At 34.1% G+C, this 71,722-nt stretch overlaps 6 protein-coding genes and 1 long non-coding RNA gene across 7 annotated transcripts in view; 2 read left to right on the top strand and 5 right to left on the bottom strand.

The window, feature by feature from the left end:
- The window catches only part of LOC18612597 (Rhodanese/Cell cycle control phosphatase superfamily protein), a 2,899-nt gene extending 1,992 nt beyond the window's left edge, over positions 1-907 (bottom strand). Inside the window, exon 1 of the mRNA XM_007049476.3 lies at positions 43-907. Coding sequence (XP_007049538.3) covers positions 43-758 — 716 coding nt within the window. The 5' untranslated portion in view covers positions 759-907. The remainder of the gene's footprint in view (positions 1-42) is intronic.
- Positions 908-2,143: 1,236 nt separating this feature from the next.
- ATSPO22 (Tetratricopeptide repeat (TPR)-like superfamily protein) lies at positions 2,144-6,191 on the bottom strand. The gene is made up of 5 exons (XM_007049474.3): positions 4,729-6,191; positions 4,007-4,196; positions 3,886-3,918; positions 3,110-3,730; positions 2,144-2,951 (listed from the first exon to the last, which is right to left on the bottom strand). Exons 1-5 carry the CDS (start codon positions 6,165-6,167, stop codon positions 2,286-2,288), a joined length of 2,949 nt encoding a protein of 982 aa, XP_007049536.3. The 5' UTR covers positions 6,168-6,191; the 3' UTR covers positions 2,144-2,285.
- Positions 6,192-8,752: 2,561 nt separating this feature from the next.
- Positions 8,753-13,687, bottom strand: LOC108660491 (uncharacterized). Its single transcript, XR_001926266.2, has 2 exons — positions 13,089-13,687; positions 8,753-9,572 (listed from the first exon to the last, which is right to left on the bottom strand). It is a non-coding gene; the product is annotated as an uncharacterized LOC108660491 (long non-coding RNA).
- Positions 13,688-29,395: 15,708 nt separating this feature from the next.
- On the top strand, positions 29,396-31,014 carry LOC18612594 (UDP-glycosyltransferase 74G1-like). Its single transcript, XM_018117421.2, has 2 exons — positions 29,396-30,114; positions 30,223-31,014. The coding sequence occupies exons 1-2, from the start codon at positions 29,458-29,460 to the stop codon at positions 30,943-30,945; spliced, it is 1,380 nt and encodes a 459-aa protein (XP_017972910.2). The 5' UTR covers positions 29,396-29,457; the 3' UTR covers positions 30,946-31,014.
- Positions 31,015-34,383: 3,369 nt separating this feature from the next.
- LOC18612593 (FRIGIDA-like protein) lies at positions 34,384-39,975 on the bottom strand. The gene is made up of 5 exons (XM_018129070.2): positions 39,793-39,975; positions 39,450-39,533; positions 36,223-37,283; positions 35,416-35,588; positions 34,384-35,011 (listed from the first exon to the last, which is right to left on the bottom strand). The coding sequence occupies exons 3-5, from the start codon at positions 37,271-37,273 to the stop codon at positions 34,595-34,597; spliced, it is 1,641 nt and encodes a 546-aa protein (XP_017984559.1). The 5' UTR covers positions 37,274-37,283; positions 39,450-39,533; positions 39,793-39,975; the 3' UTR covers positions 34,384-34,594.
- A 6,891-nt stretch (positions 39,976-46,866) lies between these two features.
- Positions 46,867-50,088, top strand: BIR1 (BAK1-interacting receptor-like kinase 1). The gene is made up of 3 exons (XM_007049469.3): positions 46,867-47,241; positions 47,541-48,507; positions 48,646-50,088. Exons 2-3 carry the CDS (start codon positions 47,665-47,667, stop codon positions 49,660-49,662), a joined length of 1,860 nt encoding a protein of 619 aa, XP_007049531.2. The 5' UTR covers positions 46,867-47,241; positions 47,541-47,664; the 3' UTR covers positions 49,663-50,088.
- Positions 50,089-68,236: 18,148 nt separating this feature from the next.
- On the bottom strand, positions 68,237-70,059 carry LOC18612590 (UDP-glycosyltransferase 74G1-like). Its single transcript, XM_018120944.2, has 2 exons — positions 69,301-70,059; positions 68,237-69,210 (listed from the first exon to the last, which is right to left on the bottom strand). Exons 1-2 carry the CDS (start codon positions 69,952-69,954, stop codon positions 68,485-68,487), a joined length of 1,380 nt encoding a protein of 459 aa, XP_017976433.2. The 5' UTR covers positions 69,955-70,059; the 3' UTR covers positions 68,237-68,484.
- Positions 70,060-71,722: the final 1,663 nt, after the last annotated feature.

Below are 71,722 nucleotides of genomic sequence, written 5' to 3'. Positions count from 1 at the left end.
AAATTTTCGTTAAAAAATGAAAGGCAAATTCCGAAGGTTTACTTGTCAAGAAGACAAAGAACAGTATTTGCAGGGCTCGGAAACTTCTGCAGAACCTTTTTGACAAATCCATTTTCATCTTCAGCTGTAAACTGAACCTGAACGGAATCCTTGTTCAAAAATTTTAAATTTGGTGATGCCAAAGAAGCCAGAGTCTTGTCATCTCTAATATCCAAAAGTTGTGCATTTGAGTCATCACGGAGTTTCCCAAACGCATCAATGGCAGATATAAACTTGCATTTGCTCAAGTACTCTTTAGTTAAAGGTACAGCAACCAGCCAAATGAAGGTGCAGCCAGCAACAAAAAATGGGTTTTTGTTAAAAAATTCATCAATTGAGACCAAGATTGCTTCTAGGCTTACTTTGCCTGGCTCAGTTGAGGATATAACTGTTTCAGAGGCGAGACAAGGAAAAGAAGTGAGGAGGTTAAATAAGGTAAAAGAAAGATGTGTTTTGGTTAGAGATTGTAAAACAGAAGAGTTTTTAAGAATCCAAAGAGGGCTTTGGAGATGGTTTCGGGACTGAGTAAAGGGTGAGGGGGAGGTTAGTTTAGTGGTGGGGAAATTAGTTTGCTGATTAATAGGAGTTTGGGGAATGCAGGTGGAGATGGGAAAGGAGCTTGAGAAAAAAGGATTGGATTTGGAGGAGGTTGGTTTGTGTGTTTTTGGATGGTTTCGGACGGGTGGAGATGATGAGTGGATCACAGAAACAGACTCCATTATGAGGGTCAAGAAAGACGGATAGAGGAAGACGATGATAAAGAGTAAAAGTGATTGGGCTGGCTGGGAAACTTCGGTTAAGTGAGCTCTTGCTAACCAAGATCAGTTCAGAGGCTGAAACAGACTTGACCCCTAATTTCTTCCCTAGGCTCAATTGATTGAAGATATACTTGTCCAATACAATTAAATAAAATTAAGATATTTTATAATCGAATTTGCATAAAAAATTATTACTTGTCATTTGGGGTAGGTTCAAGAAGGACGCTCAATATTTGAATTTGATTATTTATTTTTAATATTAAAAGTTAGTTTTATATATATTATATTATTTTTTATTTATAAATTTTTTATAATTAATAAAATATTCGTTAAATTTATTAATTATTCTAAATATGATCTTAAACTTTACTTTTATTATTTTATAAATTAATTTCAATTTGTTAATTTAATTTTTATTAATAATATATATAAAATAATTTTAAATTTATTTTAATCAAATATTTAATAGAGAATAAGTTCAACTAACAATTTAAAAATTTATTCGCATATTTATAAGATTAAGTAGTTCAAGTTAAAGGTATTTTAAAAATGACACTACTTCATCCATTAACATTCTTTCAAAAATATCATTATTTTGATTTTAACTTTAAAATATATTTTAAAGAATTTAAAATATTAATATAAAATTATTTTTTAAATATTTTAATATCATACCTAACTTAAATGTGTGGTTTTTAAGATGTTAACGGGGTCCAAGTCATGAACATCTCGGGAGTCGAGACAAGAGGCGTGGAGTGGTACAAAAAGTAGATATTTCCATTTATGTTGAGGTACTAAAGTATTGGTTTCATATTAGTACTACATCTCACCAGAAGATTGGATTACAGTTACAGGTCACTTCAGCATTAACACTGTTGGCTCATCCTGGGGTAATCCCGCTCCCACTGGAGCAGGCTTTTCTGGAAGGCTTGGTGACACAACCAGCCTCAGTGCTGAATTATGGGCGATCTATGGAGGACTTGAAGCTGCAGCTAACGGTACCATTAATCATTCTTGTGGTTCCCCCATTGATGATTGCAGACGGCTTGTGAAGAGTATAGGAGTTGAAGCAGTCAGGCATGTGCCCCGCCAAGGGAATGCTAGTGCTGATATCCTTGCCAAAGCTGGTGTCACTCAGGAGCAGGATTTTGTTTTGTATAATACGCCTCCTGATTGTATTTCCCTTGCTCTTTTAGCGGATGTTGTAGGGGTTGTGCACCCCAGAACTCATACAAGCTATTGGGGCTACATCTAATCCTGATGTAGTTTCCTAGTTTGTTCTGTTTTTTTATAATTTCCTGTTTAAGCTACAACAGGAAAAAAAGATTGCATTACAGTCATTGGAATGGCAAGCAGAGTAAATCTTCTTTTTCTTTTTCCCTGTTGCATAACCTTTGGCATGATACATACAGTATATGAGGTTTAACGAGTGTATGGACACTATCACTTTCAAGAAACATTTATTAAAATCTATGGGATTTACACATGCTACTGCCCTAGTTGACGCCTGCTTTCACCAGCAATCTGCATATCAAATTTCTTTTCAAATCCGGCAACATAATCCTCCATGCATGCCTGATAAGTCTCCATCCCGACAACCTTCCTAGCAAGTTCCAACCCAGCATTCATCCACTTCTTTGCCACATCAATCTGTCCCATCCTTACAGGTAAGGCTGCCCGATTCCATGCAGTCATTGCTAGCCATTTGCCCTCTTCTGTTGGATATTCCCCTTCTTTCAACCCAACCATTATTCGGTATGCTTGCTTGTACATACTAAGCACCGCATCGTCATCTGTATCACCCTTGTGCATGCTAGCTATTGCAATCAGCCTTCGGACAACAAGTGCCACATTTTGGTAGTCCGGACAGGCAGAAGAAAGAAAGCCTGAGAGACACTCACTGAGAGCAAAGGTTGCCACTTCTACATTGAACCTTGGACCCTGTGAGGCATTCAGGCCAATTTGGAGAAGGTATTGAGGACTGCAAGCCTTCGTGCCAGCAAAGCTCTTAACAAGGCGTTGTTGGGACTCTAAATTGTTAAGTCTTCCATGCATATCATAGGCATTGAGCACATACATGAAAAAGAGGTCAGACTCAATGGTATTAACTTTATCATCATTTAGCTGGGACCCCACTGAGAGAGAATTCAGTATCTGCATTATGCATCAAATCAAAGTATTATATGGGGAAAACAGCTTCAACAGGAGAAATATTAAAGTATGAACAGCAGCCTTCAAGCATTTGCAACACAAAATGAACATTTAATAGTTTCTTGTAGAGAATAATAAAGTTGACAATTTATGACACATGCCTTCCCTGCTCTCTCTAGCAGCTCAACAGCACATTTTACTTCAGCATCCGGCAATGGAATCATTCTTTGGTTCTCTGAAGCTATCATAGCAGATACAGTCAGTATCAATGATCTGCAAGTCATGATATGGTTTTCTTCCAGTTGTCCATCAACAACAAAACTATAAAATCCAGAAGCCAGTCTCAAAAATTCAGCACATAAATCATAGTGCTTTTCCTTTCCACATTTTGTTCCAAAATTCCATGCAGTTACACCAAACCAATTCTGTTCTCGTCTTCCAACCTCTCCTTTTCCAAAAAAGCAGTCAGCTCCAAGCTTAGAAGCTCTATCATATGCTTGTTTCAAGAATTTTAGGACTTCAGGCTCTTTACCAAGGTCTTGAGAGAGAACTGTGACCAAGGTGCGTAGCACTACAACTTCTGCTGTTGGCATTGGTTTCCCTGAGGTGTAGAAGTTTAGTAACTTGGAAAGTGCGGCAACAGCAACAGGAAGAGCACGGGAAGCAACAGCTTCATGGGCTGAGAGAGACAGAAAGTCTGGAGTGAAACACATGCAGGTTATCATTGTTTCTATCTGGTTGATAGCACCACAGTTGTCATTCTTTTGCAGACAGATTTTGAACTGCATAAATCAGGATAGGTATAAAATTGATTATGACTATCCATTAATTAAGTAGTGCATAGCTGTAATTAAGCTAGTGAATCCACCAGTGACAGATTGACAGTGTTTGTCTTAAGTCCAATAAATGGGGAGCGTGTAAGAGAGAAAGAGAGTACCTTAAGGAAAGCACATACGATGTTTGGATCAAGCTGCAGAAATAGAAACGATTGGGACAAATCAACATAGTGCTTGGACCCTTATCATCTTAGATACTAAAATTCATAGATCTCAAGATACCTTTTCAGCCTCAATGACATATTCTTGAGCTCGATCTAGTTGAGCAAGACCAAGGTAGCAGAGAGACAAAACTCTATAGCCCTTAGCTCGAAGAACTCTATTCTCTATATCATGTGGTACATAAAGCATAGATTTCTCAAACATCTCAGCGCTCGTTTCATAATCTTTTAATCGGAAATTACCTGAACCACTGTAAAGGCACAATGAAATTCAGAGGGAGCAGATCTAACAAATACTAATTAACTTGTAGATTATAGTAATTCTGTCACATCAAGCGAGTTCAATTGTTTATTGTGACAAGAAAGAACATAGACATTTTCTTGCAGGGCAAGAGACACCTTGGTCAAGCACAAATGTATTTAGGACTATATATGTGTGGTACCATTTTATATATCTTATTTGTCCCTATATAGCTTTAATTATCTCTTATATAACTACGTAACTTTATTACTAATATGTTTGTCAGTAAGGTGATTGAATCATTGAAGTAAAAATGGTACTGTGCTATTGAAAGAAACAATGAAGCAAACAAACTACTCCGGCCATACTCATCTAGCTCAGAACAATCAAAAGCAATGTAACTGCATAATTCTAACAGTATATCCAAAACAATTAAATACCCTTTTAATTGAATATTCTACACATATGCATTCTTTTTTCTCAATCAAAACATGCAATCACCCAGAAAACAAAAATCGCGGGAAATCTAACTAACAACTTACCAATTCCAAAGAACAGCATGCATGGCCGTCCTCTCTTTCGCGACAGCCTCACCCGCAAACAACGCAACCACTCTCTCATCTGAGGCCAGCTCCGACACCATCTTCGCTCTAATCCTCGACCCCTCAATTCCACTATCGTCCCCCACCACCCTATGAACCACCCTAACAGCCGCGCGTGCACTAACATGACATCGTCCCAACAACCCCAAAAATATCCCCTTGGCAGTCTCTAACCCCGCATTTCCCGCAGCCTGAAAATACGCTTCCACCGCAGAAAGCCAAACGCCCTCGGGAATCCCTTTATTAACAACCATACCCTTCAACTCCTTCTCCGCCTCACTATACCTCCCTAAACCAAGCCACGCCTTCATTGCCAAAACCGGCAATGAAGCGTGGTGATCTCCACTCTCACCACCGTTCTCCCTTAAAACTTTAACGCACTTGATCACGCTTTCGAACTCTCCGTTTTGCAAATGGACGGCTGAGATGAAACGCAGGATTTTGGATTTTAATTCCTTGATCTCCACCGTTTCTTCTCGTGTTCGGGAAATAGATAATCCTTTCTCGCATAATTCCAAAGCTTCGTTCATAAGCTTCAAGGCTTCGTTGAAGCTACCATTATTTTCAGTTCTCGATAAAGCGGTCTTAGCGAAAGCTAAGAACTGGTTCGCCAGAGCTTTGAAGTGAACTGGTGAACCGAAAAGGAGAGTTTTGGACCGGTTCAGTAGTGTTATCGCAAGATTTTTATCTGAAATCTCCCACGCGGTGAGAGATCTCGCGATGTTTAGATCTAACAGAAGCTTCCTCTCTCCTGCGTCCGATATTTTCCTTATATCGAGCTTCGAGATAAGATCCGTGGCTCTCTCGAAGCATGTTGACGCTAGATCGAAGTTTTTAAGATCGTGCCAGACCAGACCGGTCTTGTAATAGAAGGAAGCGGATTTGATCACCGGAGAAGGGACGCCGACGACATCTACGGCTAGGGAGAGCATATCGGCTGCCACGTGGCGGAGCTCAGCGACATTTTGAGGAGAGAAATTGGAGGATGGAGAGCGGAAGGCGGCGGCGGCGTTAGAGAGGTCGACGCAGGCGTTCCAGAGACGGTAGCTGAGTTTCCAGAGGTGGAGTTTGAGAGAGTTGTTGGTGGTGGGGAAAGGAAGGAGTTGAGTCAGGTGAGTTAAGAGTTGGCGGAGATCGGAAGGGAGCGAGTCGGGTAGGGGAGTATCGGGTGGGTGGGTTTCGGTCTGTTTGATTTTGCATTCGATTTGAGAGAGGAGGTGATTGTCTTGGTGGTGGGAAGGGGATTGCAGGTCATGTGCAGGTGGCCGGAGTTCCGGAGTTGAGATTTCTGCGATTCTCATTTTCCTTCTTCTGGCGCGAAAATTTGAAAGCGGAGTGAATTTTTCAGTGAAAGTATCACTATGAATCGAGTCGTGCATCCAATGAATGAAAAGGACAAAAAAATCAGGCTTTAAAATTTCTTTTTAAATTAAGTTAATTAAAATTCATCTTGTTTGTTAATTGAGGCTGTAAATACTTGATTTTGATTAATATATATTCTCTAAAGAATTATGTTACAACATAATATTGTACAGAAAACAACTTAAACAAATGAAGTGCTACTTCACGTAGAATAATTAGAATAAGTAAAGCACTACTCCATATGGAACTACTAATATAAGTTAAAGAGCTACTTCGGATAAAATAACCACTTCACTCGGGTGATAGTAAAAGTAACTCAAAATAAGTAGCAAGATTCATAAGTTACTTTCATCTTGAGATGTTTCGAAAAGTTCGACTTGATGGCTCAAATATGGAGGTAGTTAAGAGGTCTTCCTCTTAACATTTTCTTGAAGTACAAATGTTTCACACTCTTATCTTGTTCTCGTATACCTATTCACATACACCTTCTTCTCTTGTACCTTACAGCTTATGCCCCTGTACTTATTCATGTACAGCTTTTCTCTATCAGCTCCTACTCGAGAACAGGTCTCATTAAATATAATTATTTTAATAGCCACATAATAAATTTTTAACTGCTATTCAATATTAACTCTCAGTAACGGTTACCTAACATTAAATCCCTCCTTAATGGTGTAATTCATTACGTATATTAAAATTTTATCTTGTAACTGTTACTTCTGAAACTATATATAGACCTTTCACAATTTAAAAAATGAGACTTTTCCTTCACTTTGAGAATTATCGGACTCTCATTCAAATCTTTTTTCTCTATCTTATTCTCATTGAGAACACCTATTCTTTTCTTATCTTCTTCCACTTGCCACAACATTTGGTACTTCAGGAACTGTTCCAATCTTCCTCTCCGTCACCTCTGGTACATCCCTTACTTGTTTGCAACGCTTCCTCTTCTTCTTATCACAAGAACCCATTTACAAAGGCATAAACTGTTATTTATATTCAATTAAACTTTTATTGTGATGAAGAAAACAACACCAATAACTCTTGTTGCAGATTAAAACAAAACGACATGTGTCCTATTGATGATTTTGATTATATTTTACTTAGATAGCATAGTACAAATATGTCAAAATTATAAAGATTATTATTATTATTATTATTTCTCTTTCTTTTCCTTTATTTCTCTTCAACCTTCCCCTTCCCCTCCCACCAAACTTCCAGTTGAATTTGTTATTTATATGTAATTTGAAGAACAGAATTATTTTTTATATGTCATTTGAAGAACATAATTTGACGCTTATTTTTCTATGCTTCGGTGTGTATAGATTATAATCATATATTGTCCTTAAGTTATTATGTCCTCCTATATGATTATTGAGATTAATGGTAATATATCCCTAAATTCAACAAAACCATCCTAAAATTACAAACAACGAATATTGAATTCCCTCTTTAGTAATGAAATTAAAAAAAAAAAATTGATTGAGAGTTAAAAGATAGAAATAGAATAATTATTTTTGAATCAATCAAATTTGACTAATTATTTATAGATAAATTAATTATGACTATTCATCAAAAGGTCATCATTACTCATAAAAGATTTTCACCTTTTGAGTTTTGAATTTAGGTGACGTTTGGTAATTTACAATGTAATTTGATTTCAGATAATGTGATTGCAAGCAATGTGATTACAGGTAAAATAACATTACAGTATTTGGTATACAAATAAAATAATAATTAAAATATCAAAAAAATAACATTACAGCGTTTGATTTATAAATACTTTGTTGGGAATGTAATGTTAATTGTCAAAATTATCCCTATTTATTAAAATACAAGTTTAATATACTTGTATTTTTTATTGTTAATTTTTATATAATATTATCTCTTAAATATATTTTTAATGTCATATATTTTATTTTTATTTTTATTATAATATTATATTTTTTATTTTTATTTTTTAATATAATTTTTATATTATATATTTTACTTTAATTTCTTTTACCTATATTATATAAATTTTAATTTTTATATTTTATTTTATTTTAATTTCTAATTCTTATATTATATTCTTTATTTTAATTATAATATTATAAAATATTTTTAACAAAGTAATAAAGTTGAAAGGTTAAAATATCTTTAATAACATTGCAGAATGCAATATAATGTGATTGCATTAGTTTTGAACTGCAATCACATTACATCCCTTGACTGTAATGTGATTACATTACAATTTTATATTACAGTGATCTGTTGTAAAACAAATACTACAATATAATTTAATTAGACATATTGCAACGAATGTGCTCTCACTTCCCTATACCAAACGCTACCTAATATTAGACTCCTTTTATCAAAAGTTATTTCTTTTCATCAAAGGTTAACCTTTGAGTTTTGTTCTAAATACTTTATTGATTAGTCTTTTTCCAAATAATTTCTAAAAGCAATTTGGTTTATACTATCATGATAGATAATCCTCTCATCTTTTGTCTTACAATTAAATAGGATTAACGTCTCCAACAATTCCCTACAAAATATGTAATGTTAAAGAAAATCAAACACTAATAATATCATGTTAAAAGAATCCGAACATAAAAAAAGAAACAAAAGAAATAAAGATATAGATTCAATAAGAATTCTAGAATTATCGTCTTCCTTTTTTTTAATGGTTGAAAGCTGTAGCTAAGTTACATAATACAACAGGTATTTATGGGTACATATATAAAATAGAGTTTATTCTAATTACAATAATTACCCTTAAACTTTATAAATATTTACCAGTTTTATTCTCTTTCTCCTGCTTCATTCTTCACACTCCCCTCCAAGAGAAGCATGAATGTTCATAATGCTCATCTTACCCATCAAGCGGTAAAACTGTGTAGGCTGTAATGCCTTTGTGAACATGTCTGCCAGCTGATTCTTTGTGGAGACATGTTGTGGAATGATGATTCCTTCTAAGACTTTATCTCTAATAAAGTGACAATCTATATCTATATGTTTAGTCCTTTCATAAAAGGCAAGATTTTTACATATATGTTGAACAGATTGATTATCACAATAAAAATCAACTAGTCGTTTATGTGTAACACCAAAATCAGCAAGTAAAGATAAAATCTATACAATTTCACAAGATGCCACAGCCATGGCCTTATATTCAGCTTCTGTGGAGCTCTTTGCCACGAAAGATTGTTTCTTGGATTTTCAACTGACAAGCAAATCACCCATGAACACACCAAAACTTGTAATAGACCTTCTGGTTTCTTGACAACCAGCCCAATCACTGTTAGTATACACCTTCAAATGTAAATCAAAATGAGATGCCAATAGTATGCCTTGCCTTGGTGCCTTCCTCAAATACTTGAGAACCCTTTATGCACTTGTAAATGAACATCACTAGGTTTTTCCATAAGCTATGATAAGCACTGGACAACATAAGCAATATTAGGTTTAGTGAAAGTTAAATATAAAAGTCTCCCCACTAGTTGCCTATATGTAGTAGAATTCACAAAATTTTCATTAACATTATCCTTTGCAAGCTTATGATTATAGTCTATGGGTGTTGAAGCAGGTTTACATCCCAATAATCCATACTTATTGATTAAATCTAGAGCATATTTTCTTTGACAAAGAAAAATACCTTTTCTTGATCTTGCCATTTCTAAACCAAGGAAGCATTTAAGTCCTCCTAAGTCCTTGAGCTTCAATTTTGTTTTTAAATATTGTTTCACCTCCTCTACTGTTATCATTGTAGTGTTGCCAATTACTACGTCATCCACATAGACCATCAAAGCTATGAACTCTCCTTTGTCAGTCCTTTTTGTGAACAGAGAATTATCTGACTTAGATTGTTGAAACCCAAAATCTATGAGAGCAGTAGTGAATTTAGAATTCTACTATTTGGAGGCTTATTTAAGCTCATATAATGATTTTCTAAGCTTACAAACTAGCCGTGAGGATCTTGGACACTCCCTCTGAACTAGAGAGCCCTCGGGTAGATTCATATACATTGTCTCCTTTAAGTCGCCTTAAATAAATGCATTGTCTATGTCTAATTGGGATAGATGCCAACCAGAAATTATGGCTAGAGAGAGAAATATCCTCACTGTTAAATGTTTAATCACAAGGCTGAAAGTCTCATGATAATCAAATCCTTCCTGCTAACTGTAACCCTTCACAACCAGGCTGGCCTTAAATCGTTCAATGCTCCCATCAGCTCGCAATTTTACCTTATACACCCAATTGCATCCTATGGTATGTGCGTCATTAGGAAGAGGAACCATAGACCAAGTCCCATTATTCTCCAAAGCCTCAATCTCAGATTTCATAGCTGCTTGCCACTGAGGATACTTTACTGCCTATTTATAGGTTTTAGGCTCGGGAATTTGGCTTAAAGAAGTAGTAAAAATTCCATGAGGATAAGATGGTCGGCTAAAAGAAAGAACTTTTTGAATTAGATGATCAGTGACCAAATTGGATTGAGAAGGTAAGTCATGTTGGTAAGCTTCCAAATATTTTGGAATGTTCTTTATTTTGGTGCTTTTTCTAGTGAGGGAGGGTTTTGGTGACTACTCAGAAAATGGAGTAACTGTGGCATGCAGTTCATCAACATAACTATCAACAATAAATTCATTAGAGGTCAAAAGGATTATCCAAGGAGTTATGGGGAGGAACAGAATCAATTAGACTCGATGGTAAGGTATCAATAGGTACAATAGTGTTGTTCTCAACATCCAAAGAAGGTAAAAGGTTAGAATCACAATTTATATCTAAGCAAGAATGTGATGGAACAAAAAGTGGATTTTCAAAAAATAAATTATCATAGTCATGAGGTTGAGGAATGATATATGAATCTTGATATGGAAATATATGCTCAAAGAAAATAACATCTCTGGAAACAAATAGTTTATGTGCCTGGAGATCATACAATTCAAAACTTTTCATTCCTACAGGATATCCTATGAATATGCATTTTCTAGCTCTTGGATCAAATTTTTCTTCTATTATGACTCAATGTTGATGCAAAACATAATGTTCCAAAAACTCTAAGATGTGAATAATCAGGAGTTTTTCCAAACATTATTTCATAAGGAGTCAAATTATTTAAAATAGTTGTAGGCACCCTATTTATAATGTTAGTTGCAACCATAATTGATTCACCCTAAAAATGAATTGGTGAAGCTTAATAAATGTTGGTGCTTCCTTTCTACCACCCCAATTTGTTGAAGAGTCCCCACACAAGAAGTTTGATGAATAATTCCTTTTGATGAATAAAATTCAAGTCAATTAAATTCAAGGCCATTATCTGACCTAATTTTCTTTTTTCTTCTTATCAAATTGAGTCAAAATTAGATTACAGAACATAGGAATAATGGAAAAGACATCAGATTTAGCTTTCATCAAGTAAACCCATGTGAATTTACTAAAATCATTCACAATAGTTAAAAAATAACAATATCCTTTCATGGCAGCAGTATAAGGCACCCAAATACCCATATGGACTAATTCAAAACATTCAGCAGTAGATTTAGTATGAATTGGAAATGGCAATTTCTTTTGTTTAGCTAATGGGCATATTTCACAAACTGAATTTGGAAGAAAAGTCACTGTTGGACATTTTTTATGTATAGCTTGCAATCTCTTTATTGAAATATGTCTTAACCTAAAGTGCCAAAGATTGAATGCTTTTGGCAAAGAATTACAAGATGTAGCATATACATCTCAAAAGGACAATACATTATTTTTTAAAACACGATTATTAGAGAGAAAAGCTGTAAAGACTTCTGAGGTAGTTTAATAATTTGGAATAGCATCCTTATTTTGCAAGATATATAATCCAGCTATAACGTTAGCAAGACTAGTCTTCATCCATGACTTGGTGTCTTGAATCATACATTCTGAATCAGTAAAAATCAATTGATGTGATTTTGATTTAGTTAATTTGCTCATGGATATTAGATTAAATTTGAAGCTAAGAACATATAATACATCGTGCAGTACCAAATTCTGTTGTAATCTAATTGATCCTATATGAGTGACAACAAGTCGAAGCTTATTTGGCATTTGCACAAACATATTTTTAACATGCCTTGATGAAATGAAAAAATTTAATGTGCATGCTATGTGATCTAAAGCACCTGAATCAATTATCCAGAGATAAGGATCATTTTCAGAGGTATTATGATGCATAGAATCATCATATAAAAACTTATGTGAATTTAAGCAAAAAGGTTTAGCAATGATTCTTGACACTGATGAATTGACAATCAAAGGCTTATGTTGATGAGAATTCATACCACAATTATTTGAAGAGGGTGGCTTATCACAAGGATCTGTATTCTCCTTACTGATTAGCATCATGATTTTCTGATATTAAGACTTTATAAAAGAAAGATGAGGCAAAGGATTGGCAGACTATTCCTATTTAGCAACTTGATTATCAACTACAGAAGAATTCACGAAAGCAACCACTCTCCTTAGACTATCTTTATTCTTATTGAACTTAAAATCACTAGGATAACCGAACAATCTGAAACATTTATCTCTAACATGCCTTGTTTTTCCACAGTTACTACAAATTAAATCTGACTTAACAACTTTCCTTTTGCTATCAGTGACACTTGCTATGGCAGATTTCTCAATAAAGGGTTTAGATTGCACCTGTAAATTTCTTGGAGATTCTTATCTAATTACCAAGCTATAGGCTTCATCTAGGGTTGGAAATGGTTTCAACAGAATTATTTGTGACCTCAAAGCAGTGTATGACTCATTTAATCCATTCATGAATTTGAATACGTTGTCTTTAGTAGCCAAATCTATATACAATTGAAAGCATTGAGAGTTACAATCACCACATTTGCAGTGAGGTAAAGGCCGAACATTTTTTAATTCTTCCCAGATGGCATTGAATTCAGTAAAGTAGGAATCAACAGTATGAGTACCTTGAATAAAGTTAGAGTGGGTGAACAGCAGATTGCATATTTTGGAATCATCGGGTTGAGAAAATCTCTTCTTCAGCATCTCCCAAATTGGAGCTGTAGAGTTGATATATTATACAGTGGATGCAATGGGCGGTGAAAGAGACTCAATAAGCCATGCAACGATGAGATTATTGCACTTTGTCCAAGGAGCATGAAGTGCATCAGAATTCTTTGGTTCTACAATGGTGCCATCAATAAATCTCGATTTATTTCTAATCAAGAGTGCGAGAAGGAAGAAACGACTCCAAGCAATGTAATTATTGGGTGTGAGTTTGGGGTAAGTACCACCGAACCATGGTGGTTCAAATGGTGGATGAAAAACAGTGATTGGGGATTTTCTGAGAGAGAAACAGATTTTGTACAGAGGAAGTCGTGGGTATTTGCTCAAAGTGTCTAATTTGAAGAAAATTCTTGATAAAAATAGGTGAAAAAAAAGATCCTAGAAACTGAACCGTGGCTCTGATAACATGAAAGAATCTGAATATAAAAGAAGAAACAAAGGAAATAAAGACGCAGATTCAGTAAAAATTCTGGAATTATCATCTTCTTTTTTTTTTTTAAATAGTTGAAAGCTGCGGCTAAGTTACATAATGCAAAAGGTATTTGTAGGTACAAATATAAAATAAGGTTTATTCTAATTACAATAATTATAAATATTTACAAGTTTTATCCTTCTTCTCCTGCTTCATTCTTCACACATGTTAAAAAGCAAGATGCTTTTTAGTTTGAATCTTTTTGTAATATAAGTAATTTAAAATTTTGACAAAATTAATGATATCTTAATTTATTAAACCAATGATCAGCTGTGCCAATTTCAAATATGCTAATAGTTTTTTTCTTGTTTGTGCTAATAGTGTATAAATGTATTTTTTGTGTCTTCATATGTAATATTAATCTATCGTTATTGAATACAGGAAAACTTATATTTCAAGCACTTTTTTAATAACTTTTTTGCTTTGATAACTTGTTAAACTCATTAGGAAAATTTGATTTTTTTTGGCACACATGAATTATTAATCTGATTAAATCTATTAATTTTCAAGTTCTTATTTTTAGATTTTGTATGTAAATTGAAAACTTTATGGAAGAACTTAAATTAATATCAGGAAATGAGCAGAAGAAAAGAACAAGACGACGTAACCTTGAGAAAATTTCTCAGGGTTTTTCTATCAATTCAATGCTCAATGAGCTAAAATATATATATATATATATATAGTGTTTAAACGGTAACGCAAAGAAGAAAAGGCATAATAATCACATTCAACTAACTTAATAGAAAATTAAAAAAAAAGTTAATAAATCTCTTTAGTAAAACAGTACGTTTCCAGCTTCATATGCTCTAAATCCTCTTTTATTTAAATAGTGAGTTCCACTTGTCTTCTTTTATTCTCTGATTTTTCATTCTTTATCCACAACTAGAGTGTTCTTATTCTACCATTTAGTGAACAAGGCTTAGGATTGAGCTTATTCCTCATGATCTTTCTAATACTCCCCCTCAAGATGACATGTGAATGTTATGAACGTTCATCTTGCTTAGGAGATTATAAAACTACCTTGGTGTTAATGCCTTAGTGAACATGTCTGTGAGATGCAAATTAGTTGAGATGTACATTGGTTTAATTGTACCTTCAAGTACTTTCTCTGTGATGAAATGATAGTCTAATTCAATGTGCTTGGTCTTTTCATGAAAGATTGGATTCTTGATGATGTGTATTATTGATTGACTATCAGAATAAAGGATTACTGCATCTGTATGTTTCATCCCAAAATCTGAGAGTAAGTGTTTTAACCAAACAACCTCACAACATGTTGATGCCATAGATTGGTACTCTGTTTCTGCTGAGTTCAAGCTACAACAAACTGTTTCTTTAATTTTCATGTTACCAAGGAATCCCCAATGAACATATTATATCCAGTGATTGATATCCTCGAATCTTGGCACCCTACCCAGTCGCTGTCACAATAGGCAGATAACTTTAAATTTGATTTTGACTTCATCAAGATCCCTTGTCCTGTTGAGCCTTTAAGGTATTTCAATACTCTATAAGCTGCTGTGAGATGCTTGAGCCCTGGTTTGTCCATGAATTGTGTAGTATTTGCACTGCATATGAGATATCTGGTCTGCTAAATGCAAGGTACAATAACTTTCCAACTAGTTGCCTGTAGTCTGTTAAATTAACTAATCTGTCCCCATCTTGATTCTTTTGCAATTTGTGGTTGTAGTGAATAGGAGTGGATATTACCTTAGCCCCTAGTAGACCATGTTCCTCTAAGAGATCTAAGGCATATTTCCTTTGACATATTGGAATTCCTTCAGGAGACCTCGCTATTTCTAAACCAAGAAACTACTTGACCTTTCCCAAGTCCTTAAGTTTGAAATGTGAGCCTAGAAATTGTTTCACTTTTGCTGCAGCCTGTGATGATGTGTTCCCAATCAATATGTCATCTACATATAAAAATGAAGCAGTGAAATTATCATCTTTTTCTTTCTTGGTAAATAGGGAATAGTCTGTAGAAGACTGATGAAATCCATGTTACAGAATTAGGGAAGTAATCTTGGCATTCCATTGCTTGGAAGCTTGCTTTAGGCCATATAGTGACTTATGGAGTTTGCAAACAAGTTGTGTTTTTTGTGGATATTCCCCTTGGATTTTATAATCCTGTGGCAGTTCCATATACACTTCTTCTTCTAGATCACCATTTAAGAAAGCATTGTCTACATCAAGTTGAGATAAATTTCAATTCAAAGTTGCTGCCAAAGCAAAAAATACTCTAACAGCTGTATGCTTGGCAACTGGGCTGAATGTTTCTTAATAGTCAAACCTTGCTACTTGATTATATCCTTTAGCAACTAGCTCGGCTTTGTACCTTTCAACAGTACCATTTGCATTCAGCTTGACCTTATAAACTGTCACGACCCAAATTCTGGGCCATGACTGGCGCATGGACCCAGTGGACATAGTCCACTAAACCCAAGCAAGCCTTTTTACATAATCCTGTTCACTATCCCATCAATTTTTCATCACCATTACTAAACCACCATTTGCAATTTGTAACTAGACGTATTTCCATAATACAACATAGATACAAAATTTACATTTGTATGATATCAAAATATGGTTATTCATAGCCATCTCATAATGGCACCATCATTCCAAACTATACATGCATCGTTAGCAAAGTGATTCCTAGCAATTTACATTTAATGTACATGCACTCATATAAAAGACTTCTGACGACCAGCGGAGTGACTTTGATGAGGGTACGACTATTGAATGCCATGATACCTACCAAGAGTGAATACAAGTGGATGCCTTAGTCTCTGTCCCAATTATCTACAGATATGAAAACATGCAATTTAAACGAGTGAGCATAAACTCAGTGAGTGAACATAAGAAGGGAACAAGCAACGATAAGGAATGTTTTAGAAAACATGATGCACTTACGATAAAACCATGCAATTTAGTCTAATTTTTTGTTAAAACCCCTCATTCCAAACTTTGAATGTTGAATCCCTTAATGTTACAATATTCATGATGAACCATAAAGTTGAATAGAATGAAAATTTCAGCAATGACCAAGCAAGACAACAAACAGAGGATTTTCGCGCTATAGCGAAAAGGCATTTTGGGTTTGCATATGCTTCGGTTTTTTAAGGATATCTCACACTACAGAAGTCCAATTGACATAATTTTTAACCATTAGAAAGATAAGAGACTGGGCTACAACTTTGATGTTTACCGTTTTTCCCAATTCTGATTGAAAGGTGGTCAAAATTTTTGTCAAAATGAAAGCATTGCACCAAGATTTTGGAACTATCTGAGAGTTACTCACTGCAGCGAGAAGCTTCAACAAATTTCTTGTTGTAGCGAGAATCAGGCCAGTGCAACCCCCTCCAACCAGAGAGTTTCTCGCTGCAGCGAGAAACAGAGCAACTTAGTTAAAAAAGGTCTTGTTATATCAAAAGCCATTTTCTTGTTGAAATGAAAAGCAATTTGGGAGCAATTAACAATGCCAACATACAACAAAATCACAATTATTTTCATAAACTTTCTATAACATATATATATATATATATATTTGTATATACATACATCATCATGCATACCATCCCGCCACACTCAACTTATGTGCATTCCCTACACGCACAAGGCAATATCATCATCATGTGGACTCCCTACTCGCACATTTCAATATCATCATCATGTGCACTCCCTACTCGCACATTTCAATATCATCACACGCACTCCAACCCACATCATTAACGGCATGTGCTTTCCCACACCACACACGCACGGTCATACTTATTACACAATATTATCATCATCATGTGCACTCCCTACTCGCACATTTTAATATCATCACATGCACTCCCACCCACATCATTAACGGCATGTGCTCTCCCACACCACACACGCACAGTCATACTTATTACACGATATTATCTATTAAGGCACAACACATATGTATGTATACCAATGAAATAAAGGAGTACGTGGACTCATCACAGTCACATTTCACAATGCAAAACATTTCATTAAAAGCTTGTTCCCATATACATTTTAAAGAAAAAGACAATTAAAACCTTTCAAGCAATTCACTCAAACATTTACACATTTACCCCAAATCATTTTAATACAAGTTCACTCACCAATCTTTGTTGATGTTTTGGTGGGCTCTAACTTTGACTTATGTTCCGAATGGAGGTGTGGGGTTTCGTTGGAACCTATCACATGCAAAAACATCGCCATCAACCCAACTTGGCATTAATACCATTCCAAAAGCTATTTCCTAAATCAAGTTCTACTAGTCATCCCTAACTAGCTTCCAACTACTATTAAATGGCTATTATTTGCACTACTCTAGTCACACTAAAATTGAATAAACAACCTCAACAATAAAACACTCACAAATCTAATTACTAGGCATTCTCAACACTTAAAAATTAACTTTACTTCATTACTCACCTTTGTAGCTTTGTAAGTAAATTCCTTTCCAAGAATTTTCAAACTATTATAGAAGCTCTCTCTTTTTCTCTCTCTAAAACACCTAGCTAGTGAGAGAAAGCATGGGAGTAAGACTTTTTAAGGGTTTTAAGGTGAGAGAATGAAAGAGCATGAAAACCCTATAACAAGGTGTGTAAAAGCATGAAATTTAAGGTTAGTTTGAGAGAATGATGGAAGCTTTGAGAGAAGCTTTCATGGAGGATGAAAGAAATGTGAGATGGGAGGAAGAAGAAGAAGACGCTGCTGGAAAAATGAAGAAGCTGTTGGAGGAATGAGATATTTATGCTTAAGTTTATCCAAGTTTCATACAATTTACTAAAGTGCCCTCAACAAGGTGACTTTGTCTTCTTCCTATCCTTTGTACAACCTTTGTACTCTTTTGACATTGAGACAAAGTCCATAATAGTCTAAAAATGCTTGGGTTCACGAAAACGTAAAAATTTAGACCCAAAATGTAAAATGACCATTTTACCCTTACTATGGAAATTATCAGTGTTTCTATCTTTGTTTTTATTTTACCATTATTCATTCATTCCTTAGGCTTACTTAGACCTTAATAACATTAGAAAACTACTTCCAAAAGCTCACCATGAGAAATGATGAAATTACCTTTGGTTCGTGTTATTGCATCTACTTTTAGTTACGAGTCATGAAGGTTGAGGCTTCACAATACGATGGTATTGGGTATCAAATAAATCCATCTACAGCTTATGACATGAGAATTTGAAGGCCTAAGCACAATGCTCCAAGTCTTATTATTCTGCAAAGATTTTAGTTCAACTGTCATTGCAAATTTCCAATGTGAATGGTTCGCAGCTTAATAGTAAGTATGAGGTTCATATATATTAGATAATGATGTGGTGAAGATTTTATGTGTAGGTGAAAGATACTCAGTTGATAAGTGTTTTGTGATTGGGTGAGTTGTGACAGTGTTTGACTGTGAGCGCATATCAACAAGATAAGCATCCAAGTACTTTGGGGCATGCCTAGTTCTTGTACTCTTTCCAATTGGTAAGTCAGTAGATGCATTTTCTGAATTTTGGTTATTTTGACTATCATATGCATCATTTTCATTGATAGCTGTAATAAACAGATTAGCAAGGCTAGGTGAATTTGGTGATGAATCACTTAAACTTGAGGTTTCAGGTATTTCTGAAGCTAAAATAGGTTGATTTTGACTTGACTCAGTAGGTGTGAGTGTTGGTGCAAAAGGGGGTTTTTATACAGTATTCAAGAATAGACAAAATTGACTTCAAAGTGAGCCTTTCAAAAGGCGTTATCTTCAAGACTTATTTCGTCCCCACCACTCGGTATACAAAGGGGAATAATGCGAATAGTCTCAAAGATACAATAAAACCAACGTCTAACTTTCATATTGCATTTACGAAGTAGACCGCTAGATACACCCGAGAGTTTGCAAAGTTGTTTGGCCTTATAGCCTACTTTCTGCAACAAGTAGATTATAAGGAATTCAGAATATCTTGTAGACGATGGGAACTTAAGTGTTTATGTTATTAGAACACACCATTTATCCTGCTCTTGACTTTTCAACTCTTGTCTTGTTTCTGAATCATTTTGTGTGTCAAAATAGTTGGCAACAAGCCCTTTATATAGGCTTTCAAGTGTCTCTTCTTCAAGGACACAACCCTTTCAAAAAGACACCTCTTTGTCTAAAAGGCATCTTTACATTTTTGCCAATACAACTTTTAGATATAGTTATTGTTTCAATAGTCATCTTATGAATAGATAACTATTCATCCCATAAATTATAACCTTTGAGTTATAACTTGAAACAATAACTTTTCACTTTAACTGTTGAGCAATGGTGTCTTTTCAACATGTCTCATAACTTTTGGATGTCATTTTTCAAGAGACATAACTATTCACATGAAAACATGTTTATATTTAATAGACATAGTATGTCACTTTTCATGACATAACTTTTGAGCTAATGATAGCTTTTCATCATGTGAAATAACCTTTAATTTTGAAAAAACACCAACAATCTCCCACCATTTTCAAAATTTCCAAACACCAACAACTTTGAGAATCTTGTGCATAAATGAAGGTATCTCACAGATTTGAACCTTCACTTAATGAGTGTGGTTGGTTCTAGTTTGAATTGAGTGGTTGACCAAGCATTGAACCATCAATTCTTCATTGACTAGTCGGGCCACTAAACACACACAAACTTCCTTGCTCACATTGTATTTAGTTTTACCAACACGTTTATGGCCTTGTGTTTTGTGTCCATTCATGAGTGTTGTCAGAGTCCAGCCTTTAACTCCTAGAAACGGCCACACTTCCATTCATGTAGGTAGCCCTTATCGAAAGTACCCCGTAATTATAGTACTTCAACATATACATGTTATGGGTCTATTAAGAACTTTCGTTCAGCCTTACCTTACACATTACGGGAACCAAGCACTATACACCTTGGGATGAAAAATATAATTTAGTGTTTGCAATCACCATGTGGTAGAATGGTCAGTACCCGAGACTTGCAGGTCGGCCACAAGCGTCAAGGTGATCTCTCACCAATGGCGATTTAATTAATAGGCTTGAGACCCATCCCTCTTGAGGTCTTTATAACTAGGTCCCTTTTCAGACCTTTAGTAAATAGATCCGCTAAATTTTCACCAGACCTCACATAACTTATAGTGACTATACCATCACTAATTCTTTGCCTTACAATGCTATGTCGAAGTCCAATATATTGACTCTTCGATTGTAAGCTTGATTATATGCCTTTGATACAGTTGCTTCATTGTCGCAATGTATCAAGATTGGTGTCATTGGCTTAGGCCACAACAGAATTTCATAGAGTAAATCTCTCAGCCATTCCGTTTCTTAGGTGGCAAATGCTAAGGTTATAAATTCAGCCGCCATGGTGGAGTCTGCTTAACAAGATTGTTTCTTAGAGCCCCAAGAAATAGCACCCCTACTAATTATAAAAATCCATCCAGTCGTGGATGTGTAATCCGTTCTATTTGAGTTCTAACTTGCATCTGTATACCTTTTTGATACCGAAGGAAAACCTAAATAGCAGATGCCATAATTCTTTGTACTCTTTAAATACCTTAGAACTCTATGAACAACATAGTAATGCTTTTTACTCGAATTACTTGTAAATCGACTTAGCATCCCAACCGCAAAAGCAATATCCAGCCTTGTACAGACCATTACATACATAAAGCATCCAATCACCTTTGCATATTCATTTTGTGCTATTGGCTTGTCTTCGTTGGGTATTAGCCTTTGATTAGAATTATAAGATGTAGTCATTGGTAAACAATTTGACTTGCCATGCTTCATTACAATCTTTTCGATGTAATGAGATTAAGACAATGTTAGGCCATTATTGTCTCTCATTATTCTTATACCAAGAATAACATCCACCATACCCATATCTCTCATGTCAAAATTCTTTGGCAAGAACCTTTTTGTGTCCTTCACTTGTTCCAAATCGGTACCAAATATTAACATGTCATCCACATATAAACAAATGATGACACCTCTACTGTTATGGAACTTACTATAGACATATTTGTCAGATTGATTGATCTTGTAGCCATTAGCTAGCACAATCTCATCAAACTTTTAATGCCATTGTTTAGGCATTTGTTTTAATCCATACAAAGACTTTACAAGCTTACACACTTTCCTTTCTTGACCAGGAAAGACAAACCCTTCAAGTTGTTCCATATACACCTCTTCATCTAATTCATCATTTAGGAATGTTGTTTTAACATCCATTTGGTGAATTACCATCTTATATATAAATGTAAGTGCCATAAGCACTCCAATTATAACTATTCTTACTACTTGTGCATATGTATCAAAATAATCAACACCTTCATTTTGTTTAAAGCATTTTGCCACTAGCCTTGCTTTAAACTTTTCTACGGTTCTATCAACTTTCATTTTCTTTATGAAAATCCACTTACAGCCTATTGGCTTGGAACCTAGTGGAAGGTTTACCAATTTTCATGTTTTGTTTCCCATTATTGAGTCCATCTCATCTTGTGTTGCTTCTCTCCAAAATGAAGCATCTCGAGACTTTATTGCCTCCTCATAAGTTTGAGGATTACCTTCACCTTCTACATTGAAGTAGTAAGGTAGATATTCACATGTTTCCTCTCTTGTACCTTCTACTAAGTACATGAGGAAATTGGATTTATATGTCTTTACTTTTATAATTCTTTTACTTCTCTGAAGCTCGATAGTTTTTTAATCATTTTCTGAGAAACTATCCCTCTTTGTTACTTGTTCCTTGGGTCTTGGAATTGAATTGAACCTTGTTTCATCAAAGATAGCGTCCCTTGATTCTATGACCGTATTAACATAATATGAATCATTAGGCTCTATCACCATGAAACGATATGCTTTACTATGTTCAGCATATCCTATAAATATGCATTCAATTCCTTTTTCACCCAATTTCCTTTTCTTTGGCTCTAAAACTTTTACTATGGCTCGACATCCCCAAACTCTTAAATAATTAAGGCTTGGCTTTCGTCCTTTCCATAATTCATAAGGAGTAGTTTTACTCCTTTTGTTTGAGATTCTATTTAGTATATGGCAAGCCATTAATAAGGCTTCGCCCCAAAATCCTTTTCCCAAACCTGAATTAGAAAGCAAAGCATTAACCATTTTCGTAAAAACTCGATTCTTACGTTCCGCTACACCATTTTGTTTCTGTGTGTATGGAGCGGTAGTCTCGTGAATAATACCATTGGACTCAAAATACTTGAGATCATAATATTCACCTCCTCTATCACCTCGTAAACATTTAATAAGCAATTCACAACACAATTCAACTTCTCTTTTATAAATTCTAAATTTCTCCATTGCTTCATCTTTAATATGCAATAAGTAAACATAGCAATATCTAGAGAAATCATCAATAAATGTTACGAAGTATTTCTTTCCACCGATAGAAGGAGTACTATGCATGTCACAAACATCAGAATGTATTAATTCAAGTAATTTGGTGTTTCTTTCTGCCTTAGGAAATGAGTTTCTTGTGATTTTAGTGACCATGCATGTCTTGCACATATTATTATTTTCATCAATGTTGGGTATTAATTCCAATTTAGCCATATCATGCATTCTTCTATTATGAACATGACCTAGTCTATTATGCCATAGATTAGTTAGAATTGCTTTACTATCATGAACATTAAACGAGGCATCAATATAAATAGAACTAGTAATATTCTTATTGACATTAAGCTTGCACATGTTTTCACAATAGTATCCACTTCCCACATAATGTCCACCTTTTGTAAAGATGAACTTATCCACTTCAAATATTAATTTGAAGCTATACTTATTCAACAAGCCACCTGACGTAAGGTTCTTTCTAACTTCTAGAACATAATAGACATTATTTAATACAAGTATCTTTCCAGAAGTAAACATAAGTTCCATGGTGCCTTTTCCTTTTACTTGTGTACTGAAGGAATTTCCCATGTATAGCATGTTTCCATCATTAACTTATTCCAAAGTCTTGAAAAAGCTTTTGTTGTTGCATACATAATTAGTTGCACTAGTGTCAATCCACCATGCTCCATCATCTTGGAGAAGATTGACCTCAGAAACCATAGCCACAAATTTGTTATTGTTCACACCTTGTGTCTTGTTTCTCAAAAGTCTACATTCTACCTTAAAGTGACCAAGTTTGTTACAATGGTAACATGGCTTTTTTTTGTTCTTTTTGAACTTATGACTTTTGTCATTCATACCCACAGAATGTTTTCTTTTGTTGCGTAAGACCGACTTGTTTAATGATTTGTGTTCCATCACATGGACCTTTGAAGTCTCAAGATTCTTTTCATTAGAATCTTTTTCATCTTGCTTGACTTCTTCTTGCTTACGATAATCTTCTTCTATTCGAAGATGATTACCAAGGTCCTCGAGAGACATATCCTCGTTTTTATGTTTTAGGAATTTCTTTGTGTCTCTCCATGAAAGGGGAAGTTTATCAATTATTGAAGATACCACAATAGCTTCATCCATTTTAAGACCATATTGCTTAAAGCTATTGAGAATGCGTTCAAGCTCATGTAATTGTTCCATAACAGAATGATTATCAACCATTTTATAGTTATTGAAATGACTAACCAGGAATTTTTCGCTGCTTGCATCTTCCGTCATGTATCTTGCTTCCAACTTGTCCCAAAGTTGCTTTGCACTAGCTTCGTTCTAGTACACATTGAATAATGCATCCGACATTCCATTAAGAATGTGTCCCATGCAACTATAGTCATCATTATCCCATTTCTACCTCGAACAAGTTCTTTCCACAAATTATCCACCATCTTCCTCACTTGGTCGTGGTGTATCTAGAACATAAGCAACTTTAAGAGTTGTGAGGAGGAAACACATCTTTTTCTACCATCGAATGAAGTCTCCTCCATCAAAGCGATCTAACTTGACAATGTTGGTAGCCATTTTTTTGAGTGAAGCCATTTTGAATACCACAAAAATAAGTCTTAAAACTATTGGTGCAAAAGAAGGTTTTTATACGGTATTCAAGAATAGGCAAAATTGACTTCAAAGCGAGCCTTTCAATAGGCACTATCTTTAAGACTTATTTCACCTCCACTACTCGGTATGCAAAGGAGAATAATGCAAATGGTCTCAAGGATACAATGAAGCCAAAGTCTAACTTTCGTATTGCACTTACGAAGTAGACCGCTAGATACACTCGAGGGTTTGTAAAGTTGTTTGGCCTTACAGCCTACTTTCTACAACAAGTAGATTATGAGGAATTCGGAATATCTTGTAGATGATAGGAACTTAAGTGTTTATGTTATTAGAACACAACACTTATCCTGTTCTTGACTTTTCTGCTCTTGTCTTGTTTCTGAATTATTTTGTGTGTCAAAATGGTTGGCAACAAGCCCTTTATATAGGCTTTCAAGTGTCTCTTCTTCAAGGACACAACCTTTTCATAAAGACACCTATTTGTCTAAAAGGCATCTTTACATTTTTGACAACACAACTTTTAGATATAGTTATTGTTTCAATAGTCATATTATGAATAGATAAATATTCATCCCATAAATTATAACCTTTGAGTTATAATTTGAAATAATAACTTTTCACTTTAACTTTTGAGCAATGGTGTCATTTCAACATGTCTCATAACTTTTGGATGTTATTTTTCAAGAGACATAACTATTCACATGAAAACATGTCTATATGTAATAGACACATTATGTAACTTTTTGTGACATAACTTTTGAGCTAATGATAGCTTTTCATCATGTGAAATAACCTTTAATTTTGAAAAAACACCAATAGTGAGTTCATGGGATGGATAATTTTGAAAATTGATATCAAGATCATTAACATATCTAGCATGCACTTTAGGTGTTTGATAAAATGGGTTTGTTAGTGTGTCACACTGTTCATGTTGAAATGGAAATGTTAATTCATGAAAGACTACATTTCTTGAAATCAGAACTCTTTGTGCACAAAGATCATATACTTTATAGCCCTTAACATTACTAAGATATCCTAAAAACACACATTTTATGGCTCTTTTATCCAATTTCTTTTTGTTTTGTGATAGTGTAGACACATAGCACAGACTTTCAAACACTCTTAAATGGTCATAAGAAGTTAGCTTCCTATATAAGAACTCAAATGGGGATTTGTTTTGTAGTAATTTGGTAGGTACTCTGTTAATGATATGCATTGCTGTTAAAACTACATCCCCCTAAAAATGCGTAGGAACATTAGACTGAAGCATTAGGGTCTTAGCTACCATCAGAATATATTGATGCTTTCTTTCAACAATTCCATTTTGTTAAGAAGTTTCAACACATGACAAATGATATATGATTCCAGTTTTGTAAAAAAAACTCTATCATCCTTAGTTTTAGTGCATTATCTGACCTGATACATTTGATTAAAGAACCATATTGCCTTTAAACATAGTTATTGAAAGAAGGAAGTATTGATAGAACATCTGACTTGCTTCTCATAAGAAAAATCCATGTAAAACGTCTGAAGTCATCCACTATAGTGAGAAAGAATCTTTGATTAGATAATGTTGGTGTCTTATATAGACCCCAAACATCCACATGTATTAATTCAAAAGTTGTTTTCGTGTTTTGAATATGCATAGGAAAGGGAAGTTTTCTCTGCTTTGCAAGTGGATAAATTTCACAAATCAAATCATCTGAAAACTCAATGACTAGAAATTGTTTTTGCATAACATTCATTCTTTCCAAAGGCATATATCTTAGTTTAAAATGCAAAAGGTCAAAACATTTGTTCTTTGCTTTACAAGCTTTAACGGAAAAAGCAAAAAGAAAATTTGATAAGCTTGTTAAAAAGAAACTTAGAGAGATCTTGATCATCTGAATTTTGTTGCATCAAGTACATCTTGAGAAGACCCTAGCAACCCCAATCATCGTCTATGAAAGTATGTTCTGAATAACACAATGCATATCAATAAAGAAAATAGAGGTTTTCTTATTTTTGGTAAGCTGACCTATTGAAATAAGATTATATTTGAACTTAGGTACACAGAGGACATTCTCAAGGATTAGTTTGTACCTAGATTGATGATTCCTATATGAAAAACTACTACCCTTTTATTATTAAGCAACTGCACATTGCAATCTTTGACTAGTTTAGCATAAATAAAGTTCTTAAGGGAATAGGACACATGATTAGTGGCACCAGAGTCTAAAATCTAATGAGTTTGTCTAATCACATCAACATTTGAATTTCCAAGAGTAGAAGCTAAGTTATTGAATGTATTAAAACAAAGATTACCTGAGATAATACCTACAAAGGCTGAGCTGACAAATGAGCAGTTTGCCTGCTGAGTATTTTGTTAAGAAACCTTACCATCAGTGCTGCATATACCATTTTTATTCAAGAGCTCCATTAGCTTGTTGACCTGTTGTTTTATGATAGATAATTGAGACATAGAGCCTGTTGCTGCCATCTCTTCTTCATGTTCTAGTTAGCTGTCATCTGTCAAGTCATTTGCTGTTGCTACATTGTTCACAATTGCCTTATCCTTCTTGAGACTTGGTTTCTTTTTGTGAACTTAAAGTTTTCTGAAAATCCAATAAGTTTGTAACATTTATCTTTTATATGTCCCTTCTTCCCACAGTGATTACACGATATGTCCCTTCTCATTTTCTTCTTGATATTTACAGCAACCATCATAGCAAAAGATTCAAGGATTGGTTGTGCTTGAATTAGCAGATTCCTTTGTGTCTCCTCTCTTAGAACTAAGCTATACACTTTGTCTAGAGTTAGGATAGGATCCATCATGACAATTTGAGACCTAACAGCTGAAAAAGATTCACTGAGTCTATTTAGAAATCTAAAGCCCATGTCTCTTTTATATTGATCAGTGTATTTCTTGAAACAGTTGAGATCACATCTTCCACATTGGCAATGTGGTAGAGGCTTGTAACTTCTCAATTCTTCCCAAACTCCCTTCAACTCAATAAAATATGCATCCATTGTTTTTGTGTCTTGACTGATGTTTCCCAATATATATTGTAAGTTACAGACCCTTGTGTCATCAGGTTGGGCAAAATTCTGCCTTAAAGTACTCCATATTTCAGCTGTTGAGTCCATGAAGAAAATGGTTGAGGCTATTGGTTGTGTAATTGAATCAAGCAACCAAGCTACCAGTAAATTGTTATAACGGGTCTAATATAGGTAAAAAAGATCTATAACCTGAGGTGTAGGTATGGAACCATTTAGGAAACCAATTTTGTTCCTAATGGACATTGTCATCAAGAAAGAACTATTCCATGCTATGTAATTGTTGCTAGCAAATTTGGGGGTACTCACCACTAAACTAGGACTATTAATGTGATGTAGGTAATAAGGGGACTGAGGATCTACTATAGGTGAGATTTGGGTGATTTGAGTATTGATTTGTGCACTGGTCTGTGTACCAAACTGAGTTCTAGATTTTATGTTCTCAGCCATAATTTCTCAAATGATAATAGAATACTCTTAAGAACTAAACACTGAAGAGTAAATTTTACTAAAAGGATTAGATGAACCTAAGTGATGATGCAGTAACAAGAAGACTAAACACAGGTACTGAATAGGTAATAAATCTGTCCTTTGTTGATGAAATAGTCTTTTTGCTACTATAAAATCATACAGACCGCCAACTAAATTCCAAGCTGCTCTGATACCATGTCAAGAAATGAGCAGACCAATAGAACAAGACAGCGCAACCTTGAGAAAATTTCTCAGGGTTTTTCTATCAATTCAATGCTTAATGAGCTGAAATATATATATAGTGTTTAAACAATAAAGTAAAGAAAAAAAGGCATAACAATCACTTTCAACAAACTTAACAGAAAATTAAAAAAAGGTTAATAAATCTCTTTAGTGAAACGATGCGTTTCCAGCTTCATATGCTTTACATCCTCTTTTATTTAAACAGTGAGTTTCACTTGTCTTCTTTTATTCTCTAGTTTTTCATTCTTCATCCACAACCAGAGTGTTCTTATTTTGCCATTTAGTGAAGAAGGCTTAGGATTGAGTTTATCCCTTGTGATTTTCCTAACAATTAATTAAATATTTTTTTGAAAAATTATGATTTTGAATTATATATATAATTGAAACTAACCTCTTTTATCCCATAAACACAACTACTCTTATTCTAATATTGGAACTTAAAATCTCTAATATATTGACAAAATAATTGATGCATGAAAATTAACAACCAGAAACATGAGGGAGACGTCACCACTTACCTAAAGATAAGTTTCTTGCTCCTTATGTCATTCACACATCTTGGATCTCAATCATACCTATCCATTACTCTTTCCATTTTTTTGGTAAATTTTTTTATGTCCTAAAATTTTGTTAAAGGCTCTCATCTTTTTTTTAACATTTCTTTTTTAAAATTATTTGTTATGATTTTTTTTACTTTTTAGTATTAAAAATCATGGTACATCAATTTTCATAAAAAAATATAATCATTTCAAAAATTTTTTCTCAAGTTTTGTAAAAGTCAAATAGGGCAAATAATGTTGATGTTAAACATAAAAGTAGGAAAAAGAGGCTTTTCAAACTTTAAGTTTCTAATTTTTATTTATTAAATATTTTTATAAAATAAAATATTAAAAAAATGGAGAAATATGTGCCATTCTTAGTAGTTGAATATAAAAGACCTGAAATCCTTTTTCAATATGGATAATTTAACACAACATCCCTTGTATAAATTTACTCCAAGTCAAGCCCCAAGTACAGGAAACCAAAGAGTGCCTACAGGACTGAAGCATTTGTTTGAGCCAACCTGAAGAGAGACAGACGAAATGGGAGAGACAGATCCCAAGATAGCCAACAATGCTCACGTTTTAATCCTCCCTTACACTGCCCAAGGTCACATCAATCCCATGCTCCAATTCGCTAAACGCTTAGTCTCCAAAGGTCTCAAAGCCACGTTAGTAACATCCACCTTCATCTCCAAGTCCATGCTTGTTGACCCCAACACCCCTATTGATATCCAATCAATATCGGACGGCTTCGACGAAGGCGGCTTTGCCCAAGCAGAGAGCAGTGAAGACTACCTGACAACATTTCAGAAAGTAGGCTCACCAAGTTTAGCAACTTTAATGAAGAAACTTGGCGAAATTGGTCGCCCTGTTCATGCCCTCATCTATGATCCATTCTTGCCTTGGGCGCTTGACGTAGCCAAGCAGTTTGGGGTGGCTGGGGTGGCATTTTTTACGCAGTCTTGCGCTGTCAACTCCATATATTACCATGTTCACAAGGGCCTTCTTCAGCTTCCTCTCTCAGTGTCTAATGTTTCTCTTCCAGGATTGCCTGAACTTAATGTTTCCGAATTGCCTTCTTACGTATCTCTTTATGGATCTTACCCCGCTTTCTTTGATATGGTCGTGAATCAGTTCTCCAACCTTGACCTAGTCGATTGGGTTCTCTTCGACAACTTTTACGAGTTGGAGACACAGGTTAATTAATTGCTTAATGTCACCAACACATTAATATATTGTCTTGCTAGCTCATGAATGTATTAATTGACTTCTTTTGATCTTCTTGTTTTCTTTCTCCCTTAAAAGGTTGTGGATTGGATGTCAAAACTTTGGAAGCTGGGGACCATAGGACCAACTCTCCCATCCATGTACTTGGATAAAAGAATTGAAGATGACAAAGACTATGGAGTAAATCTGTTCAAGCCGGACACTGGCACTTGCATGAGTTGGCTGAATGGGAAGCCAAAGGGTTCTGTTGTTTATGCGTCATTTGGGAGCATGGCAGAAGTAGATGTTGAACAAATGAGGGAGATAGCTTGGGGTTTGAAAGGAAGCAGCTGCTACTTCTTGTGGGTGGTAAGGGAATCGGAGGAAGCCAAGCTACCAACCAAGTTCATGGAGGAGACATCAGAGAAGGGTTTGGTGGTGCGGTGGTGCTCCCAATTGGAGGTGCTATCACACGAGTCTGTGGGGTGTTTCCTTACGCATTGCGGCTTAAATTCTGTTATGGAAGCCATGTGTTTGGGAATTCCAATGGTGGCAGTGCCTCAATGGACAGACCAAATCACCAATGCAAAGTTTGTGGAGGATATATGGGAGGTTGGAATAAAAGCTCAGCCTGACGAGAAAGGCATTGTGAAAAGCCAGGCTATTGAACTGTCCGTAAAGGAAATAATGGAGGGAGAAAAGGGCAAAGAGATTAAGAAGAATGCAAACAAGTGGAAGAATTTGGCTAGAGAGGCAATTGATGAAGGTGGGAGCTCAGATAAGCACATTAATCAATTTGTAGCTGACCTATTTGCTAAATAATAGTGTTGCTCCAATGGACCTAGTGTCTCAATTTCATCTCACGAGGCAACAAGATGTGTAGAAGGAAGCCTGAATAATGAGAACAATCTCACTTAGGGACGTCTGAGCTGTACTATATATGTATTTCAGTGTAACCTTACAACTAAAGCAGTACTTATTTTATGTCAATTAAACAAATGGGGTATCTCTTAACATTTTTGGTAAATGAATGGCTCCCCTCTCCAAAAAGATGGAGGAATTTTAAAAGGGATAAATAGGAGATGAAGTAGCCCTTGTATCATATTTTCATTTAGTTCCTCAACGGAAAAATGTTTAGATAGCAAGATTTGTTCCAGCTCCCACCTTTTTTACCAACTCTCCTCACTAAATTTCTATCTTCTTAACTAAAAAACTTTAACTTGATCAATTATTGGTACGAATGAATCCTTGTAACCAGTTTCATGGGCAAGACTGCGCGCCTGCAATTAATGTATAATCCTAATTTTTCTTGAGATAGAATGGAATTAATTAGATTCTTATATACTATATATAAAATTCTGTAATGGGTTTATAACAAACATTTGTTTTTTTTCCTTCGAGTACATAGTTTCATTAAATTATGTATCAGAAAACTGAAACAAAGTCAAGTTTATAACAAAACTAGACAGATAAAAATAAATTTACCAATATTTCAATTAAAAAAAATCGTTTGAGCACTTGACAAAACAAAATAAACTAAAAAATCATTAACCACATGCACCCAAACGTTTGTTATTAACACTTTGTTTTGACATTTTTACGTTTTGTTTGTTTTTCAGCGACGAGGGCGACAAGCCTCCCAATAACTCCAATTATGGTTTCAGTTTTTTTATGTTAATGTTAATTACAATAAGATGAGCCGCCTCAGGAATTCGTACGCAGGACAAGCATCGGTTGCCGGCTCTAAGACGTTGCTAGAAATGATCCATATTTAAATTTCCATGTCCGCAATCATCTGTTTAATATATCAAAACTTGAAAAGACTTTGATGATGAATTCTCATTATTATTATTATAGCTTTTTTGTTCCTTTTCGTGTACGTCAAATTACATGGATTTTGATTTAGGAAATGGATGCACCACTTTCCTGATTCATTCCACAGAGCCGACTCTTTAATCTTAATTTATTGCAACCTAACGCATGCTTAGTTTCCTAAATGCAACAGCATTTTCCCCTTGAATTCTCCTTATTCCATTTCTCTCCCGAGTGTTGTTTAATGAAGTCAAATTTCACTAAGCCAAGACGCAGACATATTACCATAAGAAATGTTTATGAATCGGCTCGTGGTTTTTTCTTTAAACCTTGAGTTTTAGTTTCGCCTGACTTGTCATTTAATTATTATTTTTTTAATCTTGAAAATTTTCAAAAGGTCCAATTACTCTATTAAATTTTATTAATAAAGTAAAAAAATAAAACATACATTTGGAAAGGGATGTATACCTTACCTCCAAAATTACATGAAATACTGAAAAAAGAATGCTTAATAAGGATATTACTTTCTTTACATGTTTAAGAGCATAACAGATAAATAATATAATTACCCCTCTTACATGAGTTTAGGAAAAAAAATTACAAAAATAAATAAAAAGTACTATTCCTTTTCATTTGTTTAACCCTAACATATGGTAAGTTAATTTTATCTAAATGTAGAATACCTTGTAATTCTTTTCAAGCTTGAGAGACAACTTGAAGTTGTTGATGTGAATACACAAGATTAGATAAATAATCCGCTGCTTGGTTTCCTTCCCGATGAATGTGAGAAATCCTATAATAAATTATTTGCAAACACTTCCTTATAGAGGCTAGCAAATATCGTATATCATGTGATCCTTAACTACCTTTTTGTACAAGCTATACCACTACTAAAGCATCCATCTCAATCCGCACTTTAAAAACATTTTATTGTTGACACAAGAGAAGATCTCTTTGTAAGACTAAGAGAATTATTAGGTCTGAGATTTTTAGAACACGTAAAAATAAGTGTACTTGTATAATCACGCAATACCCCCCTCCAGATGCACTCTGAAAGTTATCCTTGGAGCTTCCATCAACAGTTAATTTGAGTTCACTTGTCAATGATTTGTGCCAACTAATAATTTTAGGTTGCTTTTTTGAAATATCGATTCTCCATAATTGTGCTATCTGAGTATCTCCTTTCTATGGCCTCGGTTTCAACAAATTACCTTGATGAAGTTGCATTATTAATTTCAAAACACACCACACAATCTAGTTATCATACATTCCAAGGTCTCTATGTTTTGTATCATTACGTTCTACCCATGAGAATCAACAAATAAATAATGACACTAATATTCGGATATAAGCCTTGTCGAACAAAGTCTCCTAAACATATCTATACCTAGATAACTTGCATAATATTATGAGGATTAATAATATAGATTTGAAATAATTTTGTAAAATAATTCCAAACCTGTTTAGCAATTAAATTATCCCAAAGAACATGTATGAGGGGTTCCTCAAAATTACAACATAAACATTTAAAGACCAATTGAATGCTTTTAGATTTGATTCGCAAGTCCACCAAGATCCAATTATGCACCACTCTCCATTAAGAAAAGGATACTAATAGCGGTATACTTTGATGCCATATAAACTTATAAAGATGATGTGAAGGGTGATGCTGTCAAATTAATTCTCACAAGCTCCTGGTGGTAAATTCACCATTAGAAATGAGATCCCAATAAGCAACATCTTCACTAAATAATAAAATATTATCTTTGTTAGTGTTTCAAAAATAAAAATATATTATTTATTAATAAAATAATATAAACATAATCAATTTGATCGAATTTGGATCTTAAAATCTATATACTCAACCACGGTTTTAATCGAGTGAGAATCACGAGTTTGGGCAAACGCCAACTTAAATACCTCTAATTATGATTAATCTAAATTGAATTATTTTATTAGACCTAAAAAGTTTGGCATGCTAATTAGCAAGTCAAGTATTGAATTATTTTTTTAATATTGTTAATATTTTAAAAATAAAAATAGATTATTTATTAATCGACCTATTGATTTTTTTTGTCTTTGTAAATTATGATATATATATAGAGTATTGGACGCTTGGGATTGTGACGGCTAAAATTAGATAACATTGCATTCAGTATTGACATCGAACGTATCTTTATAAAATTTGGATGCATAAAATAAGAATAAAATGTTTAAACCGCTTTGTAATGTTAATAAACAGGAGCTGGGCATGCCAACTATTAAGTCCATCTGAGCTCCGGCATATTCCTACGGAGATTGCTTATCTTCTTTCTCACCACTCCATTCCATCCTCCATTAGGAAAGAGTACCGTCCGTGTTCGAATCCTTCATCTGGCGTTCCAAACACACCCTATGCGAATTGCAACAACCCATTCCGTACCAAAATACAAACAAATAAAACAGGGATTTACATACAAAAACAAAGTGCATATATTAGAGGATTAAAATATCTTCTTGTACACCAGATTAAAATTAACAAGGCAATTTTTTTTTTCTTTTTTCTTGTTTCTTTTTAATACTAAATCCATTCATACACTGCAACATGGAAGGAACTCAAGGGTTAAGGCTAACAGCTAATGTGAGAGGATCGCAGTCACCTTTTAGCCATGTTTGGAAATTAGTGAAGATACGGAGCCTGATACTGGTAGCCATTTCCAAAGTAGTTGCCATGACTAGGAGAGAAGTTGTAGGTGGCAGAACCAAGAAGAGAGGGGCCGTGGTTGTCAGCAGGTCCAGTGTAAACATAGGGTCTGTCATACACGTACTGCGGGTACCTATCTGTGACTCTAGGATAGAATGCTTTGTCTGCAGCTCCGTTAGTGACTCGGGGACCATATCCTGCACCATTGGCACGAGGTCTCTTGGGTTGAGGCTTTGCAGCTTCAGTTGCCCTCTTCTTGTCTGCCTTAGCCTTCTCCAACAGGAGGACCCGCTTCTGGAGCGGATCAATAGGGTATTGCTCCTCAAGGTTATGCTCCTCAATGCACTTGATCACAGCCTTAAGAGCAGTCAACTCTCGCTCATTAACCTCAGTCTAAAACAAAAGAATTAAAGCATTTCAGTCATTTTCCAAAATGCAGCAGGAAAAAAAATCATGAGCATGAATATTTGCAAATCAGTCTCATGCATTCAAGTTGCAAGAATAAATCTGCTTTGCGGGTGACATGTAAATAGATGCTAAACAATTTAACTTCCAAAGTAGTGTCAGGTTGCTGAGATCTATTGCAGTTGGATCTAACTAGCCAAATCATCCTAAATGATCAGACAAGACCCAAGAACGTTAGAATGGCTAGCTGGCCAGAAAGCTGGTCCAATCTACTTCAGACAAGACCTTGTGGGCACTGACAAAGATAAGTGCTTGTCCCTCAAACATATGGTTAAGGCCAGCCAGTATTAGGAAACACCAATCACCTTAAAGTAGTTGAGTAAAGAACACACCTGAGCAGAGGGTGAGGCATTTCCAGGCTTGACAGGTGAAGAAGCTTTTCTTGCCTCCTTCAAGTAGGATTTTAGTAAGGGTACAGGTGAGAACTGCTCTGTAAGCTCAAATGCAAAAGCCAGGTTAACTGCATCAATCTGCCTTCCATTATTCACCAGAACTTCAATTACACCTAAAATAAAAATAATAGAAAAGATAAATAAAAGAAAGTTAATAGAAAAGATAAATAAAAGAAAGAAAAGCATAAATTAACAAAACCAGTACAATGAAAGAAATGGTTGATTTCTAAAACTGTATTACCATATGTTGAACCCCTCACTTGTTGTTTCAAGAGCTTTAATACTACTTAAGGTAGGAAAAACAATATCATTTAACATTGATTCAGCTCATTCCAAACAACTGATACCAAAAGACACATGTCTAAAAGTGTCATTCAAAGGTCATTCATAATGCAGGATGGTCCACTCAACTCCAAAATAGCATTTAAACAAAGATATTTTTCAAAAAAACCTAAACCTAAAAGCATTTAGTTACTTTAGGAAGATGCCTATCAGTTTAAGAGTAAAGATGAGTTTTCATGGAGCCAATGGCTAGAGATCACCTTGATTAGGGAGAATAGGAAAAGGACTTACAAGACATGGTTAGTCATATCAGTTTTACTAAAATGGAATAAAATGTAAACCCATGGGGTTAAAAAAGACATATTCAAGCCAAATTTTCAAAATCATTGTTGTTTTTCGCAAAAACAAGTACATTATGTAAATGACTTGTAAAATGTTACTATGTGAGCTGATACCAACACAAACCTGGCATTTTTTCAGACAAACCAAGGGAACGGCAGAGATCAGCTGTTTGTCGACGACGAGAGACCATTGGTATCAGCCTTGAAAGTTCTTCCTCATTGAAATCAGAGGCAATACCGAAAGTAGAAAGGAGTTGCAGGAAAGCATGAGCTTCTAATGAGTTACCATTACTAGCATCAATGTCAAGAGCATCCAACTTTGGTTTCCATTCCTCAGCAATCGACTTTGCTTGCTCCTTAATATCTTCAGAGATTACAGCACAAACAGAAACCACATCCAGATTACTTAGCAAAAAGCTAAGACATTCCATCAACATGATACAGGTTCGCCTGAGACCCAATAGATTTGAATCTTTCTTTCCATCCACATTTGGCACTTCTGAAAGGTAAAATCCTTCCAAAGATTCCAGGACTAAGCAAGCTGGGCTTGCTGCAGCTTTCAATGCCCAAGGGATTTCCTCCTTTAGGGCAGCAAGGTTCTTTCGGTTATCTGATATAAACTTGTGCAGTCCTTCAGAGTCCATCTCTTCACATAGTTTTACCAGTTGGGGATAAGATTTCACCTCAAAATTTCCATTCTCAATAGAACTTTTGATGTCCTCCAAGTTACTTTCAGAAGCTACAGAATCAGGTGGTTTCTCCTCAACCGACAGTTCACCACTGTCTCCATCACAGCTGACATCAGCAGGCTCTTCAGATGATAACTTCCTATGCTTCTCTAGAGAATTAGTAATGGCAAAAACAGCAGCATCTCTCTTTTCTTGTAACCTCAACAATGAGGCTTGTTCCTTGGCTACAACAGCTGCTTCACGCTTTTGCAAAATCTCTCGAGCTTTCCTTGTTTTTGTCTCAAACTCTTTTTCTTGGTCTTCCAACTCATGGAAGCGTCTCTTCAAGGACTTCTCAAGCCCATGGAAATGTTCCTCAAGTTCTTTCCATTTCATATTAAGTGTTATAGCACGATGACTTTCAAGTTCAGCAAATGCTTTCTGAAGCTGCTGTATCTTAGAGGTAGTTGAGTCTACGAGTGTAGCAACTGACTGTGTATCTTCCATAGCAGAAAACCTGAAAGAGAAATGTCAGCAGGGATCAGATTCCCACTGCAGTACAAAAGACAGAATGCACAACCAAACAGATTTTTAAAGTACACAAACCTTTACTTAAAACCAAAGGGGAAAAATGAACAGAAAACATAAAATTAAGAAACTGAATATCATGGAAGGTAAAGTTCAACATAAATATACACATTTTTTCTTTCAAAGAATTGAATATTGTCTGTGAACAACAGTAAGAAGCTAGTAACCAAATACAGCAAAATAAACTGATGATATAATGGAGTAATGAAAGCAACAAAATTGGAGGACTTATATAGTTATTTACATAACTAGGGCAAAATATCACAACTTGACCACATGAATATCAAGAAAAAAACTCAGCAGCTATATTTAGAAGCCACTGCAAGAACCATCTATAGGTTCCTTAGTAGTCACTGAAAAGATATCTTACTTAGCAGCTGTCCAAGAAAACACTTTCTGTACAAGAGCACAAGCATTTTTTGCTTCTAGACACAGAAAACAAGTCACGACATTATACAATCTTTGTTCTCAGTTAACTATGAACTAATCCCATTAGAATGAATGATGATTGCACCAAGTGCATCAGCAGCCATATATAATAAATGTTGCGTGTAAAAAGAGGATCATTTACAACAAGTAGCTTCAGCAACAATCTAATTACAATAATTGGTGACAAATGATAATCAATGAGACAACTTCAAAAGACAAGGTGAAAACCAAGATGCAGGCACTAAGAAACTCTTCAAAGCATCTTAATTCCCAAAAGGATCAGATCACTCCTTAATGACACTTTCCACCACGATTGACATTTCCTTCCCACACTTTTCACAACAAGCAATGAAGTCAATGAAGACATGGCTACACATCATTCTAAACTTCCCAAATTTGCAGACCAAATAGACACTTAGAAACAGTGAGCATTTAATATTTCAGTATTTACAAAATGGAAAGAAAGAAAGAAAGAAAATACACAACTAGGAAGGATGGGGGATTGGGGAGAGATTCTGCTCCTTCAAATCAATCCATCTATTGTAAAAGTTGTACTTAGTCGCATTGCAGAATAAGGTTACTTCTGTCGCACCAATGCCAAAAATTTAAAGTAGTGAGGGACAATACTTCACTGTAAATCAGAAAAGGAGAAAAAAGGCCTCTCAAGCTATCATATTCAATCGTTTTCAATCATTCTCTCATACCCATCAAACCCTCAACCCCCACAAAACCACCATCACCACAAGTGACAAAATTACAGAGAGAATAAGTAGACAATATCACAAGATCCCTATAAGAATGTTACTGTTAACCCCTATATCAATAGAGATATAGCGCACATCAGGAAAGGTCAGTACAACAGCTAAGCAACCGAACAAAATTTCCCATTATAATTGCACTCGATTCATTTTCTAAAACAATTATAGCACTCTTAATTGAAAAGGAGAAAAATTGCAATAACATGCATCTGAATGCCTTCCACAGGCCAACCATCTAAATAGACACCCTCCAGTAGACCATTCTGCAATTTCCTATATACTATTTTAATTGGTTCTCAACCATTATACTCTTCCTTCATTAATCTCCATTAACTACTTCCAAAAACCAGCAAGTTTACCTTGAATCAGAACAAAAATTCCACCCTCTAAAGCGTCATGAAACAATAAAGGTTGCTTCATGAAAGAGACTTGTAGTACCCTCTCACAACAAGTACTTTCCAAAATAAAAATAATAGATAACAATGACCCAAGCTCCCTTTTGGAAGATAATGAGTTTCAGCAAACTAAAACTTTTTCCTAGCTTTCTCTATTTCCCAATTCAAAAAATGGCCTAACTTAATAAGGACCACTAAAAAGAAGTTTAGTTACATTAATAATAACCATAAAGATTAACAGCTTTCCAAATTTAATTACGATCATTATCACTCATAATTTCACCATTATTAAGTTTAAAGTAAGCATTCCTTTATTCCATAAATAGAAACAAACCACAATCTAAACCCTAGACCAAATGCTATATAAATAAGTCGTCAAGACCAAAAAGAAATTTGAGAGCTCCGGCTTATTTTGAAACCCTAGAAAACCCAAAAAGAACCCAGCACTTAAAAACAACAAAGGAAAAATCATAAACGTTTATAATTTTACAGTAAAGAAGTAGCTGCTCTCACCAGTGATTTTATAGGCTTCAAATTTACAGAAAGACGACGCCGACTCAGAGATCGTAAATACTACACCAACAAAAACACCAAACCCTAAAAAGAAAGAACACGATCAGAACAGTCCAATATTCAATTTTCACTGCACACTTTAAAAAAAGAACGAAATTTGGCAGTTTAAAAAGTAGGTTCGAAGTTTGAAAAGAAAAATTAAACAAATTTGAAGAAAAAAGGAGCATTTTTTCATAATTTTTTTTTTCAGGAAGGAAAAAAAAGGTATAGAGAGAGTGCCGATCCGGAGAGAAGAGTGAAAACGAACCGAAAAGAAAGGAATAGCGACGGAAAGAAAAATTACCTGATTGATTCCAAGGGAAATGGAGTGACAAAGTGACCTAATTCGATGGAGATTCGAATTATCAATCCATTTTTACCTTTCGTGTTTTTTTTTTTTTTTTTGAGAGAGAGAGAGAGAAGGGGGGTTGGTGTTTGGGAGAGTGGATATGTGTGGCTGCTACGACTCTTCAATCCCTAGAGAGAGAGAGAGAGAGAGGAAAAGAGAGAAAAGTCTTGAGAGCTACAAGCTAGTGTTTTATTAAGCACAGCACAGCCATTTCTCTCTCTTTCTCTCTCGCTCGCTCTCCTTCTTTTTGCCTTTTTTTTTTATGGAGCACTCTCGTTTTTGTTGTTTGACAGTGTACAATTGTGTCTGCGCTTCGTTGTAAAGTGAGTCTTAGCTGGTGGGGTGTTAATGAGCTTTAGGAGTGCTCTTAAAGTTGTGCCACGTTGGATTCAGACAAAGATTTTTTAGGCATGTTGGTGTTGGATTTTGGTTTCTGCACCAAACTGACCTTTGTCTGAAAAACTTGAGCGGGCTGGGCTTGGCCCAACACCAAAACCATTACAAAAATTTTTGTCAATATCGTCTAACAATTTTTTTGTCTTTTTTTTTTTTTACTCTTCCTTCCTTCATACAATTTTAAAAATTAAAAATGTAAACCACAAATAAAAAAATAGATAAAAAAGGATACCGATACTTTCTTTTTTGATTTGTTCACAAAACAAACAATTGGAATTATGTATTAATTGTTAATTTTAAATGATATGTATGATCTACTTTACTTATTAAAATGTCAAATATAAATAATTTTAAGACGAGATATAACTAGATAATAGTCACATTATTCCATAAAATAGAACTTTCTTCCTAAAATATTCCAAGGTCTATCTTTTAATTTTATGAATCTTGATTTATTGATCCATTTTATTCTTTGCGGACACTAATTTCCAATTGGTTTTGTTCAATGATAGTTTAAATGGTTGGAAGCAGCAATAGTCATTGGGTGTCTTAGGTTGCGCCAATGAAAGCAAAGCAAGGTGTCAAGAGCGCATACTTTGACGAAGCTGAAACAGTGGAGCTTTGTGTTGTGCTCCTTTTTTGTCTTATCAGCGGTCCGGCTAAAGCAACACGCTTTTCTCGTTGTTGCTGCAGATATGGGCTACATAACTCGCGTCTTGTTCAACTCACTACCTTGGATGATTGGCTCTACCAATTCCTAAATTTGAGCGTCTTTATTAAATAGAAAAAAAGAATACATCAAAATTTGCCACTTCTTTTAACATTGTTTATGTCCTGATCTGAAATCTAAATATAAAACCAAACATACAGTCTTAAAGTATATTCCCAACTAATATCTTACATATCAAATTACTCAAATAAAGTTTTGTTAAAAATTATCTGAGTCTAATTTAAGTCTAAAGATTAATACAATGAATTTAAATTCTCCATCAGAATAGAGTAAATGAAATAAAAAAAATAAGAATCAATTGCATTTAATAATAAAAATCTCAAATAACTAAAATGTTTCAGTACCTTTATAAGATGATCAATAAATCGTATTATCAAAACAGTTACAAAATTATTATTATTATTATCAAAATAAAAATTTTCATTTTTAAATTTATTAATTAATGACTCTACATATTATTTTTTAAATATGGTATCAAGCATATTATAAATTTAATTTTTAAAATTCATAAAATTTTATCATCTTTAGTCACATCACTAAAGTCATGTTAATAATATAATTCTCATGATTATTACTAATTATTATAATTCATTAGTAGGTAGGTTTGAGCAAAAAAAAAAACTTGTTAAAACTAATTCTAGCGTTGCTTATCTCACTCCTTGAGAATCAATTCATAACTTTTTAAAATATTATTTAAAAGAAAATAAAAGATTTCATATCTCATTCATAAAATAAGATCCATCATGTAGATAAACTAAATTGAAAATAATCATACGCTTAATTCTTTAATTTTTTCATATGCTGAAAATAAAAAACTAACACTTTTAATTCATTTAATGAAAATTACATATATGATAAGTTGAAAAAGAGTGTGTGAGGTTCTATTTCATTATACTCCAATAATCTTGCTTTTTCTCAAAACAATCAAAAGCCTATCTATAACCATACAAAAATATAATAAATAATCCAATTCTTTAAAGATTATTTACACATTAAAATCACTCAAAATAACAAAAAGTCTTTCAAATGATTAAATATGATAGCTTATGCTCTTCTCAATAAAATTATTATATTTTAAATTAGGAAACTCAAAATGATTATCTATTTGACGTGTTAAAAACTAGAATTAATAACGTGGGCCTGGAATGCTGCCTTGAAAAGGTACATTTTTGATTGGGAAATAAAACAATGGCAGCAGTTGAGAGACCTTCTAAAGGAGTTTCAACTTAGTAAAAACTTCAAAGACGAAATAGTGTGAAAAAAAGAAACAAGCGGGGACTATACAAGAAAATCATTTTGCAAAAATGTTATATGTGCAGGCACTAGAGGGGGAAAGCTTTGGAAAAACGTATGGCAAGGGTGGCCCCACATAGAGTTGAGGTGTTCGTGTGGTAAGTAATGCCCAAAAAAATAGGAGTCAAGAAGGAACTTGCTAGGATGGGGGGCTATACGAGAGAATGTGACATTATGCGTGCTATGCAGGCAACAAGGTTAAACCAATACCCATTTTCTCTTCACTGGCTTTGAAGTGTGGTAAGTATGGTGTCAATGGTGCGAGATCTTCGGTGTTAAATAGATTTTGTCAAAAGATGCAAGAACATTCCTTGAGGCTTAGAACAATTGTCAGATAGGGAAGGTCGATGAGAGAATTTGGAAAATGGCGTTTGTTGCTATCGTTTGGTTTATCTAGAAGGAAAGGAATGAAGTGGTTTTTGACAGTAAAAGTTAGGACACCACAAGATGCTAGGAGTTCGTTAAAATTGGGACTGCAACATAGGCCAAAGTCAAGTGGCCAAATGAGTTTCCTAATGTGATGGGAACTTATCTGCAACCCAATAGTGTTAGTGCGGCCAAAAAGGTTCAAAGTGGTCGTGAAGGCATTAAGTGGGAAGTTCTTATACAAGGACAATTGAAATTTAATGTGGAAGGTGCTGCAAAGGGATGCTCCGGGGCAACAGGAATTGGGGTTATTTTGAGGAATGAGAAAGGAGAAATTAAAGTCACTTTCTCTAAGTCTATTAGTTGTGCGGACTCCACCTTAGCAAAAACACTGGCAGTTGGATAAGCCTTTCTTATTTTTTCTTTTTCGAGATAAAGGGCTTGTGATCTAAAGTGACAATTGTAACGTTGAGAAATAGATTAACCATCCTGAATGGGCACCATGGAGACTGAGCAAATGGCTGCTTCAGATTGAGAGGCTTAAAGAGGAGGCAGGAAGGTGGGAGATAAGGCATGTGTTGAAAGGGGCCAACCAAAGAGCTGATGACTTAGCCATAGGGGGAGTTCACCTGCAAGAGCCAATCCTGTGTGTTTTTAAGTAAGTCTTTAAGTATTGATGACATCCTTTTCTGTTTTGAGAATGGTTGCTCTGTTGTGTCTGTTTTGGGACTGGCGTTTTGAGGGCCATGAGGGTCTTTTCCACTGTGGTGATGTCTTATCTGTTGTGTTTACTGAATCTAATGGCTAAAAGAAGTGTTGAATGAGGTTTAGGGGGTTTTTTGTTTTTCTTTTCTAGGAATTCGTGCGACATGGAAATGTAGGTGCTGGAAAGGTAAGTTCTTTTTGCTGTTTTTGCGTTCAGTATAGAGGGTAGGCAAGCTCAGAGGAAGGTTTGGGAGGTATAACAATGGATGATGCTGATATACTAAGCCAAATCCTCATTCTGACCCCCGTTGATTTTGTACAATGTTCTAGAAGTGATCGTTTCTCACTCCCTCCAAGGTTAATGATATCATTTCTGGCTCTTCAAAAAAAAAAAAAAGAATTAATAGGCTTCTCATCTGTATAAAGCTAAACTCGTAATTCATTATAGAAAACTGTGGAGACCCATACCAAACCTATAAGGTGTTGTTCTTTCTAACTCAAAGGTCTCATGATTTTGTCTAGAGATGCAAATAGGTAAGGTACTAACTATTTTTGGGTACATAATCTTAAACCGTTTAATTATCAAGGTATCCAAATCCTATTAAAACCTATATAAAATTGTATAACATTATTCAAAATCGAATCCTAATGGTAAAAAACTATCCATTAATTATCTATTTAAGTTGGTAAAATTGGTAAAGACTTGGAATGGTTCTCATCCTCTTATGAGTTCAATCCTATTAAGAATAAAATTTTACATATTTAAGTTACAAAATGGTAAGATTGATAAAGGTTCAAATTTCACAAAATTTAAAATTTTTGTAACATTATATATAATTAGGTTCGGGTTTAGGGTATCCTAAAGATGATACTCAAAACTTACCCGAATCAACGTCGGGTTTTGAAAATCTTAATCTAATCTGCCTTATAATCAAAGATAAGATACTCTAATCTTATGTTATTGGGTTGAATACCACGAACACTCATATAACAATAACCCATTTACATCCCTAATTTTATCTGCCAAAAACGTTTCACAAGTATAAATTTAAGTCTTTACATACATATCATAGCAACTTTCACAAATTCCCAATGTGAGATTTAAGGGCATTATAATCTCCCTCATTAAGATTTTGCCGTCTCTATCAAATCTAACCCCTAAAACATTAAACTAGGTTCATACCAGGCGGTGCATGTGTAGCAGTTTGCCCCCTGTAACACTTCAATTCCCATACTTTCAACGAACGAGTGATTGATACCATTCGCAACTTTCAAGTACTTAAAAAGGGTTTTCTTTGAAAATTTCTTATCAAATTTATATATGAAACCCTATACAACTAATTTTAGAAGTCTCCAAACGAACACCAAACTAAATAATAATTTACCTTTCATGAGATCTCAAATAATAAAAAATGTCTTAATACTAAAATAAAGTCCAACGTTTGATCGCAAAGCCTCCAACCTTAAAGACAAAAGGTGTTCATGAATCCCCTTTATTTTTTCTTATTTCATGTTACTTTTATATTCCTACCCTAATTTGCTTATGAAATCTCCTTTCGGATAAAATATTAAAACAAAACTCCATAAGCAAGATAATCCATGTTATATTAATGGAAATTCAGACTTCTAAATGGGAGTGAAAATTTAGAAAATAGTTGTTGAACGTTGCAAAGGGAGATACAAAAGTGTTCCAGCAAATTCAAGGAAGCGGGTACAGAAGAACTGTTAAGAGATGAGCACCTTAAAGTTGATTATCTAATTTGATTCTATTAGTCTATTCTAAGGCATTTCTTCTCTTTTCTTGTCTCATTTTAACTGAGTGTCACTTTGGGAGTTTGATCTCAAAAATAATAACAAAATCTTAATGTAATTTCATTATCTATTTTAATCTTAAGCAACGATTACCTAAAAGATAATATAAAATCACAATAAAGTAAATTTTCCTTTTTTTTTTTTCCGACTGAATTTGCCTTCATCAAGTTTGGAAATTTCTCATCCAATCTCCTTTCACTCCTTTTTACTTACTCTAAATAAAAAGGGCCAAGGTGGCTGGATTTTGTGAAATAATGATTGCCAAATTTGACAAAGTCAGACTTTCACGATTATGAAGCAACTTAGCAATGAAAGATTAATCCACCAACCACGCCCTTTTTCATGTATTACTTGGTGGATCCTTCTTGCCTCTCTGTCTGTCCAACTCCAGATTATTTTTTCGATTTAAAACTACTTTACCTAATAGCAAAAATCCCATTTAAATACCCATAAATAATTTGAGTATGAAAATGTAAAAACCCAATAATAATTATAACAATGCATATGTGTAAATAATAGAAATTTCATAATTTTTTTTTTCTCTGAAGATTGTGAAAGCCGCATCAAACACTCCTGCAACTTGGAAAACATTTATTTTCAACACTTGGGTGGTAACCCCTACATTTGATAAGCATGTGAAACTCACTTCATGGTAAGTAAGAAATTTAAAGCATAGTGAAGGGTTTCACAAGTGACACGGTATTCAAGTTTTTTCATTAAAATACTAAAACCTTCTAACCTTATATTTTAACAATTAAAATTTCAAGTTGAAATCATCAGTTGAAAAATCAAAGTATAATATTTTAAAAAATTTTTAATAAAATTTATTCTCAATCTTTTATGTTAGATCCGAATGCTCAGTTATTGAGAGGGATTAAAGAGCTTCTTCAATAGAGTTGGGATGTTATAATTTCTCACGTACATCGTGAAGTCAATCAGTGTGTCAATTGGACGACAACACATACAGAAAATCTAGAATTGGGTTTACATATTTTCGAATATCCACCACATGGTATTGTTTTCTATTTATTTGCAGACAATTTAGGCATATCATGACTGAGGATGATGTAATAATTTTATCCTTTCCCTTATATAAATTTTTTTTTATTTTTATTACGTTTAATCGGACTTTTATTAAATGATGATTAATCAATTATTATTAATCAAAATATTATTTATTATTTTATATCATGTGATGTCCATAAGATATACTAACAAATAATGATGTAACATAATTACATACCACATCATCTTCACATAAAATAAAAAATACCAATTACCTTTTGATTTTTTTAAATTTTTTTAAATAATTCAAATATATTTTAAAACATTACGCGAATAGATGCAAAATAAAAGTTACAAGTGGAAATAGTTTTTTTTTTTTAATAATTGAACACTTATTTTTGAATATTTTACTTTGATAGCTAATTACAGAAAAAGTCATTGCATACAAGTTTGTTTGCTTTCTTATCTCCAAAAAGAATTCATCGTATCATTCCATTTGGACGCGGCAGAAGGGGATTGGCAGTTACTATGATCCTCCACGACTCAACTACCACTGTAATGGACGGCGATGAACAGTGAATTCAGAGCCAACAAGACTTTTTAGGTCATCCGCCAAATATATTTAACTCCCTGTCTCTTTTTTTCACCCGCTCTCAATTTAACCTTTTTATTTTTAATAATTTTTAAGCACAAAGTTTTCAACGGAAAGCAAGTCAAGCAAGGAGCACTAAAAAGTCTTTGCCCCTCTTGGAGTCCAGTCGTCTCCGTAGCTTGGAAAAAGAAACCACCACCAAAGAACACAAACTGCCCATTCCTTGTTTGACCCGATCAGACCAAAATATTAGAAAACAATCTTTAGTTCACACTCTTTACACACATATCTCACTTCATTTTTTCTTTGGAGCTTTTATTTTTGGGCTTTGAATTATGCTTTTGAATATTTAAACCATGATGTAGACTTTGTCTTCTCTCTTTATGAACTATTGGTGGTCTTCTCTCCTAGTTTCTCTGTGGAAAAGAAGGATGCTTCGTTGTAGTTTCCAGTACCCTTTTGCCTGTTCTTTGATCTTCTTCAGTTAAAACTTGAGAAATCTGAGGTGGGTCTTTGAATTTTTGTTCCAAAGTTTAATTATATCGTTTCTTTCCTTTTCTGGGTTTTGTTGATACTCTCTTATATTGATCAGAATCTAAGTCAAGTAGTCAACTTCAATTGGTTTGCTTAAGTTTCTCGGCGTAAAGTTTCTATCTTTGGTGTTGGTCTTTGTGAAATTGGGGTTTATCAGCTGAATTTTTGTTCTCTGTGCTCTTTTTTTTTTAGCTTTTCTTGTTAGTGTTTTCGAATATTTATGAAGGTGAATTTGATTTTTTTCCCTGTTTTGTTTTTAACTTGTTTCAGGTTTAAATGTTAGGAGAAGCATGGTTTAATCGATTTGACAGTTAATCTCTGTTAAGCTGTTATTAGCTGCGCAAGTGGATTTTGTTAATCCACTATTTCAGTTCCGATTTTGAGGGGTTTCTTCATGATCATGGTGTTGCATAGCGGAGTTTTTGCTGTTCTTATCAGTGCTTTCGCATGGTCACTGCTTCGCTGTAGTTTGAGCTATGCTTCTGTGGAAGATATTAATTGTTTGAAGAGCATCAGAGATTCGTTTGAGGACCCCTTTAATTACTTAAACTCTTCATGGAATTTCAACAACGATACTGAAGGATTTATTTGTAGATTTACTGGGGTTGAATGTTGGCATCCGGATGAGAATAAGGTTCTAAATATCCGGCTTTCAGATATGGGACTCAAGGGTGAGTTTCCTCGAGGAATCAAAAATTGCAAAAGTTTGACAGGCTTAGATCTTTCAAGCAACAAACTCTATGGAAGTATTCCAACCAATATCTCTGGATTTCTCCCATATGTCACTAGCCTTGATCTCTCATCTAATAATTTCTCTGGAAATATACCAAAAAGCCTTGCAAATTGTAGCTTCTTAAACATTCTGAAACTTGACCACAACAAGCTGACGGGTCAGATTCCTGCAGAACTCAGTTTGCTCAGTAGGTTGAAAGAATTTACTGTAGCTAATAATCTCTTAACAGGGCCAATTCCAAATTTCCAGTCATTATCAGTAGAAAATTTTGCAAATAATCCAGGATTGTGTGGGAAGCCTTTGGATCCGTGTCAGGCGACTTCGAAGGGCACTAAAACTGGAGTTATTGCTGGGGCTGCTATTGGTGGGGTGACAGTTGCGGCAATAGGTGTGGGTATTGGTCTGTTCTTATATTTCCGTAAAGTATCTGTCATGAGGAAGAAGGATGATGATCCAGAAGGAAACAAATGGGCAAAGAGCTTAAAGGGAGCTAAAGGCATTAAGGCAAGCTAATTTAATACATCCATATCAGAATACAGCAGATGCTCTTCTTTCCATTATGAAACTGCTAGTAGTTAACTATTATTATTATTATTATTATGGTTTTATCTGTGATTTACTTATAAGGTAATGTTATTTCAGGTTTCCATGTTTGAAAAGTCAGTTTCCAAAATGAGATTAAGTGATCTCTTGAAGGCCACTAACAGTTTCAACAAAAATAATATTATTGGGTCAGGAAGAACAGGGACTATGTACAAAGGAGTCCTTGAAGATGGAACCTATCTAATGGTTAAAAGGTTGCAGGATTCTCAACACTCTGACAAAGAATTTGCATCAGAGATGGCTACTCTAGGAAGTGTGAAACACCGTAATTTAGTTCCCCTTTTAGGCTTCTGCATGGCAAAGAAGGAGAGGCTTTTAGTTTACAAATACATGGTAAATGGTACTCTGAATGATAATTTGCATCTTGTGGATGATGCTAACAAGGCTATGGAGTGGTCCTTAAGGCTTAAGATCGGGGTAGGGGCTGCCAGAGGATTTGCATGGCTCCACCACAACTGCAATCCTCGTATAATTCATCGAAATATAAGCTCTAAGTGCATCGTACTAGATGCAGATTTTGAGCCCAAAATATCCGATTTTGGTCTTGCAAGGCTCATGAACCCGATTGATACACATCTGAGCACCTTTGTGAATGGTGAATTTGGGGATTTAGGTTATGTTGCCCCTGAATATGCGAGAACTCTAGTGGCCACTCCAAAAGGAGATGTCTACAGCTTTGGCATTGTCCTTCTTGAGTTGGTGACTGGTGAGAGACCTACCCATGTAGCCAAAGCTCCTGATAGCTTCAAGGGAAATCTGGTAGAATGGATTACGCAGCTATCAAATGATGGCAAACTTCAAGATGCCATTGACACATTCTTGGTTGGGAAGGGTGTTGATAATGAACTTCTCCAATTTCTTAAAGTTGCAAGTAATTGCGTATTGCCACCTCCCAAGGAGAGGCCTACCATGTTTGAGGTATACCAGCTTTTAAGAGCTATTGGGGAGCGATACAATTTTACAGCTGAGGATGAACTGTTGATGCCTTCAGATGCTGGTGATGCTGATTATATAGAGGAACTTATTGTTGCTCGAGACGTCAAGGAGAATAATTGAAAAGATGTGGGTTGGTGAGCAGTGCATCTTGGCATAGTGCATGTGTAAGTATTTGTTATTGTGCATGTTTAAAATAAAGATTGATATTTTACGTGTACGGATGCTTTTCTTGCTAGTTTCAACTTTCTAAATTTAGTACTCACTGTAATGGCATCATTTATAGTTTTCAAGCATCTATGTTAGGCCTTTCTGTCTTTTATTTTGTATTAGAATCCTTAGTTAGTATCCCGGAGGAAAAACTTTATATTCATTTTTATTTTATCTCCTGAGGCTTTCTCCGTAAATGATTGTGTATGCAGAATGATTAGATTTACACCAAGTGGATGGTATATGTAATGTAAGTTAGATCAATTTATAGTTGCGGGACTACTGTTTTCCTTTATTCATTAATGTGATATTGTATCTTGCTGAGTGCTTTCGCCTTTATTTCTTTATGCGGAGTGATTTTATTTAAATCAACTGACAGCTGTATGTAACATGGGCTAGACAACTTACAGTTGTGGGAATTTTAAGTCTTCTCCCTTTCTTACTTTTAATTGATGAAATGAGTCACTGTTGTTCCTGTTGCAATTTCTGGATTTTGAATCTTAAATTGGCATGAGAACACTAGTAACAGAATTCTCTCATGCACTGTTGAGAATCATGGAGCACTTGCATATATGCCAGCATGCAAGTAGCATGTTCAGGTTACAGTGAGAGTTTTAATTGAATAATTACCAGGAAACTTCTAGATGCACCTGCATGTATTTGTGCTGATACTACTGTATTTACCGCATAACTTCTGCTTTGTTATTTTACTTTGGGATCGGTATCTTTTTGGGGATTGCAGTAACTTCAACTATTTTAATTGTTCTCCTTTATTTTGTGGAGAGCTATATAAGAATGTGCAGATGCCGTATGGCTATCATCTTCCTATTTTCTCTTTTTGGAGGCTTGATTTGCTCAAACCATTCAAGATTTTTATCTCGATTTTCACTTCTTACTATGATAGTGCTGTATCACTTACTGCATGCTTTGCTTTGGTGTGTGAGTGCATACATAGCTAAAAAGCACACAAGAAGATGCAAGTACATTATATGCTACTGCTCTTGGCATGAACTTACTACATGGTTTTCTGCCCACTTGTCTCTAAACATAATCTTTAATTCGCTAATAAAAGGTGCTGATAAATTCAATTGGATATGGACAGCTTAGGTTTCATCAAGAAATTTTGCTCGATTCTAGTACTCTTATTAAATAGTGAGAGAAGCTGGTTGAGTTCTTCAATATAGATTTCTGCTAATTCTCCCAAGAGTAATTCTATTTTCTCATGAATGACTAACCATTTTTTTCCTTCTTCTTTTGCTAATTTTAGAAATCCTAAGTCTCTTTACTCCACCTTTTTTATGGCATAAATTGCTTGTTTCATTTCAGTTTATGTAATAGCGGTGCAGACTGTTAGCAGGAAGTATTTTGCCAATCTTGCCAAGCTTCTTTTCTCTTTATATATATTTGAGTGAAATTTTCTTCTGCACTTCGGGTTCTTTGTCACACTGCAAACTGTTTATCATACATCATTCCACAGTCCTTTTTTTTTATTTATTTTGAGGAATTTGTTTCTGCTACGGTTGACTCCTAGGCCAGTAAGCACATGCATATCTTATGTTTTTTTCTTTTTATTTGTCCATAACATATCAAATTGAGCATATTTACAGTTAAAGCTCAAATTTTCTACTGGTTAATATGAAGGCTTCAAACTGTATTGGAGGGTATTGGACTAAAATTATCTTTAATTGATTTAATTGTTTAAAGCTCAGCATATTTTAAAGTTGTACTTCAATTTTATTTGTAAATTTTGGATAATAAATTTCCTTAAGAGATGCTACACTTATGGTCCATTTTCCTAAGGTAATGATAGTTTATTTAATTTGTCTGTCCTGCTTGTCTGAATTGATTTGGATGCCAAGTACATCATATGTAGGGAATGCATCTTGTTTTTGTTGTTATGAACCTTTTTCTTCTTAAGCATTAGTTAAAATATTTATTATACAATTTCTTATCAACATTTTAGGTTGCTACTTTAATGAACCAAATATCTGTGATAATGGTTTTTGATGGATTAGTCAAGAGAAATAGGCAATTGATTCTGTAAAACTATTGCTATCATCTAGACTGCAGAGTGGCCTCTTTTCGTTCTCTTTGCCCCTTCTTGGTCACAAAATGGATTAAATGTTTTCACTTGGTTTCACAGAATGGGATGTTCAGGTGCCCCAACTATTTTTGCTATGCTGGTATGAAAATTTAGTTGGCAATTTTGGATTCGTCAACCTAGCTAGTACCACCCCAAGTTTTCATTGTTGATTAGGCTCAGCCTTGGCATGTCACTGTGAAACAATTTCTAATGGTAGGGGTAGGCACAATTAGGCATAAGAAAGGAACACAAACCACTCGAAGCATGAATATCACAACTCATTCATCAGAAAAACCAATAGATTTACATAACTTTCTAGCACCACTGGCACTTGATTGGTTATAAGCATCCAACCGTCTACTACCGTATGATAAAAGCCAAGTAAGCTACATTACCGGCTGCCTTTATTTCTGCATCCTACAAGTGACGGTTTGCTTGAACTGGAATCCTATTCCTAATGACCCTCATTGCCAAGAGCATACTGCTAACAATGCAATGCGGCTTAAATTATGCAATTAGCCTTTATACTTTACAAAAAAAATATAGACGTAGTCTCTGTACAATAATTTGTTTAAATTAGGTTTTTATGTTTTGTTAATTTTAGTTTTTAATTCTAACACAGTTAAATTTTACCGTTAAATAGGTTAATATGGTTTTTTAATTAAATTGACATGACACTTTTTGCTGACATGATGTTAATTATATGCTAATGTGGCATGATCATATTGACATTTTCAAATATTAACAGGGTAAAAAGTTGACATGGCATAATGCTTATGTGATAACAAAATTTGATGTGACAATTGTTGAATTAAAATTTTTTTTTCTTTCAAATTTTCTATATTATTTTAGATTGAACTAAACCTAAAATCAAGATGCTAGTAAAGTAAACTTGTCCATCTCATGAGTAATTTCTTGCGTATACACACCCAAACACTACAATTAGACACTAACAAACTTAAAACTGAGAAACATAAAAAGGAAACAACAAAGCAAAAATCACAAAAGACCAACTCAAGATAAGACTCGTGATCGAAGGTTTTAAGGAAAACCCCATGAATGTAACTTTGGTAAGCAGTTAATAGTGGATAACCAATTAAGCTAAATGTGTGTAGTTTGTTTAAGTTTTTAACCTTTTGGATTCTTCTTGTTTCTGAAAAATGGTGGATAATCAAGGCCCCAGTAACTAAGATTGTCAACACTGCTATTGCGGTATAGTCATATTTCTGTTTGTGAAATAAAAACATTAATTTCATTCCAATTATATAGTAATAGAATCTTTCAGATATTGGGATAAACATACAACGAAATCGATTTTGATCTCTAATTTCGAAATGAGAAAAGCTCGAAAAAGGAGTTTTAAGAAAACCAATTTGTACGAGGAGAAGCCTTGGTCTATTGCAAAAAAAGACGAAGTCATACATGCAACTCCTCACTTTCTTTTCTTTGCTTTCATCTTGAAATTTGATGAGATCGTAGGCATCTTTGCACTTTGCACTTCAGTGACAATATCTCATACTAGAACCCCATCTTTTCTTTTTCATTTGTTTTAAACTTTCCCCTCCTTTCCTACTCATTTCTTTTGCTTCCCCCCTCATTGGCTGTCTCCTCCTTTGTTGAAGGATGATATTTTTCTCTTAGGTTGGAAAGCAGAAACGGTTCACAAGTGCCCTTCATCAAGAATTCAGGTGGAAGATGTTCGCCGTTGCCTTTTGCTTTTCTTCTGAGGCAATGGCTGGTACTTGTCCTTGGCTGGAAGACTAAGAGTAATCTCCATCCAATGCCTTTGTTACCTCATAATCGTCGGAGTTTTGACACCGGAATATGGATGGAGACCAACGACTATGTTCATAATCTCCAAATAGAACAGTCTAAGTTTAATTTCCTAGCATCCTAATTTCAGGTTTAATTCAATCAAAAATAAAATAAAAATTTTGAAAAGAAAAAATGATTTTTTTTTAAATTCAGTAATTACCACGTAAGGTTTTTCGTCGGGCAAGCATTATGTTACTTTCATCTTCTACCATGTTACCATTTATGTCATATTAGAATGACTATACCACATCATTTCATAATTAATATTATGTTAAATTGATGAAATCCGATAGAGCTAGAAGAGAAGAAAAGTCTTTGCTTTGGCTTTTTCCTGGCTTTCTTGTTCTCCTGGACTTTAGATAAAGGCTAATGCCTTAAGGAGCATTTAAATTCGGAAAGTTAATGCTTTTACGAACCATTAAATTAACGTAATTAAATGATTCAACCCCAAATCAATTTATCACTCAAAGATGTCACTTTAATTGTTTTCAGTAACTAAAATATCCTTAATTGGTTTTAAATTACTTTGCTTTTGCTGCATAAAATCCTTGTTTTCCTTTTCTTGCAAAAATTAATTAAAAAGTAATAATATAATTAATTTCCTTCAACATGTTTTCTTCTTCAATAATCATTCACATAAACCGAAAAAAAAAAAAAAAGGAACCTCCTAATCCAAAGACAAAAAAAAAACTCAAGACCTTATAGCATTGATAAGCACGTTCTAAAATGGAGATTTGAATTTATACTTTTTAAATAAAAAGATTATATACTGATTAATTAATTAAAAATTCGAGTGTATTTTTGTTTTTAGTAGTTATTTATTTAAATATTTATTATTATTATTATTGTCACCAAAATTGAATTATCATATAAAAACAAAACAAATCTATTGATAAAAGAATAGATTTTTTTTATAAGAATATAGTATAAGTTAGTATTCGAAACTACTCGAGGTATTTTAATCATAAAAGATTAAGACAATTTTTTTATTGATGAACAAATCATTAGCATTTACAAGCTCATGGTACCATATACAACAATTGAACCCAAATTCAATATAAAATTAAAAGAATTTCAAAATATTAAAAAACTAAATATAAGTAATAAAAAGTTAATGCTTGTTTGGCCTGACTTTTTCAACTTATTCACATTTTAAAAGTAAAAGGCAGGCCAAATAAGAATTTAGAAAAGTTTTTTAAAAAGATAAACAACTTTTTTTAAAATAAAATTTTGAAAAAAAAGAGCTTTAGAAAAAGCTTCAAAGAGGAGCTTTCTCGCTTATTTTTTTAAAAACATGCTTCTTTTTTAAGAATTTTTTTTTTGTCTAAAAAATGTCCTCATCTATTAAAAATAATTTCAACATTATCTGTTTTTATTTTTAAATGATTTATTATTAATTATAAATTTTATATTATATAAAAATACTTTTTATACTTTTTATAAATAAAAAATAAAATTAACTTTTTTCCATTACGAACAAAAGAATTTGTGATTAATAGAAAATTATATATTAAATATCAATTTTAATCAAAATTAGAACTTATATAAATTATTTTGTCTAACAACTTATTTATAAAAAAGAACTTATAAAAGTAAAATTACCAAACAGATTTTATTTAATTTTAAAAGTTATTATTTTTCATAAAAATTTCATAATAGTTTTTAAATTAAAAAAAAATTAAACCAAACAGGCTCTTAATATTAAACCAAAGAAATTTGTTTCTTTTGTGAATAGCACCATGGTCAACACTCAGTCTGCTTAACATGAAGAAGCTGTCAATGCCTTGTCTCATTTGTCTCTCACAAAAATTCAATTTCAGAAACTCATGTTGCTTATTAATGCGAATTCCACAAACTCATGTTGCTTATCAATGCGAACCCCAAAAAGAGATACTGCTTATCCATGAGAATGACACTTATATCGGTGATAGCCCACCTTTTTCAAGTCATAATAGTATGCATTTTCAACAACCCAAGTTATCAATCGTAAATTCATCAATAGCAGGTATGATTATTAAACTTTGTTTTTTCAATTTACACAATGTTTCTATGATTGATTCTCATTGTTAGATAATTGACTTGGGGGTGCTTTTGATCATGTAGCATGCTCTTTAAAATCTTTCATTTATTCAATATCAGTAAAAAATGTGTTGTTGTCACAAATATTCCAACAATTAGGTCAATGCCAATACAAATATTCCAACAATTAGGTCGTTGCCAAACTTAGTTCTTCATAACAACATGTGCTTACCTTCTTAAAAAAAAAACATGTGCTAAGTTTCAAATTTAATTTGGTTTCAATTACTCAGCTAATTGAGACCAAATTACATAATTTGATATTTGTAAAAGAAGTTCTTGTGATAGGGAGAAGAAGCGTAGTAAGAAAATTAAAGGATATACTGGAAGTGACAGAGAGGAAAATTAGAGTAATTTCTAAAGTACTGAATGTCGCTGCAAGTAGAAGAGAATAAGAAAAGAATGGGTGGAGAATTAGAGAATGGAAGAGAATTAGAAAGACAAGTTGGGTGATAATGTTACAATTTTGAAAAAGAGTCCCTCAAATGAATTGTGAAGACTTTATATATAGTGCAAGGAGTGACGGTTACTCAAGAATAAGCTTTAATGTATATAATAAATGACATTATTATGAGGAGTTTTAATATGAGTAACAATTACTATAACCCATTATGTTATTAAAATGGTAATTTTATGGCATATAATGAGTAACGGTTAGAAAGTCATTATGTGACTATTGAAGTAATTGAGTGTAATAAGACTTAATCTCGAGTAGAAGGTAATAGTAAAGAGATATACGAGAAAAGCTATCTAAGAACAAGTTAATAGAAAACGGTGTATGTGAACAAGTTCAAGAGAAAGAAGTTGTATGTGAACAAGTTCGAGAGAATAAGCTAAACGTAAATAGGTACAAGAGATAAAGGTAAGGGTGAGAGAGAGAAATACTTGTACTCCAGGAAAATGTTAAAAGAAAGACCCCTTAACTATTTCCATATTTGAACCACCAAGCCAAACTCTTCAGAACATTCCAAGATGATAGTAATCCGTAAACTTTGTCACTTATTCTAAGTTGCTTTCACTGCTATATGTGTGAAGTGATTATTTTGTGCAAAATAGTTGTTCCACTTATATTAGTTGTTTTGCATGAAGTAGTGCTCCATTTATTTTAGTTGTTCTGTGTGAAGCAATGCTTCATTTGTTTTACTTGTTCTTCGTGAAGTAATATTTTACTTGTTTTAATTGTTATAGATGAAATAGTGCTTCACTTCTTCTAGTTATTTTCATTATTCTTTATATTGCATTATAGTGTAAAACAACTCTAACAAGATGTTTGGTTGGGGAATGGTGTTGACTCCATTAGTTTTTGATGATAGTAAAACATTCTCATTCATTTGTGTCTAATACATTTACTTAAGTGTGCAGGAGAATTAATGTATGAAATTAATAAATCAATCTTTCAAAGTGTATATTAAAAGAAAAAGGGAGATAAAAATAATGTGACATGACTAATTAACAAGAAGGAAGCTCATTAGTTAAATAAGAAAGAATGTTGGTTGGCCAAGATTCAAATTGGAGAAATGACGGGCTGAAGAGTTTGAAAAATAGAGACAACTTAGTCAACCAAGAAATGGACTAGTCGACTAAGTGCTTACTGCCAGAACTGCCAGAGACAGGGAGCAGAAAATAGAGACAACATAGTCAACTAAGATATCGAGTAGTCGATTAAGAGCATTCTGCCTGCAAGTTTGAAATCTGCACTAAAAGACCGAGTAACGGCTAGAACCGACTCTCAACTGTCTCCGATGGCTAGAAAACTATCAAACTACTATCAGAGATATTTCTCCAAGTATAAAAGGGTCTTCCAACAATTAAAAGATAGTTTTCAGAGTTTAAAGAGAAGATTTAAGCCTTATAGAGCAGAAAAGTCAGAAAATCTTTTCCACACTTTGCTGCACTCAAACGATAATCTTTTGTACTTGTATTTAGCACTCAGCCTTGTACCATTTAGATCAACTTATGATCATAAGTATTTTCTTCTACCTTTCTTATTTTATTCTTAGAGTGAGGGAGTCACTCTAAGAGGTTGTTTCAAGCCCGGTGTGCTTGAAGGTGTTAAAGTTCTAACTTAGCCTTGAAAAGTTAGGTGTTGGGTTTTAGTTTAGCCTGTGAAAAACTAGTGTAAAAGGTTTTGGCTGAGCCTTGTAAAAGCCATTGTAAAGCTTGGTGAAAGCTTGTGAATTTCACTGATTTTTAGTGAATTTGTTGAGAAAATCCTTGGTTGGATAATCAAGGTAGTGGATGTAGGTCTTAGACCGAACCACTATAAATTGTTGTGCATTGTTTTATGTTTTTATTTTCTTTGTTCTGAAAATTAGTTCCTTATCTTGTCAAGAGCCGATTTGTGCTATTCACCCCCTCTAGCACATATAATTGGGACCAACAAGTACTATCAGAGCTAGTTTCCTGTTATTAAGGTCTAACACCTTTTGGGTGGATTCAAATGACTCAACTAAAATCAATAGTGGCTGAGGGATAATCAACAAATAGACCACCTCTGTTTGATGGCTCTAATTACCCTTATTGGAGCACTAAGATGTCAATCTATATTAGAGCTATAGACTATGAAATGTGGGACATCATAACTGATGAACCCTTTATGCCCTCAACCGTGAATGTGGTAACAAATGAGTTGATGCCCAAGCCAAGGTCTGAATGGACCGAGGCTGAGACTAAGAAAGTTCAAGTAAATTTTAAGGCCATCAACACATTACATTGTGCCTTGACCCCTACTGAATTTAACAAAGTCTCAAGCTATACAACAGCTAAACAAGTGTGGAAGAAACTTAGAATAATCGATGAAGGGACTTCTCAAGTAAAGGAGTCCAAAATTACCCTTTTAACACATAACTATGAAATGTTCAAAATGGAGCCTGGTGAAGACATTACCAACATGTTTGATAGGTTTACAAACATCACAAATAAATTGAGTCAGCTAGGCAAGCCTATTCATGAACATGAATTAGTAAAGAGACTGCTTAGGAGTCAATCAAAAAATTAGAAGCCTAAAGTGACTGCAATCCGAGAGGCAAAAGATCTAAATGTTATCACCTTAGATGAGATTTTTGGCTCTCTCTTAACTCATGAGCTAGAGCTTAAAGAGGAAGAAAAAGAAGATAACAGGGAAGCAAAGAAAATGAAAAATAGCATTGCACTTAAAGCCAGCATCCTTGAAGAAAAGCTAGAAGAGTTGTCATGTGATGATGATGAAGAGTTAGCTCTAGTTGCAAGAAAATTCAGAAAGCTTATGGGCAGAAGAAATCGAAGACTAGCTAGAAGAGGCTTTAGAAAAGATCAAGGTGCTTCATGGAAGTTTAGAAACAAAAATGACTCCATCAAAAAGGAAGAGTTAATCTGCTATGAATGCAAGAAACCTAACCACTTCAAGTCAGAATGTCCATTGCTGAAAGATGAGACACCAAGAAAAATAAGAAATCCAAGAAAGCAATGGTAGAAGCTGCATGGTTGGACAGTGACACTTTAATCTCTGAAGCTGAAGATGAAAAATCTGAGGAAAGAGCAAACCTCTACTTGATGGCACAAGATGATGAAACCGAGGTATCCTCATCCCCCTGTGACATTTCTATTAATGATTTACAAGATGAATATGATAGCCTTTATGATGAATTTGAAAAACTTTTTTCAAAATACAAAACATTAAAGAAAAAAGCTACATCTCTTAAAAATGATTTGGATAAGATGAGACAAGAATTCAATTCTATTTTTGAGAATAGAAATATTTTGCAAATTGAGTTAGAACACTCAAAAACAGATTTTGAATTTTTAAAATTGGAGCTGGATAATAAGTATGATGTTGTGCAGAAATTACTTGATGAAAACACAGCTCTCAAATGTTTGAAGAATGAATCTTCAAAAGGATATGCATACCACAATAAAAATTTTGCTAATGCATTACCTAAATGCTACAATTGTGGTAAATATGGTCATTTATCATATGATTGTTTTAAGAAAAGAAATGTGCAGAAAGTTAGAAAAATTTGGGTCCTTAAAAGATCTTATGTTGCAACTAACTCTCAAGAACCCATCAAAGTATGGGTACCTATAAAGAAAAACTGAAATTTTGTTTTGTAGGTTGAACTGCACTTAAAGGTAGAATTCATGGGATATGTATGGTTGGTAAGAACTCCCAAACTCAAATCAGTCATGTGTTGTTAGTTAAGGGTTTGAAGCATAATTTATTAAGCATTAGTCAATTATGTGACAAAGGATTTAAAGTATGTTTTGATTCAAATAAGTGTGAAGTAATTGACATAGGAACAAACAAAGTCTCATTTATAGGAAAGAGATTGAAAAATATGTATGTGATATTTCTTGAGGATCTTAAAATAAATGATGAAATATGTTTAGTTGCAAATGCCGATAGTGATAGTTGGTTATGGCATAGGAGGCTAGGACATGTAAGCTTGCATACCATGTCACAATTAATTAAGAAAAATCTAGTTGTTGGGTTGTCAAATATAAAATTTGAAAGTGACAAAATATGTGATACTTGTCAACTAGGAAAACAAGTTTAGAATATCTTTCAAGTCTAAGAAGATTATGCCAACATCTAGACCTCTTGAAATACTGCATATTGATCTATTTGGTCTAATAAACACAATTAGCTTAGGAGAAAAATCTTATGGCTTTGTAATAGTTGATGATTATTCTATATATACTTGGATTTATTTTCTTGTTCACAAGAATGATGTTTTATCAGCTTTCATAAGTCATTGTAGGAAAGTAGAAAATGAAAAAGGACTAGCCATAGTTAGCAAAAGCAGTGATCATGGAGGAGACTTTGAAAGTGAAGAATTTGAGAAATTTTGCAATGAAAAGGGGTTAGATCACAACTTTTCTACCCCTAGAACACCCTAGCAAAATGGAGTTGTAGAAAGGAAAAACCGAACCTTAAAAGAAATGGCTAGGACTATGCTATGTGAGAATAACCTACCAAAGTATTTTTGGACTGAGGTAGTGAACACAGCAGCATATATATTTAATAGAGTCTCAACAAAACCCATGTTATCTAAGACACCTTATGAACTCTACAAAGGTAGGAAACCAAACATTTCTCACTTAAGGAGCTTTGGTTGTAAGTGTCTTGTATTGAACAATGGAAAACAGCCCCTAGAGAAGTTTGATGCAAAGAATGATGAAGCAATATTTTTAGGATATGCATTAAACTCAAAGGCCTATAGGATTTTTAACAAAAGGACTTTAACGGTAGAAGAATCAATCAATGTAGTTTTTGATGAGTCCAATGCTTTACAAAAAGAAATTTATGATGATGATGATGATGTAGAAATCCTAAAAAGACAAATGGAAGAAATGAGCTTAGAAAATAATAAAAATATTGAAGAAAGCTCACCTAGAAGAGAAAATGAAACTCCACCTCTAGAAAATCTGCAAAGAGCAGAAAATCAGCATGATGATCTTCCAAAGAGTTGGAGATTCGTAAGAGACCACTCACAAGACCAAATAATAGGTGACATTTCACAAAGAGTTAGAACTAGGAAAACAACGAGAGAAATTGTGAGTTTTCAGCCTTTATATCTCAAATTGAGCCTAAAAACTTTAAAGAAGTTGAAAAAGAGGAAAGTTGGATAATGGCCATACAAGAAGAACTTGATCAATTCACAAGAAATCGTGCATGGTCATCAGTACCTAGACCTTCAAATCACCCTATTGTTGGCACCAAATGGGTGTTTAGAAATAAGGTGGATGAGCAAGAAAATGTAGTTAGAAATAAAGCTAGATTGGTAGCACAAGGTTACAACCAAGAGGAAGGAATAGACTATAATGAAACCTTTGCACCTGTTGCTAGGATTGAAGCCACAAGGTTGTTGTTAGCTTTTGTATGCTTCATGAATTTCAAATTGTACCAAATGGATGTAAAAAGTGCATTTTTAAATGGATTCATTCAAGAGGAAGTATATGTTGAACAACCACCAGGTTTTGAAGATTTTGAAAAACCAGATCTGTTTTCAAACTCCACAAAGCCATGTATGGATTGAAACAAGCTCCTAGAGCTTAGTATGAGAGGCTTTCAAAATTTCTGGTTGAAAAAGGTTATGATAGAAGCAGCATTAATACTACTTTATTTATTAAAAGATGTTTAAATGATTTAATTATTGTGAAAATATATGCGAATGACATTGTATTTGGTGCAACTAATGAGCCTTTATGCAAGAACTTTGCAAAAGAAATGCAGGGTGAATTTGAGATAAGCATGATGGGAAAGTTAAAACACTTTCTTAGTCTTCAAATTAAGCAAAGTGAGGAAGGAATCTTCATCAACTAAGAAAGATATACTCAAAAAGTTCGATATGTTGAAGCTCAAATCAATTTCCACACCAATGAGTCCATCCACAAAACTTGATCTTGATGAAAAAGGAAAGAATGTAGATTAAAAGCTAAATAGAGGTATGATCAATTCACTACTTTACTTAACAGCAAGTATAACAGATATTCAGTTTAATGTGTGTTTATGTGCTAGATTTCAATCACAACCTAAAGAATCACACCTAACAACTGTTAAGAGAATTTTTAGATACCTCTTAGAAACTCAAACTTTAGGATTATGGTATTCTAGAGAATTATCATTTGATCTTGTAGGCTATTCTGATGCAGACTTTGCAAGAAGCAAAACTGATAAAAAAAGCACTAGTGGAACATGTCAATTTATAGGTAATATGCTAGTATCATGGTCCAGCAAAAAGCAAAACTCAGTGGCTTTATCTACAGTAGAAGCAGAGTATATATCATTAGGAAGCTGCTCTGCACAAATTATTTGGATTAAACAATAATTGAAAGACTATGGAATGACTATGCATAATCTACCAATACACTGCGATAACAAAAGTGCAATTAATATATCAAAAAATCTTGTACAACACTCTAGAACAAAACACATTGAAATTAGATATCATTTTGTTAGAGACCATGTAGTGAAAAATGATATTAAAATTGAATTTGTGAATACATTGCATCAACTAGCTGATATTTTTACCAAACCATTGAATGAAGATAGATTCTATGAAATTAGAAAGAATTTAGGCATGATTAGTCAGCAAGAATTGTGAGAAAATCTTTGGTTAATGTGCATGAAACAAAATGCATTTAGTCGACTGAGATGAATCTTAGTCAACTAAGAGTGTTCTAGTAGCATTAAATAATAAGATTTAGTTAAAATAAGGGCAGGAGGAATAAAATAATGGGAAGAAACTGCCTACCGGGTAATAAAGCAAGGAGAAATGTTGCCTGAGGTGAATAACTAAAATTTAGAAGGAGTTTTGAAATTTTGAGCAAATAGAATAGGGCAATATTTAAGAAAAAGAAGAAAAAGAAGAGACCACTGGAAGAAGGGACAGAAACAAAAAGTTTGAAGAAGAAACAAAAAATCATGTCTGCGTCAGTGAAAGAGATATCAGAGAAACTAAAAAAGAAGAAGCAGAAAATGGAAAAGAAAAAGGACAAGGAACCTACATTCAAGAAAGGTACTAGTTCCTCGTCTTCTAAGTTCAGAAATAGATTGCATGAACTGAGGTTCAAAAATATTGAGAATGCACCAATTTCCCATGGCAAATATATTGACTAAAAGAGTTTTGATGAGAAATTAGAGATTCAAATTAGTTTATCTGACTATTTTGATGAATTAAAACTGAAAGGATATAACACTTTTAAGAACAGATCCTATAGTGTAAGTCTGGTAAAGGAATTCTATTCTAGCATTGCTTTAAAAGAAAAGGAATTAGAAGATTTTGATGATTATGTCGAAGATGGTCTGAATGTATATTTGAATGGCAAAGAATTTGTTATCATTGCTAAGGATTTAGGAAGCCTACTAAAAATCAAGTGTGAAGAAGGTGAATATGAGTTCCCAGAAAAGTATGATCCATCCTCATTATGGGAAATCATCATTGAGAAAAAGGAAAAGTATTCTTCAAAGAGCAATTCAGGACTGATAATCAGCCTTCAAATTAGGATTTTATACTACTTTATAGTAGCAAACATTCAGGGCAAAAGTGAAAGTTTGAGTTACGTCAGCCTTCATGATCTTTGGCTGATGGAACATGCCTTCAATGAAGTTTCTCTGAATGTAGAAAGGTTTATGATTGAAAAGATCAGAGGAGCTTGTAGACTTGATAAGATCAACTTGCCTTGTGGGAATGTCATCACATATCTTGTGCAGAAAAAAGGAGTTTGGGCAAAAAGGTATGAAATGGACATGGTGAAAACTAGAGATCAAGCCATTTACTATGGTAGTTTGATTAAAATGGAGTATATACTCGATGGGGAAAGATTCATTAAGACCCCCAAGACTAGTCTTGGAAGAGAATCTAGCTTGCCTGCTTAACAAGAGGGAGCACCATCCAGATTCTCAAATGAAGTTATTTCAATTTTTTTATGAGAATCGATGGAAGCTTACTGATCAAGGAGAAAGATTACAGAAAATTGAAGAGAAAATTACAAAACTAGAAAATGACCTGAAGAAGGAAGAAAAGAAGCCATCTGAACCTATGGCTGCAGACACGTATGCAAGACCTAGCACTGCACCAGCATAGCAAGGTGCTGAAGGTTCAGCTGAGCTAGCAGAAAAGTCTGCTCCTCATGGTGGAAGTCATGGCATTCAAGCTGAAGGTTCCACCTACAAATCTGCCAGTCCTGTTCTGCAAACTGAAGACTTTCACCAAAGGGTTGATCAGCCAGCCAAGACACCCTCTCCGAAACTTCAAAGTAAAAATGAATCAGAACACAGGACTGAAGTGGTTAGTTCAGAAACAGAGAAACAGCAGGCCTCCCTTCCCAACTTAAAAGAAATATCCATTATGGATATTTTTCATCAAATGGTTAGAGAGGGACAAGCTAAAAAAGACACTGCCAGAACAGAAACTCAAAATGATGGTGGAGATATATGAAAAGGGAAGAAACCTGTATCAGCTCTTAAAGTAAAGGCACAATCTGGGAAAGAAAAAGCCATTGCAGCACCACCAACAGAGGGAAAACCACCAACCAAGAGAAAGAAGACTATGGCCACCAAGACAACTTTTCTCAAGAGAAGAAAGTCTTCCAGGTTGGCAGAGAAATCTAGACCAGTTTTAGCCTTTTCTCCTCAGAGTCCAATCCCTATCTCAAACAAGTCCTCACCAGAACCTTCCCCTGGAAAGTCGTCACCTCTCTGAGAGCCCTCTCATTTTCCTCTAAACCCTTTCTATGGCACTGAATCCTCACCCTCTATCACATCAGACAAATAGAAATCCTTTCCTTTGATGTTGACAAAAAAAGGGAGTAGAATGGCAGAACTAGGGGTGCAAGAACCAGCTAGAGAATAAATTAAAAAAAATGTTAGGGTGGAGGAACTAGGAAGGAACTTAGAAAAGAAAGAAAACAGAAATGAATCAGGAGCAAGAACTTAGAAAAATAGGGGATAGGAAGCAAAAACAATTCAGGGGTAATTTCAGAACATCTTTTGATTAACTGCTATTTGTGCCATGGTGGCACTTGAACACTCAATTTTAATTTTGTTGTTTTTATGGTAGTGTGAGACATGAATGCTGATATATCTATGATGTTTGTTTGTTGAAAATTGAATGTTTGTTGATAATCTGCTATCCATGATATTTTAACTGTTGTTAACAAAATCTACTGCTGAACCATATTGAGCTGTATGCTGATAATTGCTACTGTATGCTAATAATTGATCAACTTACGATTGCAAATATTTATGGATGTTGTGTATAGTGTGTTGACTGAATTATGAAGGGAATAGATAAAATCTGATGACTATATACTGTTGTCAGACCTTGCTGAATTTTCTATGAAAAACTGTCAACATTCATTGCTATAAATCACACCAAAATTCTTCACATATGTATGCTTTAAATGTACAATGTTATTCTCTACATGACAAGGATAAAATTTGTTGGAATAAATATGCACACACTAAGGGGGAGCATATGCTTAGAGGGAGCAATCCCCATTTTCTGCAAAAAACTAAAATGAGTAAAAAGACACTATACTGTTAATCAAGGAATGTTTTGTCATCATCAAAAAGGGGGAGATTGTTGAGTCCATTAGTTTTTGATGATAGTTAAACATTCCCATTCATTTGTGTCTAATATCTTTACTTAAGTGTGCAGGAAAATTAATGTATGAAATTAATAAATCAATCCTTCAAAGTGTATATTAAAAGAAAAATGAAGATAAAAATAATGAGACAGGATTTATTAACAAGGAGGAAGCTCATTAGTTGAATAAGGAAGAAAGTTGGTTGGCCAAGATTCAAATTGGAGAAATGACGGGCTGAAGAGTTTGAGAAACAGAGAGAACTTAATCAACCAAGAAATGGACTAGTCAACTAAGTGCTTACTGCCAGAACTGCCAGAGACAGGGAGTAGAAAACAGAGACAACCTAGTCAACTAAGATATCGGGTAGTCGACTAAGAGCATTCTGCCTGCAAGTTTGAAATCTGCACTAAAAGACAGAGTAACGGCTAGAACCGACTCTCAGTTATCTCCAGCGGCTAGAAAACTGTCAAACTAGTATCAAAGATGTTTCTCCAAGTATAAAAGGGTCTTCCAATAATTAGAAGATAGTTTTCAGAGTTTAGAGAGAAGATTTAAGCCTTATAGAGCAAAAAAGTCAGAAAATCTTCTCCACACTTTGCTGCACTCAAACGATCATCTTTTGTACTTGTATTCAGCACTCAACCTTGTACCATTTAAATCAACTTGTGATCATAGGTACTTTCTTCTACCTTTCTTATTTTATTTTTAGAGTGAGGGAGTCACTCTAACTGGTTGTTTCAAGCCTGATGTGCTTAAAGGTGTTAAGGTTCTAACTTAGCTTTGAAAAGTTAGGTGTTGGGTTTTAGTTTAACCCGTGAAAAACTAGTGTAAAAGGGTTTGACTGAGCCTTGTAAAAGCCATTGTAAAGCTTGGTGAAAGTTTGTGAATTTTACCGGTTCTTAGTGGATTTGTTGGGAAAATCCTTGGTTGGATAATCAAGGTAGTGGATGTAGGTCTTGGACCGAACTATTATAAATTGTTGTGCATTGTTCTCTGTTTTTATTTTTTTTGTTCTGAAAATTAGTTTCTTATATTGTCAAGAGCCAATTTGTGCTATTCACCTCCCTCTAGCACATATAATTGGGACCAATAAATGGAAGAACCTTTGCCCCTATTTTCTATTACTTAGCTATTCTTACATTTGATTCATGGGAATGACTATTCTGAAGAATGGTCATTCTTAGAGAAACTAGAATAGCCATTACCAAGGTAATGGCTATTCCACACTTAGTGGAAGAAATAAAAAATACTGTTGTACAAAATTACACTTTATCAATTTTTATTTCTTGATTAATTCAAAGTTATTTTTATCAACCAAATATTAGAATAAGTCAAAATAATCATTCAAACCCTATTCTATTTCATGAAACAAACTACATAATAATTATTTTTATCTTATTCCATTATCACAAAATAACCATTATATTCTCTCTCTATATAATTTCGTGAATCAAACATACCCTTAAGAGAATTGATAGTAATCAAAATCAATTATCTATAATATTGATTGACACAAAATGCATAGACACCAAGCCATGGAAGATCATTGGTCTTGATAAGGTCAAAGCATGATTATACATTTGGCAAAACAAAGGGGTGATGTTTCCAATGACCAAATTGCCCCTGAGTTTTTTTTATGATAATAATTCTCAACTTGAGAAATAATTACTTTTATTCTAACTTTGCGTTTTCGTTAGTTTTCTATTCTTTTTCCTTCTACTGAAACATAATTTCACAATATAAAAAAAAAAATAGGTAAAAACAAAATCCTTACTCTTCAGTTAAATCTCAAACTTTGAGAGAAAGAGAGCTGCAACTTTCCAAGTTTTTCAATTCTTTTAGAATTTTTTATTTTAATTTTATTGTAATTTTTAGCATTTATTATTTTTAATATTAATGGCCACAGAGTACAACCTACCCACATGGCGATCATTATATCCACATAAGCATTTCGAAATGATATTTGTTTGAAGTTAAACGTAAGCTCTAACAGCGTCGAACACGCAAAAGTTTAGGACTGAAAGTATAATTATTCCCTTTTTCTGTTCTTTAGTATAATTATTCCTTCTTTTTTTGTTCTTTAATATAATTATCCCTGTGTTGCCTATTTGCAACTTTTTTTTTTCCCTATGGGTAAAAGTTAAAGCACTAGCTTGTCTTGTCAGCTCTTTAACTTTTACCCATAGGGAAAAAAAAAAGTTGCAAATAGGCAACACAGGGATAATTATATTAAAGAACAAAAAAAGAAGGAATAATTATACTAAAAATTAATTTAATATTCACAATCTGATGATTTTCTATTTCAAATCTTAAAATAAATAAACTACCATGTGATTTCAGATATAATAAAAGCACAAGTTAAATATGCATGTGCAGCCCGGACCACGAAACACAATTCACTGGCAGTGAATTGACCGTTTTGATCAGGGAATCCAAAGACATATATGAACGAGGGACTGAAAAAGGACTTCTTGATTGATTTGCCTTTTTACATTGGACACAGACAGTGGGCGAGTCTAACAAAGGTGTGAAAATCTCATAAGTAAATTACTACAAGAAACAGTAAAGTATGTCTTTAACTAGAACATTCATTTTAGTCTTGATGGGTTTTCAACAACTGCTTATTAGATCATAAAACGATTCCGAGTATACCGGATTGTTATGCAGCCAGTGCTCATTCATAGACAGCAACACTAGTCACAGACTAGTTTAGCTATAAATTCATTTATGTTTTTATCTGAACTCCCACCTTCATCAACTGCCTTCTTCGCCAAATTCTTCCACTTGATCGCATTCTTCTTAATCTCTTTGCCCTTTTCTCCTTCCGTTAGTTCCTTTATGCACTGCTCTATAATCTCTCTTGTCACCAAACCTAATTTCTCATCAGGGCGAGCTCTAATTCCAATTCCCCATACATCCTCTACATGCTTTGCGTTGGTGCCTTGGTCCGTCCATAGAGGCATTGCAAGCATCGGAACTCCTAGACTTAATGCCTCTAGAACGGAATTAAAGCCGCAATGGGTAAGAAAGCAACCTGTTGACTCATGAGACAGCACCTCCAACTGAGGGCACCAAGTCACCACCAAACCCTTCTCCACCGTCTCCTCTATAAAATTACCTGGCAGCTTGGCCTCCTCCGACTCCCTCACAACCCACAAGAAGTAGCAATTGCAACCTTTCAAAGCCCAAGCTAGCTCTGCGATTTGCTCAACTCCTAGTGATGCAAAGCTTCCAAATGACACATAGACCACTGAACTCTTTGGCTTGCCATTTAGCCAACTCATGCAAGCACTAGTGCTTGGCTTGAAGAGATTCATGCCATAATCTTTGTCATTTTCGAGTCTTCCGTCCAAGTACAGAGATGGAACGGTCGGCCCTACCGTCATCACCTTCCAGAATTTTGACATCCAATCCACTGCCTAACAAAAAATCCAGAAGATCAAGACCTTTAAAAGCATTAATAATAATCTATAAATTAATCAGTGTTAAAAAAGAAATATGCACTATACCTCTTTTTCCAATTCGTAAAAAATGTTAAAAAACACCCAATCAGCTTCATCAACGTTGGAAAACTGATTCACAACCACATCCAACCAAGCTGGATAAGATCCATGACGAAAAACAAAAGATGGTAGCTCGGAAACTTCAAGTGGAGGCAATCCAGGAAGAGAAATTACATTAGAGCCCTGGAGTGGCAGCTGAAGAAGTCCCCTGCTAACATGGTAATACACGCTGTTGACAGCGCAAGATTGAGTAAAAAACACAGCCGAGCGTATCCCAAACTGCTTCGCAACGTCAAGTGCCCAAGGCAAAAACCCATCATAGACAAGGCCATGAATAGGATGACCTGCATCAACAAGTTTCTTGATTAAAGTTGCTAAACTCTTAGAGCCTACGGACCAGAAAGTTTGGAGGTAGACATCAGCGCTGCCAGCCTGATCATAACCGCCTTCATCAAAGCCGTCGGATATGGTCTGGAGATCAACAGAGCTGGTCAGGTCGGAAAACCTGGACTTGGAGAGGAAGACGGTGGTGACTAGAGTGGCTTTGACGCCCTCGGAGACTAAGCGTTTAGCGAATTGCACCATGGGGTTTATATGACCTTGGCCTGGGTAAGGAAAGATTAGAACATGAGCTTTTTCGGCTTTGTTTTCGTCCCCCATTTTCTCTCTATTCAGTTTGGCAGGTGTTCACAGCTCTATGCTGCCCTGCTATGCTCCCCTCGCAGACAACAATACTTAAGTGGCACGTTTGCTATGGATGGTAGATAAGCCATTCCCCATATTCTTTTCTCATTTTAATTCTTTTGTTTGATTGGTTTTTAAGGTGGCCCAAAGTCTTACTTTAACCATTCTCCATTTTTCCATATTAATGACTAAGGAATAGAGTCAAAAATTTACTGGGCAAAAATATCTCTATTTATTAAAAATAATTACAACCTATAAATAAAAAATGAAAATAAAAAAGTAAAAAGAAATTAAAATAAAAAATAGATTAATAATTTAATAATAAATTATTAATGCTTAAATTTTTAATGAAAATAGAAATTAAAAGATTAAAAAATGAAAATACAAATAGAGAAAAAATAAAAAGAAATTGAAATAAAAAATCATATTAATAATTTAATAATAAATTATTAATATTTTAATGAAAATAAAATTAAAAGATTAAAAAAGAAAAAATTATTCTTAAATTATAATAATGAGCAATTTTGTCTAACTTACTAAATTATAATAGAAGATAATTTTATCATTTATTACTTAACTATTTTAAAATATATTCCTACAAACTAAACATCAAAATGAGTTATAATAACAATTTCTCCTATATTCCATTCCATGAATTAAACTATATAATAATTATTCTATTATATTATGTTGTTATTCTATTTCTATAGAATAATTATTTTGTTCTGCGAATCAAATTTGTTAAAATGCCATATGGATGCAATGATGAACAAAAATTAGCAAGCGGCACTTACCACATTTCAACTTTAATGTCTATTTTTTTAATACACTAAAATTTTTATTTTGCTATATTTTAAATTATTTTTAATTTTTTTTGAAATTTTGGTATTTAAAATTAATATAATTTACCATTATTCTAATTTTTGATAAAAATCGAAAAAACACTTAATTCAAAATGTTTTTCTGAATTTTCGTGTCAAAATATTAAAAATGGTAACAATTAATTTAAACTAAAAATCATACATAATAACATTTTTTAGTGAAATAAATATTAAAAAAAGAGATTCAAATCTAATATTTAGACAAGAAAAATATGCACTTACAGTATTCAAATTTCAAATACAACTAGTACATAACTTCTAGCATTGTAGTAGTACGGCTTCAACAGACGCCTGTCTTAACCTCAAGTTTATTTTGTTAGGTATAACAAACCTGTCATTGAAGTTGACATGTAATTTTCTCTTTTTAGTTTCATCCTCCACTATTTTTAATATTTCACTACTAATATATATTTATAATTTTTATTTTAATATGTAGTACATTTAAATTTGTTTTTATTAGTATGGGCCATAAGCATCAACTGCCAAGCGCCAACCATCAGAGCTAAAACCAAAGTCCGAAATCGAATTTGTTTTTTTATTTTTCAAATAAAAATATTGTCCTAAGAATAATAAAGGTTTTGTCCCATGTATCTCATGTGTTTTGTCTTTTTATATTTATTCTTTTGACAAATAATGCTAGGCTTCTTTTTCTTTACGGGCTGGACTGAATCACCGAATCCTGTGTCTTGAAAATGAATCATAGAAGAAATTAAGGATATGGATCAAAATCGTACGTGGAAAGCACTTCCTCTATACAAAAAAGAATTGTATTTCAAAAGCACTGCTTCTATGACCACATGTCCTTATACACATCGTTAACTTATTCATGAATAGTCCAGCACTCTGTCTAAGCTCTAGTTTTC

The sequence above is a fragment of the Theobroma cacao genome, chromosome 1 (assembly GCF_053813885.1).
Source record: "Theobroma cacao isolate CCN51 chromosome 1, ASM5381388v1, whole genome shotgun sequence".
NCBI lineage: Eukaryota > Viridiplantae > Streptophyta > Magnoliopsida > Malvales > Malvaceae > Theobroma > Theobroma cacao.
This window is presented reverse-complemented; position numbering and strand designations above follow the sequence as displayed.

Bases quoted from the DNA above. Each gene is read 5' to 3' on its own strand.
- LOC18612594 (XM_018117421.2), top strand. From the start codon at position 29,458: ATGGGAGAGACAGATCCCAAGATAGCCAACAATGCTCACGTTTTAATC. The intron at 30,115-30,222 runs GTTAATTAATTG...CTCCCTTAAAAG, and splicing joins TTTACGAGTTGGAGACACAG to GTTGTGGATTGGATGTCAAA.
- ATSPO22 (XM_007049474.3), bottom strand. From the start codon at position 6,167: ATGCACGACTCGATTCATAGTGATACTTTCACTGAAAAATTCACTCCG. The intron at 4,197-4,728 runs GTAAGTTGTTAG...GTGCCTTTACAG, and splicing joins CATGCTGTTCTTTGGAATTG to TGGTTCAGGTAATTTCCGAT. The intron at 2,952-3,109 runs GCATGTGTCATA...TGCATAATGCAG, and splicing joins TGCTAGAGAGAGCAGGGAAG to ATACTGAATTCTCTCTCAGT.
- LOC18612593 (XM_018129070.2), bottom strand. From the start codon at position 37,273: ATGGAAGATACACAGTCAGTTGCTACACTCGTAGACTCAACTACCTCT. The intron at 35,589-36,222 runs GTTTGTGTTGGT...TTTTTATTTTAG, and splicing joins TTTGTCTGAAAAAATGCCAG to GTGTAATTGAAGTTCTGGTG. The intron at 35,012-35,415 runs GTGTGTTCTTTA...CTTTTGTTTTAG, and splicing joins ATGCCTCACCCTCTGCTCAG to ACTGAGGTTAATGAGCGAGA.
- LOC18612590 (XM_018120944.2), bottom strand. From the start codon at position 69,954: ATGGGGGACGAAAACAAAGCCGAAAAAGCTCATGTTCTAATCTTTCCT. The intron at 69,211-69,300 runs GTATAGTGCATA...ATTTTTTGTTAG, and splicing joins TTTACGAATTGGAAAAAGAG to GCAGTGGATTGGATGTCAAA.
- BIR1 (XM_007049469.3), top strand. From the start codon at position 47,665: ATGATCATGGTGTTGCATAGCGGAGTTTTTGCTGTTCTTATCAGTGCT. The intron at 48,508-48,645 runs GCAAGCTAATTT...ATGTTATTTCAG, and splicing joins AGGGAGCTAAAGGCATTAAG to GTTTCCATGTTTGAAAAGTC.